Genomic DNA, 72089 nt, shown 5'->3' on the forward strand with positions numbered 1-72089 from the left:
AACATTAGTATGAGTTACATTCAAAGCCTAAATTTAAATAACAACAACAACAAACCCAAGCCTTAAGTCCCATTAGGTGGGGTCAGATATATGAATCCTTTTCCACTAATTTATGCGATCATGGACCATTTCTTTTGATAGATTCAGGGATATTAAATTCTTACTCACTATCTTTTTCCAAGTTTTTTTTTATGTCTATCCCTACCCCTTCTACTACCCCCCACAGTAACTAACTCACTTTTCCTCACTGGTGCACTATGTGGTTTACGTTGCAAGTGTCCACATCATCTGAGTCGCCCCTCCCTTATTTTATCTTCTATAGGAGCTACAACTAACTTAACGCAAATATATTCATTCCTTAATTTATCTTTCAATGTTATACCACTCATCCATCTAAGCATTCTTATCTTGGTAACTTTTACTTTTTGGATATTATGTTTCTTTGTTTTCCAACATTCCATATAGCATAGTTGGTCTTATAGCTGTCCTATAAAACTTTTCTTTTAATTTTAAGGGTATTCTAAGATCATAGAGCACGCTTGAAGTACTTATCCATTTTACCCAACCTGCTTTAATTTTATGCATTACATCATGTTCAATTTCTCCTTCAACTTTCATAATAGATCCAAGGTATCAAAATCTACAAGTGCTATTTATTTTTTCATCATTAAGTTTAACTTTATCTTCAATATTCCTCCTATCATTACTAAAATTACATTTCATATATTCTGTCTTATTTCTATTTATCTTAAAGCCTCTAGATTCCAAAGCTTCTCCCCATAATTCTAACTCACCCTCTACTTTGTCCCTATTTTAATCAATTAATATAATATCATCTGCAAAAACATACACCATGGAACCTCCTTTTGAATACTCTTACTAAATGGGTTCATTACTAAAACAAAAAGATAAGGACTCAAAACAGATCCTTGATATACACCTATGGTGATTGGAAATTCTCTAGTTTCTCCATTTATAGTTCTTACACTAGTCATTACTTTATTGTACATATCCTTAATTACATTAGAATACTTACTACATACACCTTTTTTTTTTCTTCTTCTAAAACCCACCATAGACCTTCCCTAGATATCCTAAATTTAAACACATCCCAAAATTATATGTAATTTTGACTTTAAAACCATTGTTATCTCCTAAAAAATAATGATAGTTTCCTAGCAAGTGACTTTATGATCTTATCAATAATGGTTATCACACTACATTGTCTCATGACAATACCATACAGGATCCATTATTCTGGTGGTTTAGTTGAGTGTCCGTAGGGTTTCAAAAACCATCATTTAAAAAAATAACAATAATATGAGTTCTATCTTACTACTTGAATCAAATTACCATTTTCATCCTATAAAGTTATGTTTGAGAACAAATACTTAGATCTTGAATTTTTAATTTGTATGGATTTTAACAAAATTTAAAAATTCAGTAAAAGGAATAAATTTTATTCTTCTTATGTAATACCTAAACTCCAAGCTCCCAAGATTTTTTTTTCAACTAAAGGAGGGCGGCACCTCCAATTATTTATTGAGATACCCTCACTTTTGACAGAAGAATATTGTGGTTACATGACAATAATTGGGAGATTACAGATAAAAAAGACATTAAGGGCCTCCCAAAAACAACACCAACAACAATCCAAAACAGGACTACAAATCCAACCAAAGCTAAATAAGAAACAAATCTAAATAGGCCTAGCGAAATAAAAAATAATAAAATAAACTAAAATAAAAAAAATCTAAACCAACCAAACAAAAATCGAGAGGATGAACTAATGACGAAGGGAAGTGAGACCCAACCTATCTATCCAAAGGATACTTTTCAGAGAATGTGGTCAAAGATGTTGTTCTTCGTAGATGACATTGTTTCCCATTTCTCCTTCTTTAGCGAGAAAATCAGCTGCACAATTGCCTTCCATATATTGATGAATCACCATGAAGTTCACTCCTTTTAGCTCCGCTACAAGGTCCTCCCAAAAATTCGAAAGATACCACAAGGTACATCTACCTTTCTGAAACCAATCAACAACAATTCTCGAGTCACTTTCAATAATCACATTAAAATAATGAAGTCGTTTGCATAAACGAATTCCTTCTAGGATTGCTTTGAATTCCACACTATTGTTCGTACCATTACCAAAATAACTTGAAAAAGCCACTTTCACCATGCCATGGCAGTCCTGAACGATTCCTTCACCTCCTGAAGTACCTAGATTGCCCCTACAACTCCCATCACAATTAAGTTTTATCCACCCTGCTGGGGGTTTAGTCCATGAGATAATTTTTCCAGGCCTGGCACAAACTCCTTGATGCTGAATTTGAAACCCTTTCAAAATTGTAATGTCCGATATCTTCAATTTTTGAAAAGAATTAAAGCTACCAGCTAAAGAACTAACCAAGTATTGAACACTTCTCCACGTCTGATCCGCACTTTGGTAAACCTTCCATTCTCGCTTTTCATCTTCGATTCCAGAGGTACCACGTAATCAAACATGGAATCAAACCGATTAAAATACCTTTAATTGATAATTTTCAAGCATAGTGGAACTAGTTTGCAATTCTATTTTTCTAAGGAAGGAACCGTTGGAAAGGAATCCCCAACACCACACTAGCCCGATGTCAAACCTCTAAAGCCACCTCGCCTAAAGAAAGAATGTGATTAGTGTTTTCCTAACTTCTTTGCATGCAGTAATCACAAGCCGAAGCCATTGATATTCCTTTTTCTTGAATTCTATCATCTACTACCAAACATCTAAACCAGGCTTTCCATAAACACATTGAGATTCTTCTAGACAATAGAAAATTCCAAAACCACTCATTCCACTCAAAATTATCACTTCTGCTCCTCACTGCCTCCCATGCCATTTCTGTAAAGAAATTGCCGTCAGGGGTAGGCTTCTAGATGAATATATCCTGACCACTTTTACTAGCTGACACATTATGTAAGATTTCCTTGTTCTGTCGGCCCCAACCAATTCTATTAATAAATTAGACTTCCAATTTTTATTCAGCTAGTAATCCTTAATACACAGCTTCTTGTTCAAAATATCCTCAATGCGCACCGCTAAAGGGCTTGATCTAAGCCACCTATCGAACCAAAAAGAAGAATTCCCACCTTTCACCAAAATTTTAACATTATCCATAACTTCCGGAATGGTGGCCATCACTAATTTCTAGAACCGAGAATCATTTGGTCTCCCTTTCCTTATTAATAAATGATCATTTCTGCAATATTTTGTCATAAAAAAACTTGACTATAGATTGTTAGAAGTGAGCAGTCTGAAGGCAAATGTCATGAGAAGCGATTTTTGGACTTCTTTAAGATCTCTCAAGCCCATACCCCCTTTCGAGCTGGGTTTACAAATTTTCTCCCAATAGCGCTAATGAATCTTCCTTTTACCTTTTAGTTCTCCCCATAAAAAATTAGCAAGAAGAGAGTTGATGTGAGAAAATGTGACCTGTGAAACATTAATAACCCACATCAAATGTATCGGCATGCTAGACAATACATGCCTTAATAAAATCAATCTTCCACCTTGCGAGAGCAACTTAAATTTCCACCCTACAATTTTCTTCCTAATCTTCTCCACAAGAGGCTCCGAGATCCTGGAAGATAATTTTTTAGAAACCAAAGGCGCACCCAAATACGTAACTGGGAATTTACCTTCCATGAAACCCGTGATTCTCAATAACCGACGTTTCCAAGCAGGAGTAATGCATTTTGAAAGGAATAACACAGACTTTGTTTTACTGACTTTTTGACCTGACCACTTCTCATACATCTCCAGAGTGTAAATCAAATTTCTAATAGACCTTTTCCCATCACTTTCAAAAATAAGAATATCATCCGCATAAAGCAAATGCGAAACCAAAGGGGCCCCAATTGGATAATTAAATTGTCCAATACGACCTATCTCATAGTTTTTTCTAAGCAACCTTCTCAAAACCTCCTCCATTATGATGAATAAATAAGGAGAAAGTGGATCCCCTTGCCTCAAGCCTCAATTTGATTGAAAAAACCCTTTAAAAGTTTCATTCATCATAACGGAAAACTACGGGGACTCCACACAATATTTTATGAGCTTGCAAAACCTCTCAGTGAAACTAAAAACCTTAAGAACCTCCAGAAGAAAATTCCAATTCACTCTATCATAAGCCTTAGCCATATCCAGTTTTACCATCACATTGCCGCCAGCCATTTTTTTGTGCAAAGAATGAACCATTTCCTATGCAAACATAATATTCTAAAAAATACTATGCCTGGGAATAAAAGCACCTTGCTCCTGGGAGACCAACTTATCAACAATCTCAATTAGCCTAAAAATTATAATCTTGGAAAAAATTTTGTAAGACATAGAGCACAAACTAATAGACCGGAATTTATCAAAGCTAGAAGGATTGTCCACATTCGAAATTAAAACAATAAATAAAGAGGAAAGAACCTGGAAAGAGGAATGCCTTGAAAAAAATTCTTTGCCGCATCCAAGACATCTTTTTTAATAATGTCCCAGTAAGAAATATAAAATTTTGAGCCAAACCCATCTAGTCCCGGACTGCTTTCTTTGGGAATAGAGAACACCACTCTTTTAACGTCTTCTTTTGTCGAATTGGCATAGAGAAAATTATTATTCGCATCTAAAATTTGCCTTTGAATTAACTCAGAGAGATCACAAGGTTCAACCACTAAAGCCTCTGAAAGAAAAAATTCTAAAAAAAAGTAGCGGCTTCATTATGCATTCCTTCCGAACCATCCAAAAGCCTCCCGTTTTTCGAAACCATACGGTTTATATGACCCTTATTTCACCTCCGATTAATAACTGAATGGAAGAATTTAGAGTTTTGATCCCCCTCAATCAACCATTTTTTTTTTTCGCAATTTGTCCTAGGCGAGATGCTTCCCTATTCTCCCCCACCTGAATCTCCAACTTAGTAGTCAAGTAATCGGCTTCGACCTCCTAAAAAAAAACCTAATTGTAGCTGATTTTCTAGAGACTCCATCCTTTCCTTGAGAGTTTGTAGGTTTTCTCCCACTCTCCCAAAGAAATTTTTATTCCATGCATGTAAAGCAACTTTAGTTCTCTTAAGACGGATAGCAAGTTTCAAAAGACCCGAGACCGAGTCATTCTTGATCTAGACATCTTTAACACATCACAAAAACAAATCATGCGAACTCCACATATTAAGAAACCGAAATGGTGTAGGGCCATACAAAGAGAATGACGTATTCGTATATACCATCATAGGACTATGATCCGAGGACTTCCGATTCAGATATTTGAATTTAGCCAAACCATATAGGTTGGAAAAAAACATTATTAATAAGAACTCGATCAAGCTTAGCCTGACTATGAGCCACACCTTCATGGTCATTGCACCATGACATAGAAGAGCCTGTGTTTGATAAATCAAAGAGACCACAATGATGTAAACAGTCATTAAACTCCATCATAGGTAAGAGTGGTCTTGGATTTTCAAAAATTATTTCTGCATCCGTTCGAATAACATTAAAATCACCCAGGACCAATTAAGGGAAATTCAATTGGCACGCCTTCCAAGCTCCCAAGATGTGTATGTTTATTTGTCATTTTTGATAAAGGGGCAAAGGCCATTGAAATGAAAAATAAAAATTAAATTTCTAGTTAAGGTCAGTTTTCATAATTTGTCACTATATCATTCCAAGAAAATATTTTTGTAGCGAGGTTTTATAAGTTAGGTAATTCATAATTTTAGAGAAAACATATTAAGTAGGTTAGGGTTCAATATATGGGAATATAAAGATTTGAACTATAATATTATTATTTGTCTTATTGTCTTGTACAATTTTATTACCTAATTTTTGTTTTCAAACTCCAATGGGTCAATTACTCTTTTTTTATTTTTTATTTTTTAGGGAAATCTTAATGATCAATAGATTTGATATTTCTTCTAGTTTTAACTAAGGAGAATTAAACAATCTGCTCATTTTATTTTCTAAAATTTCTAAGTTAATTATTGATTTTTTTCACTATTTCCATCATTAAGGCCATACAATGTATTATGAAACGAATACTGATATGCAATATTAACAACCATAAATTCTAATGATACTGGTATAAAATGAACACGAAGAGTTGCATGAAAAACAAGTTGCATTGTGTTGAAAATTTCACTTGTGAGTTTGTCTCATATTGGAAAAAGTTGAGTAGATGATGGGTGCTTATATATAGTTGAACTTATACTTTTGGATTAAGTTAGTGCACACCCATAAATATCTGTTATTTGTGGCTCTTATACTTTTCGTTTTGATAAGTAAAGAAGGAAGAAGGAAAAACATAAAGGGGGTAGCACAGCAAGCCTCGTCGACAAAGGCCCTGTGTTCGTCAACGAGGGGACAACAAAGGTTTGTCGACAAAGGCTCTGAAGTTCGTCGATGAATAATTACCGAGAGTAGGAAATTTTAGACTTTTGGCATCATCGACGAAACCCTTGTATTCGTCGATGATGGTTCTCTTGTTCTCGCCGATGAAGCCCTGTGTTCATCGATGAGAGGTACGTGGACTGCGATCGTTTCTTCAAAAATTTGAATTTTTAAGTGTTGGGTGGTTGGGAAAATAAGGGGAAACCTCCGAAAAACCTCTATATATGTCATTTGGGCATATTTTGAGATAGCAAGTGATCATTTGAGAAGTGTATTGTGTACATTTTGATTTCCATAGTGAAATTTGTGTGCCATTGCTTCTGTGGATGTAGGCTTTGTCGAACCACGTAAATCTTCGTGTTGATCTTATTTTGGTTGTGTGTTATTTACATTTACTTGTTTATTCCGCTGTACATCTTCATTATTCGATCCGTATTACAACAAATTGGTATCAGAGAGATTGTTGTTATGGCATTGGGATTATCTTCTGCTAGATTTGACGTAGTCAAATTCTATGGAACCGGAAACTTTGGTTTATGGCAGAGAAGAGTAAAGGAAATTCTTGTGCAACAAGGAATGACCGAGGCTTTGGTTGATACTCAATCGGAAGGAATGGATGAAACAACATGGGTAGATTTGAAAGCAAGGGCAGTGTCTACAATACACTTGTGTTTGGCCGACGAAGTTCTCTATCAGGTGATGGAGGAAGATTCTCTAGTGGCTTTTTGGCAAAAGTTAGAAAGTCAGTACACGTCTAAATCCCTCAATAACAAAATTTTTTGTAAGCAGCATTTATATTGGCTTAAGATGGTTGAAGGATCAAGTCTAGATCAACAAATTAATGCCTTTAATCAAATTATAAGTGATTTGATGAGGGTTGATGTGAAGGTTGATGAGGATGATAAGGATTTGATGCTGTTAAATTCTTTGCCCTCGACTCATACCTATGAAAATCTTGTGACCACTCTTACGTAGGGAAAATAAACTCTTGATCTGGAAGAGGTAACAAGTGCCTTATTAAATTTTCACCAAAGGTTGAAGATATGTGATGAAGGAGAAGGACTTGTGGTGAAGGATAGCAATGAACGAGGAAAAGGAAAGTTTAAGAATAGGTCTAATAAAAAAAATCCCGAAATCAATCTAAGAAGAAGAAGGAAATTCAGTGTTATAAATGCGGTAAAAAAGGGCATGTGAAACGGGAGTGTCCGAATTGGAAGAAGGGAAATGTTGAAAAGCATGAGGGGGTTTCAAAATTTGTGAATATTGTTCAAGAAGAAGATTTAGCGGATGATGATATTCTATCAGTTTCAGTGAAATCGGATAATCTAACGAACTCTTGGATACTTGACTCGGCATGCTCTTATCACATGGCTCCGAACAACGAGTGGTTCAGCACTTACAGGTTAGTGAATTATGGATCAATTTTTATGGGTAATGATTCTTCATGCAAGATCATTGGCATAGGACATGTAAAGATAAAAATGTTTGATGGTGCTATAAGAACATTGTGTAATGTAAGACATATACCTGAGTTGAGAAAGAGTTTGATATCTTTTGGCACTTTGGATTGTAATGACTTCAATTACAAGTCCAAAGGTGGAGTCTTGACCGTATGGAAAGGTAATATAGCTGTAATGAAAGGGCAGAAACTGGATGGGAATATTTACACGTTGCAGGGAACTACCATTATAGGTGGAGTTGCAATTGTGGATGCTGAATCAGATGAGACCGTCTTGTGGCATATGCGCCTTGGGCATATGAGGGAACATGACATGAAAGAACTAAACAAGAGGAAACTTTTAAAGGGCTTGAAATCATGTCAGCTGGAATTTTGCAGGATATGTGTTCTTGGAAAATAGAACATGACAAAATTTAGATCAATTACTCACAAAACGAAAGGAATTCTTGACTATGTGCATTCAGATGTTTGGGGCCCAATAAAAGTTGCATCAAAGGGTGGACATGTGTATTATGTGAGTTTCATTGATGATTACTCATGGAAGGTCTGGGTTTACTTCATGCATAATCAAGTACGTTTGCCAAGTTAAGATTTGGAAGGCTAAAGTGGAGAACCAGACAGGGAGGAGAATCAAATGTTTAAGGTCAGATAATGGGACTGAGTATACTGATTCTTGATTTATGGAGTTTTGTGCGAAGCAGAGCATCAAGAGACATTTTACAATTCGCTAGACACCTCAACAAAATGGTGTGGCAGAAAAAATGAATCAAACTTTAATGTTTTTTTCATTTCAAGTTCAAAAACCAAGAGTTATAATATTTTCAATGATTTTAGCTTGGCCTTTTGATTATAGGCTTAGTGGACCAAAAAGTCACAATGAATATCTTTTCTGTGTGCTAAGCCTATCCTACCTCTTTTCTTCATAAATCCTAATAAGTGAGAGGCACGAGTTCGAATGACTATGAATTTTAAATGCATGTGCATAGGTCTCCTTGAAGTTTATGCATTCATCTAGATTAAGACCTAGTGGAACCAACTTAGCCATTCATCTCGATCAAATGAGATGGAGCTCTTAATAATTTTATGTTAACGTTTGAGAGCTTATGAAGCTAGTAGGGATAAATACTCTTAAAGATTAAATTATTAATATGTTCAGAAAAGTATTTTGAAGAAGTAGGACATAATTTAAAAATGTTTTCGTGCTAGTAAATATGTCCAACTCATTTTGCCAAAGAGCATTTAGGAGTATACAAGTTTCATGAACAATGCCCTTTGAACGATGGAAAGTATCCTTTAGACATGATTATAATTGTGAGCAAGGATACGAACTAGGGGATAGGAAGAGTCTTTGCCAAATATGATCGTGGAAGGGCAAAGAATTCCTATGAAGGAGAAAGCTTCTATATAAATCAAAATTAGTGAATTTTTACATTTAAAGCTCAAAGAGATTTTATTATTATAATTCGATGAATAGTTTGAATCCCTCCCAGACTACCTCTAATTTGATTGAGAATGATGATTTTTAATAAGCACACTATAGATATGGAATTTTGATAAATAGTGCTTATACAAAGAGTTATGACTCCAACTTGTTCTAGACTTTTAAGTTCAAAGATAGGTTTAGGATTATGTGATATATAGTGTGAGATAGATTCCCTAAACCAAAAGCTTGTGCAATGGACAATATATGCTTATCTTAAAAATTGTACATTCAAGTATGGATTAAGAATTTGGAATTAATTACATGGAAAAAATGCCATGTCCATTTGAAAGTGGATTTCATTTCAGCAAACTGCCAAAGTTTTCATATTTTCACCAATCATTATGATATATATGCATTAAGTTCAGATTGGATATATTACATGTATTTCCACACTGACATGATTTTCTAAAGGTTCTTGATAAAACAATATTATATAGTGAATGCATATACCAAGATTTGATATTTTAAGCAAAGACCACTTCCTAGCCTTTTGGTCATCACTACCCCTAAACCTAGAACTAAGGATTGATTAAATGATTATGTAATATTACTTTAGATCCATTTTTCCAAAGGTCCTACGGGGTTTGCTTTCATGATTATCCATTTCATTTTTTTTTCAAGCCCTCGGCACTTATGGATGAGCAAGTAGATAGAATGTGCCATTTCATTTTATAGTGCAAGCGAGTTTTGAATAACGGAGAAAGATTGTGTTTGCATACTCTATTTTTACTAGATAAGGCATGAAAAAATTTATGACGATGGGGTTTGTAAAGTGAACCCTTTATGAAAATATTTTTATTTTTAACTTCCAAGGGTTTATCATTGTTATTCTTTTTACAAGAGGGTTTAAAAATCATTTCAGAATAATCTTTAGTTTTTCTTTCTAAGCAGATGATTTTCAACACTTTCACAATCTTCTTCTTCTCTAAGGTGGCATGATGTTTTCTTAGATCTTTTAATTGTTTTGCCGACCTTCTATTTTCATTTTTCAAAAATATTTTCTTTTTATGCATCCTAACAATGAACTTATGAGTACTAATGAATTCTTTATGCGATTTCTCATAAGATGTCATGCTTTCAATATCATATGCACATGATTCACTACAGGATATGTCACAATATATGTTGTCAGAATCGTTGCATGCAACATCAGCAGTATTATCACAAAGTTCGACAGATGATTCAACACATGGTATTTTGCAACAATCAACACAAGAATCATCAATTGCATCACAAACTAAAATAGGAGGTGGATCATATACCTTGAAATTAGAAATAGCTTCCCAAGAGGAGGGGTGAATTGGCTTTTAAAACTTTCTTTTAACTTCTTTTAAGAATCCTTAACTTCTTTAAACACTTAACCAATTCTTTAACTTATTTGTTTAATTTCACCAATCACACAACAACTTAATTAAACAATCAATCAATTAAACGCAATCTTCAAACCAAACAATCAATTTATTTTCCAAGTATAAGTCAAACAACAAACAACCAAACCAAGATATAAAGTATTCAGCACTTTGGTAATATAACAACTCAAGATGGTTGTTTGTTTATATTTTCCAAATTTGAACCAAGCCCTGTAGTGAATGAGAATTTATGCTTGCTGATGTAAAGTCCTGTATAGATGAATCAAATCACTCTTTCCAAATATTTAGAACTCAAATAAACTCTTGGTAAATTTATCTTTGAGATGTAAACCAAGTAACGTACTCCCGTAAGGTTTTCGCAAGATATGGTGTCACCAACGTACTCCCTTTTAGTTTCCGCAACCCAAATCAAATTTAAACTTTAAGTTTGTTTGATTTTCCAAATATATGTAGTTTATATGATTCCCAAATTTTAAACCATACACACAATTTAAATATGCTGAAAATAAAGAGTAAGGGAAGGAGAGAATGAGACGGAGATTTTTACGAGGTTTGGCTTATACCCAACCTACATCCTCGCCCTTGGCAAACCACCAAAGGATTCATTAGTTCAGTTTCGTTGACAGGCGAAACAACGCCGATTACAACACTCCTTGGTTAAGGCTAGAGCCCGCCTTCTCCAAACGATATTCCCTCGTTCGGTCACTCCTTACATAGGCTAGAGTCTGCCTCTCTAAGCAATGTCCCCTTGCTTAGCCAACGATCCAAACGACCCTTAAAACGTTAAAGAACTATAAGAAACACAAGATAAGATTTGCATACAAGTATACTCTCTCAAAGAGCAAGTTAGTACAATTTCAGCACTATATATTTTGAATGTAAAATACCAATATGAAATACAATGAAGCTCAAGTGTAGAATTCACCAATATCCTTGTTAGAAGAGGATTAGAAGTAGGAATTCAAAGGAGGAATAATTAGCACTTCAAAATTTCTTAGCAAAATAGATTTGCAATGAGTGAGCAAGAGAGCTTTTGGAAGAACAACAGTGCTTTCGGCTTTACAAGCAGATTTTTCAATTCTTGGATATGTTTTGATTTGCAAAACCAAGTATTTATAGGCTTTCAAACTTGTTTCCATGTTGCAAAAGTTTCCTTTGAGAGTTTCCCAAAATTTTAGAAAGTTTAGAGCTCAAACGGCTATATTTTAAAACATGAAAAAAAAAAATTTTTGCCCGTTGAACAGTGTTCAGTTGACTGAAGTCATAAGTTCAGTCAACTGAACTGCTACTGCCTGCTATATATTCTATCCAGAAAATCTTCAATTGACTGAACTTAATCTTCAGTCGACTGAAGTCATCTGTTCAGTTATCTAAAGTCCATCCTGTGAACATTGTTCAGTTGACTGATAGTAGTGACCCCCTTTTAGTGTTTTAGCCATAACTTTTTATGTATAACTCCAAATTAGGTGTTCTTGGTATAAAAAGAAATCTAAGAGAAAATCCTAAAACTTTCATGTTCATCACTTTTTAAAATAATGAAGTTTTGATAGTGAAAACTACACCTGAATATGGCTATATCAAAATTGACAGCAAACAGAAAAACCCTTTTTGGTGCTTTTTATTCCAAAAATGATTCAAACCCTTTTAAAATAATTTTTGACTTCATAAAATTATTTTACAGATATTTTAAAAGGTATTTAGGTCCAAGAAGTTAACCTAAGAGTTTCAAAATATTGCAAACGATATTTTAAACATTTAAAGTACTTACATGAAAACTTCTAAAACTTTTCTCATTCTTAAGTCTTCATGTTTTGTTTCTTCAAGCTTCCATCTTTTCTTCAAACTTTCATATTCTTTGAGCTTTATCACTTTGCCTTTCTTTGGATCTTTCAGTATTCCTTGGCTTTCAACAACTCATTCATGTCTTCATATTCTTCAAGATTTAGTATATCATCTTTAAATCCATGCTTGGACTCTTTTAAGCTTCATTTGATCCTCTTGAGCACTTTGACCTTTGCTTTCTCATATATAAGCCCTGAAATATCATTACTCACACAAATACATTAAATTTCACTTGTTTGTTAGCATCAAAACAAGATAACAAGATTTTAAGCCTTGTAAGGCCAACATACCTCTTCATTGATTGGCATTATTAATGCATGATTTACCTCCTCTAGACCATTTGAGCTTAAATCCTTTAGAATGATGGTCTCCTTTTCTTTTACCTCTCCATATTTCCTATTGAGCTCCTCCCAAATGTCCTTTGAACTGGAACATGCTATAAACTCAAGTAGAATATTAAATTCTAATGTAAGATATAACATGTCCATGGCATATGAATTTGCATGCATCACAGTAGTATCATTTTCGTTCACAGGCATACGAATTCCTTTGACAATCACCCGCCAGGGCCTCTAGTCCATTGATTTTATAAATTTGCTTATTCTAAATTTTCAGGCGGTGTAATCAACACCACAAAATAATGGAGGATTGGAAGGTGATCGTCCCTCTCCAAATGGGGATACACAAATTTGAGCCATCTTGATCTTTAGCAAAAACGTTTAAGTTAATGCTACAAGACTCTGATACCAATTGAGAGCTTTGGTGCATTCCCAAGAGGGGGGGGGGGGTGAATTGGAAATTTAAACTTTTTCCTAGGTTTAACCTAAATATCAGCAATATATCCACAACCTAGGGTCTGTCTATATAATCCCAAATGCGCAGATAAATAAAATGTGCGGAAATTAAATCATATGCAACATTCATAGAATAACATACATATGCAGGAATGTAAATTGCAGAAATGTAAAGTGAACACACGATATGTTATCAGGGTTCGACCAACTGTGCCTATGTCCCCTCCTCTAGCTCGCAAGCTCGATGATTCCACTAATGCTCACTTAACAGGTGGAGTGGCACCCTTTACAACCAGGTCAATTAGCACAAGGCTGACCTCAACCTTTACAAATTCTCCTCGTGGGGCGGAGAAGACCCTAGGTCAAATTCACAGGGCTAACCCCAACCTGATCCTTCCGGGCTTGATCAAACCCCCTTAAGCCACGCTTGGAAATACAAACAGATAAAGCTTTTTCGTACAATGAAAAGTGTTTCTAATACAAGCAGATTTGTACCAATGACAATCAATCAAATGCACATTAATAATATAGGAAATGTAAGCTCAGTGATGTAATTTTGTGCAAGCAACACTCAACAAGGTATTATCACTAATATGCTCAAGAGTATTCTAATCAAACTATTTCTTTGAAATAATATATATCAAATCTCAATAATAAATCAAGGTTTCAAAGATGCAAATCAAATACTCAAACTAACTCAAATGATTCACTTCAATGAAATATGCACAAGAATAGTTTGAAAATATTTTAGCTTGTAAAAATATTTTTGCACACAAAATATAAGTTTAATGAATATTGCAACCTAAATGCAAAGACTCACTTAACTTTAGGATTTTTCCCAACCAAATATATATTAATAAAATCAAGTGGAAATATCCTTTGCTCAACCCTCCAATAAAATCACAAGCAAAGCAAGTGAGGGTTTCTTAAAATTTTAAAAACGATTAATAAAACACTCACAAAGTAAGATTTCTTAAAGGAATGAAGGTATTTGAGTGTTATGGACTTAGTAGGAGAAAATAGGATTTAGAATTTTTTAGAGAATTTTGGCTTAATCCTATTTGCTAATCTTACCTTAATTTTGCAAATGAAGAGATACATATAGGCATAGGAAAAATTATAACCGTTGGGGACACTAAGGGTATTATTAAATTTATTCTAAAAACCATTAAGAAAAATAACCCTGTTTACTTAATTTTAACCCCGGTAAAAATTAATTTAACCTGAGAGATTCGGGTGCCCGATCTAAGGTTCGGGTGCCCGGTCTAAGGTTCGAGTGCCCGAATAGACTCAGTCAGAAGATCATTTTTTAAAGGTTCGGGGTGCCCGAAGTCAGGGTCGGTTGGCTGAACAAAAGACAAAAAACTTTCTGTCTGTGGTTCGGGTGCTAAAAACTAAGTTCAGTAGCCCAAACTTGTCAATTCGGTTAGCCAAGGGTATTATGAATGTGAAGGTTCAGGCGCCCAGGTTGGTGAAAAGTAACTTGACATAGGTTTGGTAGCCCGAGGGAGGTACGTTCATTACTGGTTTGGTCGCTTGAAACCAGGTTAACCCGTTGACTTCCCAGCGTTTCGGGTGCCCGAGGTGTTTTGACGGCCAAGGGTTCAGTTGCCCGACCTCTCTCAAGATTTTCAATTAAGTCCAATTTTTGCTTCAATTAATTCCCCTAATTGTGTAAGTGATATGGGGACTGTGTGCATAATGTGTAGGAACCTAGGGTCTTTTTAAGTACACCTAAAAACTTGGCGCCGGTCAACGAAAGGGTGCCCTAAGATCATTCGGTCCTTATGGTCAGTCTATGACATTTCTCAGCTTACAGATCTTACATGCATGATATGCATGTTTATTACAAACCCATTTGAAGCAAAATTATTACAAACCCAAAATATATTAAAACAATTAATGAATATGCCAGGGACTTCATATTTTTACTTCATGTGCCATCAATTGGTTTGCTAATATAAACTTGTACACAAACTTGATAGATATTAAATACCAGAGTATTGGTCATAATCAAAACAGGGAATGACCCATAGGGTCAACAAATATAAGTTGTGTTTTCTTAATAAATTGTAACTTAATTTTTGGTAAAATATCAAAGAAAAAATTTAAAATAAATATATTCTGTATTTATTAATGGGAATCATTCATAATTTTTTTCATTAATGAATCTGTTAAGTATGTAGCTTACTCATCTATTTATAAACAGATCAACTTGAATGCATTCTATCTATTCCCTCTCGTTTACAACTTGATCCAAACCTAACCCACCAACACTCATTCCCATGTGTCATGGCGTGCTCCTGTGCGGGGCGGAAGCAATTGAAGCGTGTTGCCTCGGGGGACGCAAATGGAAAAGGTGGATTTCAAAATAATATTTTTGTGGAAAACAAAGTGAATGGTGTCGCCACTAACTTTTTGAAGTGTGGTTAGAATGCTTGATCACTACCCAATTAAGGGTAGAATTGATTTGCGCTACCATAGTTGGGCTCAGGAGTTCGGTTACGCGAGGGGAAGGTATTAGCACCCCCTACATGCCCGTTCTTACAAACGGTACCTAATTAATCGAAAATTATCCCAAAATTAATTTAATAAACCTTTAAAATTACTCCCTTTCAAAAAGTGTGAAGAAAATGTACAAAATAAAATGTTATATAAGTATTCCCTCAGAACCAGGGCGTACCGGAGTCCGAAGAGCTCATGCCTCCCTTTTAAATCATCGGAATGAAAATTGAGAAAATATTTTTACAAAAATAACTCCTAGAATTACTTCAAAAACTCCACAGAATTTTTCAAAGTATCAAATTGTATTTTTCAAATCTTTTGGGAGGTTTTAAAACTCATTCGGGATGAAAAGATTTGCGAAAACAATTTCTCGACCTCGAAAACATTTTTATGTTTTTTAATGATTTTTTATGATTTTTCTAAGTGCGAAAAATATTTTTGTGAATTTTTGTAATTTTTAATATTTCCCTAATGAAAGCAAAATCAAGTCCTTAAATTATTTTTGGAATTTTTCTACGTTTTTTGATTTTTTTGATTTTTCTTGATTTTTATAAGTTCAAAAACATTTTTTATCCTAAAAATATTTTAATGAAAATTTCCAATTTCCTCTAAATTTTTATGATTTTCTTGAGTGAAAAAACAATTTTCTAGTCTCAAAACATCGTTAGAATTTATTTGAAATTTTTTAGAATTTTTTTTTTTTGTATTTTTATGAACTTTTATGTGGGGGGGGGGGGGGGTTTAATGAATTTTTAAATAACTAACTTAATATTAAAAGTTGAATCGATTCAGTGGCGGTTTAGGAGACCCAACCGGTTTAGGGAAGAATTGGCTCACAAGGGAGGTCAACCACTTTAAGGTCTGGTTAAGACCAACGACGCCACGTGTCCCGCCTAGAGTGGTGCTCGCACGCAGGTGAGGATCGGCTACATGGCATGATCCTGAATGTGCGTTGATAGTGGGGATCCAACGGTCCAAAGTAAGTTGGCTTCTTGCATTAATTATGAGGGAGGTTGGGGGGACACGTGTCAACGTGTGCGGGGAAGCGTGCAGGGCCTCATAATGATCCTTGCCCCAGAGCGATTTCAACCATTAGTGGAGGTCAAAGATTCGACGACAGGGAAGTCACCGCACATGGATTGGTGACGGGGGAAACCCTAAACACCCACAAAAAACACATTTTGGATGGCAACTGCATGGGCACGTGGAACCATCCAATTACGCCATGTGTTGATGATCCAACGGCCACGTGTTGATGATCCAACGGCCTTAGCGTTAGACATATTTAAACCACAAAAAAAATCCATCTTCTCTCATTTGCACCTCTCCTTTCTAGGGGTTGCAAAACGGGCGGACGGGCCGAGTTCGGGCGGGTCGTCAATGGGCTGGGTCATAAACAGGTTGGGTCTTAAACGGTTAATGTTAAATGGATCATACACATGCCAACCTTAACTCGCTCGTTTAATAAACGGGCGGGTCACGGGTCAACTGTTTAATAAATAATTATATATTTTAATTTTAAATTTTATTTTTTTATTTTTAAAAATATTTATTTTATTTATTGAATCTAAAAAAAAAAAAGGTGAAATGTGAAAAGAAAGATGCAGAATCGCAGATCGTTGGGGTCTGATTGCCTGAGAGAACTGAGAGAGGGAGACTGACCGTTGATGTCGTCATGCGGAACTCAGAGTGAGAGGGAGAATCGAGATCGTGTGCTCACTGAGGTCTGAGCTGAGAGGGACTTAGGAACCAGGAAGACTGAGAGTGAGAGGGAGGGGGACGGGCTGGACAGGCAGACAGCGTGCAGCGTGGGCAACGACAACGGCGTGTGGCGTGGGCAACGACAACGGCGTGCGGCGTGGGCAACGACAACGGTGTGCGGTGTGAGCAACGGCGACGACGTGCAGTGTAGGTGACGGCGATGGTGTGCGGTGTGGGCGACGGCGATGGCGTGCGACTGGGTTGCTAGAACCGAGAGGAGAGGACCGAGATGAGAGGCTGAGAGAGTGAGAGGCTGAAAGCCAGAGGAGAGTGAAGCACCGAAGGTCGCCAGAGGAGAGCGAGCGAAGCCTGAAGGCTAGAAGAAATTAGGGTTTTTTTGTTAGGGTTGGATAGAGTGAGTGATGACGAATGCATATAATATAAAGGATCCAAATTAACGGGGTGACCCGCTCGAACCCGGTTAACCCGTTTATAAACGGGTCAACTCATGACCCGCCCAATTATTAAACGGGTCTACTTCTTTAAATCCGAACCCGTTTTAAATTTGGGGGGGGGGGGGTCCGGGTGACCCGACGGGTTATGACCCGTTTTGCCAGGCCTACTCCTTTCTTGCAGTGTCCCTTCGTCCCTTCTCTCTTCTTCTCTTCTCATCTCCCTCTTTCATAAAACCCTAACGCCTCCGCGAGCTTCTATTTTCCGTACTCAACTCGGATCTCTCATCTCTCCCTTTCTTCTTCGCTCCACAGCCGCCAAAACCCTAAGATGCCCACCTCTTCTCTACAACTCTCTACCCGAAGTCACACCGACACTGAGCATCTGTGCTTCGTTCACCGCTTCTCGTCGTTCCTGCAAGTTCAAACTTGAAGCCCCAAATTCCCCTCCGAAACTCGCCTTCACTCCTCTCTGTCTTCGCACTCCTCCGAATTCACCTTCGCAACTCGCCTTTGCAATTTTCCTCTTCCCCCACAATTTGATATCCCTAAGCTCAGATTCTCTGATACCCTTTTCGCCAAACCCCTAAATCTCGAGTCTTCTCCTGCTGTCGTTGTTCACAACAAGACACCTCTAGGAAAATGGAATAGATCCGAGCTCTCCTTGAGCTCGAAAGGTAGGAGGCCTCAATGGCGAGGAACCACTCAACTCCCGAACACGATCAAGCAGATAAGTGTCAATTTTTCACTTCTGTTTTGATGTTCATACTGTGGTGATGCTTCAAATGTCAGGTGGTGTCTGAATTTTTGTGAGGTAAAAAACGAAAATCTGCTCACTTGCTTGTGATTCAAGGTTGGTGATGATGATGTTTCTTGGTGCATGCATTTCTCTGATTAGGGTTTTGGGTAGAGGGAAGGAGATGAGCTAATCTTGTCTCAAATTTGGTGAGCGAGCACGAGTCAACCCGGTGAGTTAGAGGAACTCAGGTAGATCCGAGTGAGTCACGTGTCAGTAGGCATGTGAGGGGTTGAGTTGGGTGGGCTTGGTTTAGTTTTTTTTATAAATGGGCTGAAAAAAAGGTTGGGCCTCTTGGTGTTTTCAAAAGTGGGCTAGCTTTGTTTGAACTGGAATGGGCTAGCTTTGAAATTAAATTGGGTGTCTGGGTTGTTTTTTAAAAGGGTTGGGGGTATTTTGAAATAGGTGAGGCCCAATTTTAGTTTGAAACAAATGAGCCTGGGGTCTTCTTGAAAAAAATGGATCATGGGCCTCCATTTTAAAATGTTTGGGCTTAGTTTCAAAAAAAGGGTACCGAGCCAGGGGTATTTAAAAACCAATGGGCTGATTTAGAAAAACATTGGAATGAGGCCCAAGGGGATTTTAAAATCCAGTTGGGCTTTTGGGTTTGAAAGGAAGCTCGGGTACGGGTTAAATGGGTTTGGGTTTGGTAGCCTGGACATGGGGGATTTGATTTCAAGCTTGGATTCGGATTTGAGTTAGATTAGAAAGTTTGAACCCGAATTGGGATTCGGGTTTAGGGCAACGAATTTGGGGTTCAAGCTCAAGTTCAAAACCTAAGAGAGGACCCGGGGAAGGGGGTACCTAAAATTACACAGAATATGAAAAGGGAATTTGACAATGTGAAAAATGCACTACAAACTAGAGCATAAATTTTTATTATGGAAAGGGATTTTTGAGTCGTAGTTTCATTGTTCTTGTTGAAACTTGAATCCTTAGCCTACCTTTCATCCCATGTTTTAAAGTTTACCTTAAGATTGGAATATTGATCAGATTACTTAATGAGACACTAATTATAATTCAAGATAGGGAGTTTAAAATAAGCTCGAAATAAGTAAGAAAGAATCTCTAGGTGGTGATACAGTGGATGAGTTATGGTTATGAGACTAAAAAAATTAATAAAAAAAAAAGGTTTGCCAATTGATATGATTCTTTAAGCTAGTAAAGTTACATTAGTGTCAAAGTACTGGTAAAATTTGTCTCCTATTTAACAAGCACAGAAAATCAAGTAAAGAAAAGCAAGTTTGTGCATTCCATCCATATCCCTATTGAAATTGAGTTATCTGATTGCATGCTTATTTATTTAAATTTCAAGGAGATTTTAAAACATGAAGGAGACAATCCAAAGAAGATCCCTATGGAGAAAGAGCAGTCTAACTGGGGCAAATATCATGTCAGGTTTTAGAGATCTGCTTATTGAAGAAAAATCTAACAATATGGCCAAGATTAGTGGCAGATATAGTCAATTGGGGCAAATTCCGAGTCGAGTTTCAATGAGGCCCATTCAAGCGCCTTCTTATTATATTAGAATATGAAAACAGGGTCAAGATTAGTTATAGATCCATTCAATTAGAGAGATTTAGTGATTGAGTTTCATTTGAGTCAAGCTAATCACCTCTGTGGCTGGATGAATTAAGAAAATCGGGTTAAGATAAGTTATAGATCCATTCAGTTGGGGCAGGTTTTGGCTTGAGTTTTAGGGGAACCAATTTAGAGACAATATAGCCAAAATCAGAGATTGAGTTGTTGATTATAGATGCATTGGAAAAACGAAGTTCATACATCATCATGTATTTCATGCATTACACAAAAAATAAAAAATAAAAAATAATAAAAAGATAAAATAAAAAATGCATACATTTCGTATCATGTAACATGCATACATATCCCCATTTTCTGGTATCATATCAAACAGCATGCATGCACCCTTGCATTCTAGCATCACCGATAACAACATTCATGCTTCATATGGCATCATTCAGTCATACTTGTTTTGCCGTACATCTCTTTTCATCATTGTCCAAGTAACCCTTGTTTCACTAATGTTTGAATATTGGGGCAAATGACCCAAGTCTAAGTCAAGTCATTGTTGTGTGCTTCAGCGCTCGAGTTCTTAAATCCAGTGCAAGTCATTCTCGTGTACTTCGGCGCTCAAGTCTTCAAACTTGGTGCAAGTTATTATTCTTGTGCTTCGGTGCTTGGGTTCTTACACCCAGTGCAAGTCATTCTCGTGTGCTTCGGCACTTGAGTTCTTAAACCTAGTGCAAGTTATTCGTATGTACTTCGACGCTCAGTGTAATGACCTGCTTATATATAATATAATAAAACATAATAAATAAAATAGTCAACCCGAACCCGTAGGTAACGGGGATGTCTATCATACACAGCGGAACTTAGGCAGCTGTAAATGTAAATCATCATTCTCATAACCACAAAATACATAATACCTGAGTCAACTATAATCCAAAACACTGTATTTATATACAATCTCCCCAAAAATCCAAAAATAGATTAAAATCTAGGAACCTAGAACGTAAGTTTCCTATTTTTAGATCAAAACTTATCCTCTCAATGGCGGTGTCGATCTGCCGGTCTTTCTGAATTTCCTGAAAATTGTTTAATGTTCGGGGGTGAGACATTTCTCAGTAAGGAAAAATAAACTAAATACAACTATATGATAACATGAATATTTGATACAATTATACATATACAGTACATTTCATATACCTGAAAATATTCATCATAACATATTGAATAATCATAACTTTCATAATTTCTAATAATTCATACTGATCATGAAATGTTCGATATAACTGATAATATTGAAATTTACCCAAGATGTAGCTAGCCGATGTCATGTATTACATCTATGACGGGTTGTGCAATCTGAAGACGGGGCTCGACAATGGCTGGCTGACCACTGCCCAGTCAAAAATGTCTGTAAGTACGATGGACCCGCCACACCTTGGTCCGGACTATCAGGTGGATGTTTACAACTCTACACTGAAAGCCACATCGACTATCCGTCTCTCACCCCCTTGTGGGGCGGTTAGCACAAGTCTGAACATAATATCCGATCTGTATAGCTACGGTATCATGCTCTTGTAACTGAACTGAACTATCATTCATATTCTGATAATATATAATACATGATAATATACAATTTAATATAAATAGATTGATGACATTTTCTATAATAACATAACACATACGACCTTCTGCCGATTATTTTTATATTTGTGACCTTGAGCCAAAATCAAACATATACATACGACCTTGCGCCGAATATTTCATAAATATCATTCTAAATAAATAAATCATTTATCATGTATTTTGAAACTGTAATGTACTACATTATTGCATAATTTCTGAAAACATATTTCATTCATAAAATTGTCATATTATAATACTTTCCACGTAAAATAATATTCATGCCATACATTATATTTTAAAATCATAATTTCTGGCATTTCATACATATATATACATTTCAACATAATAGCAGTATTTTTCCAAATATGCATTTTTACCAATCTTCTCATATATATTATACATACTTTTTGAAAATTAATTTGCTGATAAATAATAATGATTTTCATGGAAAATAACTGTTTTAGTTTATTCTCTTACCTGATTTCTGAGAAGAAACCCCCTATAATACCCTCGTCCTGCACCCGCAGGATTCCTTTTTTAACACCTTAAAATCGACAACTCTTATAACTGAACTTTAGTGTTTCTTTGTGTATATCATTTCCTATAATTGTGGAAAGACCAAATATTGAATAAAAGACCTTACCTTAATCCAGAGACAAATTTCAACTCGATCCCACAAACAATTTATTCCAGTAGATTTGGAGAGAACTTCTCCAGGAGCGTCGTGGTGGTCTCATATCGTCGATTTGGTGAACGTTGGAGCTGAAATCGAAGAGAGAGAGAGAGAGAGAGAGAGAGAGAGAGAGAGAGAGAGAGAATTATTTTGATTTTCTGCGTAAAATTCAAGGTTTTGGGCTATTTATACTATGAGCCTCATTGATGAGTCACGTCACCTTGTCGACGAAGTCAAAAGAAAATTCGTCGATAAGCTCTCTCATTCGTTGACGAAATTCAGAGTTGTCCAAAACAACCTCTCGGTATTTTCTCATCGACGAGCCTATATTGGCACGTCGTCAACGAAGTCTGCTGCGCCCTCTTTTCTATTCCCATTTTCCTCTCTTTCTCTTTATTATTTAAATACCATTATTTTTTCGAGTCATTACACTCAGGTTCTTAAACTTGGTGCAAGTCATTATTGTGTGCTTTGGTACTTGGGTTCTCAAACCCAGTGCAAGTTATTCTCGTGTATTTCGGCGCTCAGGTCCTCAAACCTGGTGCAAGTCATTATTCATGTGCTTCAGAGCTTGGGTTCTCACACTGTGTGCAAGTCATTCTCATGTTCTTCGGCGCTCGGATTATCAAACCCAGTGCAAGTCATTCTCGTGTACTTTGGCGCTCACGTCCTCAAACTTGGTGCAAGTCATTATTCATGTGCTTCAGCGCTTGGGTTCTTAAACCCAGTGCAAGTCATTCTCATATACTTAGGCGCTCAGGTTCTCAAACCCAGTGCAAGTCATTCTTGTGTACTTTGGCGCTTGGGTCCTCAAACCCGGTGTAAGTCATTTTCTTGTACTTATGCGCTCGAGTTCTCAAACCCAGTGCAAGTTATTCCCATGTACTTCGGCATTCGGGTCCTCAAACCCGATGTAAGTCATTCTATTGAACTTTGGCGCTCGAGTTCTCAAACCTAGTGCAAGTTATTTTCATGTACTTCAGCATTCAGGTTCTTAAACCTGGTGCAAGTCATTCTCATGTGCTTCGGCGCTCGGGTTCTAAAATCCAATGCAAGTTATTCTCATCTACTTCGGCGCTCAAGTTCTCAAACCTAGTGTAAGTCATTATTGTGTGCTTCGGCACTTGGGCTCTCAAACCCAATGCAAGTTATTCTCATGTATTTCGGCATTCAGGTTCTTAAACCTGGTGCAAGTCATTCTCATGTGTTTCGGTGCTTGGATTCTCAAACTCAGTGCAAGTTATTCTCGTCTACTTCGGCGCTCAGGTTCTCAAACCTAGTGCAAGTCATTATTATGTGCTTCGGCACAATAGTTCTCAAATTCAGTGCAAGTTATTCTCATGTACTTTGGCGCTCGGGTTCTTAAACCTAGTGCAAGTTATTCTCATGTATTTCGGCGCTCAAGTTCTCAAACCTGATGCAAGTTATTATTTATATGCTTCGGCGCTTGGGTTCTCATACCTAGTGCAAGTCATTCTCGTGTGCTTCGGCGCTTGGGTTTTCAAACCCAGCGCAAGTTGTTCTTATGTACTTCGGCGCTCAGGTTCTCAAACCTAGTGCAAGTCATTATTGTGTGCTTCGAAACTTGGGTTGTCAAATCCAGTGCAAGTTATTCTCATGTACTTTGGCACTCGGGTTCTCACACCTGGTGCAAGTCATCATCATATACCTCGGCACTCGGGTTCTCACACCTAGTGCAAGTCATTATCATATATTTCAGCACTCGGGTTCTCACATCTGGTGCAAGTCATCATCATATATTTCGGCATTTGAGTTCTCAAATCCGATGCAAGTCATCCTCTTCAGTTTCTATTGACTCTTTCAAAAATATCAGTTGGATTACCTTGTTCATTCAAGAAGTCATTTTCCAGAGGATCGCGCTGAACATTCTTAGATTGCCTTGTTATCCATGATTGGTAGAAGTGAACAGTACTTGATTGAAAAGCCCTAGGCAGTTGTGTGGTCTGACTAAAATAAGTGTCATTTATCTTTATAAGCTTGTTGCTAAAGGTAACGGAGAAGAGCTCCTACTGTTACCTTGAAGCAATGAAGCCTATATAGAGGGACAGCTGTAAACACCATATTTTTGCCCGGGCAAAATAAGATTATTATTATTATTATTATTATTATTATTATTATTATTATTTTAACTATTTCTATTATTAGTATTATCATTGTTTTTTAATATTACATTATTATTATTATTACAAAAAAGGTGCAAAATAAAAATAAAAAAGGGGGCGGCACATGTTAGGATTTTGAATTTTTTTTTAATAAAAGGAGAGGGGGGCTCACACACAAAGAGGGGCGGAGGCTCACCAAAGAAAAAAAAAAAACTTTCTCACCAAAGGAAAAAAAAACCTATCTTCCTCCTTGCTCTCCCTCCTCTCTCCATTCTCTCTCATCTCTCTGGCAGACGACAACCCTAGTCGCTCTCATCTCTCTTCCATCTCCCAAGGCCGCACAGCAAACTCCAGCCACCGTCCAGCCATCTCCATATTACCCGTCAACTTCCCAGCTGCACGACCATCACCTTTGGCTTCCCACTGTTCACGCATGACCAAATCACGTCCGTCAAGCCTCTGCAACTCCGAATCAGTCTCTCCGGTGGTGATCCTAGGCGTTCACGACACCCATCTCCGGCAAACCTCCACGAGACACCAACACGCCCTGCAGATCCAGTTATGCCAGCAAAGTATAGTCACCCTCCTCCGGCCACCACAACAACTCCACAGCCAGACTCGAGCCCCTTTCTTCCTTCTCCTGCATCGCCCCCCATCTCTCTCGCTCTCATGCCAGCAGCCCACGAGGAAGCTCAAGGCAGCCCCAACAACTCTTCTCCACCATCGTCGAGCTCATCTTGTGTCCCCACGACGCCCCCTGCTTAGCCTCCAACCACCGTCGTCATCTCCATCTGCTGTTGGACCTCCGACGATCCATACTCAGTCCCTGCAACCCCTTGGTGAGTTCCCTGGGCTCACATGCACAACACATCCATTGTGAACGCTTTCCACTCTCACATGCACACATTCGCCTTATGTAAAGTTTAAATTTTTCTTTGTTTATTTTTGTGATATATTAAAATTATTAGTTGAAGGGTTTTTATTAATATTCATGTTTTTTTTTTTAAAAAAAGTTTTATTGTTGCTTAATTTTTATATTTGGTGTAAATATTAATTGGTTTATTCTTCTTGTTGCAGGATTTTTGTTCTCATAATATTCCTTCAAGTTTAAATTTTTATTGTTTTTTTTATGCATATACTATTATGTTATAATATTTATTCTTATAGTTAGTATTCATGTTCATGTCTTTCATGTAGGGTTTTCATTGTTGATGTATGTTCAATTTTAATTACTTAGGGCATTCGTTATTGTTGGTGGTTATGTTTAATGTATGAATACTCGTATTAGCACTTTAAGATATTTAGTATTAGTATTTTATCATGTTCATATAAAAAGGTATTTATCATCATGGCAAGTTTAGTATTTTGGTATATATTTAGTAATTTGCTATTGTATTTAGTATGATAGTATATAAAATATTACGATATTATTATTATGCTTATATTAAATTTTACTTATTAAGGTATTTTTTTATATGGTATTATTTTATCTTCAGTATTTTTAATATTTATATATATATATATATATATTTTATTACGGTACTTTATTACTTATTTTAATATTTGTAATATTTTAGTAGACATGTATTATTATTATTATTATTGATTACATAGGAATTTCAGCTACCAACGAACCCTTCAGACCCCCTGGTGCGGCACCAAATCTACGGATCAGCGTCCTCCATCCCTAAGTCTCGCTGATAAGGGTAAAGTCCGGAATGGGGACACGGCTTCCGTGCATCAGTTGGACGTTCGGCCAATCCGACCCTTGGGACATATCTTCATTATCATCCACGATCTCCGTTGGCTTACAAAGAACTCTCACTATTCACGGTTTCCGTTGACTCACAGAGCGAACTCTTAACATCCACAGTACCTGCTGGTTCACAGAGTAAACTCTCACCATCCACAAGTATCGCTGGCTCCGTAAGTGTATCTACCTGGAATTGAACCCCCGATACTCCTTCTTATTTGCTGATGTCTTTCCACTGCGCCATAACATAGGGACAGACATGTGTTATTTGGATTACGCACCGGGTATCCACGTGTCCGTTTTACGGTCCACGTGATTAATATTATGTGTGGTAGTTTAATATCTCAGCTTATTATCCTATTAACATATATTGAAATCTCCCAAACTAGTATTTCAATACTTAGAAAAATCCTATAAGATTTTCAAAATTTGGAAGTGTATTTTGTAAATTATTTTCGATTTTTTCCTTATGATTGCTAGTTTTTTAAGCTTTACGTATATATTTTTGTATAATTTGTTTATTTATTTATTTTGCATGTGTATTTGTAAATTTATAAAAGGAGTAACCTAAAAGGTTTTTTAAATTTACTTTAGGATAATTTTATAATTAATTAGGTACCATTTATAAGAACGAGCGTGTAGGGGGTGCTCGTACCTTTCCCCGCGTAATCGAACTCTTGATCCCAACTTTGGTAATGCAGACCGATTTTACCCTTAATTGGGTAGTAATCAAGTATTCTAATCATACTAAAAAGTTAGTAGCAATTCCAATATTCTTGTTTTTTTCTGAAAATATAAAATAATTTTTATTTTGCCAATCCCGGGGCACCTGCGCTCCAGGACATCATGACACTTCACTTACTCTAATTCTGGAGTGTGCTTATGGCGTGTAGAAGACGAAATTTTCTCGATCAAATCTTTGAAGAGCATAATTGGGATCCGGGAATGATGTCCGTTCTTCAATTTTGCAGAGAAATGGAAGAGAAATTGAGAGAGAGAGAGAGAGAGAGAGAGAGAGAGAGAGAGAGAGAGAGAATGGTGAGGGAGGGGGTGAAAAAAGATCAGGATGCTTCCAAGCATCCTGATCTTTTAACACACACACACACACACACACACAGATATATATATATATATATATATATATATATAATAATATTATAATATTATATTATAGTATATTATATTATATTATATTATATTAATATATTATTATATTATATTGTATTATTTAATTAATAATTATTTTTTAATTAATTAATTTTTTTTGGATTATTACAATTTTGACTAGGCTAAACACAACATTAAGTGCATTAGAGAAAGGTAAATCCCCATCTCAAGCCTAGCCAAACACTCAAGTGCAAGTTGAAGCCATGAAACTGTCATCCTCTATTGGAATAAATGTCAAGGATTGTAATGTCAAAGCAAATCTCCACAGTGGTAAGGTGACTGGTACACCATATAGGGAAGCTAATTAGAATGGTAAGAGTTCAACTTTCAAGGAATCAGGTAAAAATTTTAATGTTGGTGTTTCTGAAAAACCAAAGGTAACTGTTCTGACACATTTTCCTCAGAGACTGGTTCTTAAAAAAGTGAATTTCCTAGAAAACATACTGAGTAAAGATGTTGGCCTAGTTAGGCTTACAAACTTTTGGTTTTGAGGATAATAAAGTAAAGTTATTTAATGAATTTTCAAGTGATATTATTTCAGGTAAAGATGATTTGCTCAAATTTTCCATACCCTGACATGAAAACTTACAAGGATAAAGGAATAAGAAAAATCACATGTGAATACCAGAGATCCATAATGAAAGCTCATAGAAGTCAGAGAGATTGAAGAGCAGTATTGAAAGGACTCGAAGCAAGGAAAGTGTCAAATCAGATTAGGACAAAGTCTTTGTAAGTACTTCAAGTTGGTTCAAATATAAATTTTCATTTTGAAGCTCATTAAGCAAAGACACTTAGAAATATGAAGTTTTTAGAACCTTGGAACATGTTTTCCAAGAGTTAAATTAAGTCAAAATTCCAAGCTTAATTAAACAAAAGAGAAATAAATCAAAAATTGACTTACAGCTAGCTGACAAACGATTGTCTATCTATGGACAGACGACTGGCAAATTTAGAGGATTTTAACTGAAGTTAGAAGCTTGACAGACGACTATCAAGGTTTTGACATACGACTGTCAGTGTCAAGTGAGATGCCTGTACATGTTTTGCTAGACATCTGCCACCATTTTGAGTTTGTTTTAAAACTAAGTTGTTCTGGTGACAGACGAATGCCAAGCTGAGGACAGACGACTACCACCCTACTGAGTTGTTTTAAAACTAAATTATTCTAGTGACAGACGACTGCCAACATGAGGATAGTCGACTGCCACTCTTTTGTTTGGAAAAAATATGAACGTTATACATGGACAGATGATTGTCAGGACTTCACAGTCGTCTGGCTCGCGACATTTTTCAAAATTCTCAATGGGCATAATTTTGAAATTTAAATTATTTGAAACTCAAATTAATTTACAACTCGGACCCTACTCCAAGTAAACTTGGGGAACAAGTAAGAAGTCTTTCTTCATCTATAAATACCCTTAAGGTTTATCAATTTACCAAGAAATCATTTCAGCTCTTATACTCTCTCAAAGCTTACTGAATTTTTGAAAGCTATCTATTGCTTTCATCATTCACGAAAATCTCTAAAGTTTTGCTGAGTTTCTCACTGAGTTTGTGCATCAATTGTTGATTCTTTCATTTATTGAAAGATACTTACGGTCATAAATTTTTAGAGCTCCATTCTGAAATTTATATTCTGAATTTACTGAAATACATAGTTTTTTAATTTGTACTAACAAGCTCTTTGAGGAGCAAGTTCTTGACCGCCTTGTTTTATATCTTTTTAACAGGTTGATTGACAGTTCAAGTGCTGAATCGTTGGACCAAATAAGGGGATATTGTTTGGAGAAGGCGGGCTCTAGCCTAACTAAAGGAGTGTTGTAATTGCTATTGTTTCGCCTGGTAAAGGAACAGTGATAGTGAATCTCTTGGTGGTTTTGCCAAGAGTGAGGACGTAAGTTGTGTTGAAACCGAACCGCACAAAACCTTGTGTTCTTCTTTCTCTTCCTTACTATTTATTTTTCAAGTAAAAGATACAATTTGTGTGGTTTTAAAATTCATAAATTTTGAGTATTTGGTTGTTAAATAGGCCGGAAGGTAATTTGTTTTGAATTGATCAGCATTGATTGCGGAAATCGAAAGGGATTACGTTGGTTGATCATCCTTAACTCATTAATCTGAAAGTTTATTTAAAGCTAAATATTAGGAAGAAGTGTGATTGTGATACATGACTTATGCAAGTTAAGCAAATTTTCATATTGATATAGGATATTATTATAAGCATTGAGTAGTTAATAATTTTGTTTTGATTGTGATTACTCTAGATAAATTTTGTGATTGTGTTTAAGTTTTGATTATTGTTATAACTCAAAAGAACTAAGAAAAAAGGGAAAACAAATTTTAAATCCCAATTCACCTCCCCTCTTGGGAAGCTATTTCAATTTCAAAAGATTATTTCTTATTAAAACAAGAAAGTCAATTTGCAAATGTTTTGTTTGATACTTTGGAGAGCATTGATTTATTTGAAGATGATTTCTTTGCAGGTAACAAAATAGATTCATTGTGACAACTCAAATTTGGAGACTCGCCAGTTCAATTTATAAATCTGTACCCACTAGATGAAATTCCTCCTGAACCTCCTCTAGACATACTGTGATGTTTTTCTTTTCTTTATTTCATTTTGTTTTATTTTTAGTTTATTTTTAGGTACATTTTCCCTTAATTTCAGTTTTTCTTTCCCCTTACTTCTCTACCTAGGTACTTCTCTACTTCCCTCATTATTATTCTTTCGTTTCTCTTATGTTTTCACATTGAGGACAATGTTTCTATTAATTTTGGGGGGGAGGGGGGGAATATGCATGCGCAATTGTGTGCTACAATGTGATAGAATTTTAATGTGATAATTAATTGCATGTGATGTTTGCATGTTAGTTTGGTCTATCTTTGGGAAATGTTGATATTGAGCTCCGAGCATGCTAAATTCCTTATTTGTGAACGTTACAAGTATTTTTTTTTTTTCTTTTTTTAGGACATGGAACATGCAGGATGTAGTGCAAATCAGAGTTTAAATCAAAAGGAAAATTTATCTATTTCATTTAGTTTCAACCAAGGGAAGGATGTTGAAATTTTTGCTAAACACACACTACACAGGTCATAATACTTAGAAAGACTACCTTAGATTGTGTTTGGTTGATGTATACTTCAATTGTTTGAGACTCTAATGAATCGTATTTTAATGGCTTAGGAAAAAAAAAGAGAAAAAGAAGAAGTTTGAAGCAAATGAAAATAATAAACAAGTCAAGGATTAATTGCAAAAATAAAAGAAGAAAAAGAGAGAAAAGAACAAAAATAAATAAATAAATAAAAAGAGGGAAACAATTGTGTATTGGAAAGGGCTACCTATTACCAGCGTCCTAACTATATAAAAAAGTGGGTGCCTTCTAAAGTGTAATAGCGCGAAAGCCACTGTTGTATATTCATGTACTGGAAACGACTACTTACTAACAGGATCCTAAAGAAAGTGGGTACCTTCTAAAGTGTAATAATGTGAAAGCCGCCACTACAATGGTTTTGAATAAGAGTAAGACTATGCGGTTGTCTCAAATTAACTGTTGTGATTGAAACTGTTAATGTCTATTGGTAATCAATCTTGGAATTCTAGCATTATTCTCATGCACGTGAGCTTTGTTACATTCCATTACCTTGATTGGTTTATTAAATAGTGTATAAATCTTTCAATTGATACTTAACTTAGATGAGTCTTTTTCCTATGCTCCTAGACTCATTAAACATATTTTATAGCATGTGATTTTCGAAAGTATTGGAATTATGATTGCTACTTCCTTTATATGAATGTATTCACGTTGTTTGCTAGAGACTAGCAAAACATTAGCTTGGGGGGTATGATTACGCATCAAAGTTGAGTAATTAGGTGTTTAAAATCATGAATTAAAGATTGCAATATCACTTAAGTGTCTAATTATGTCCAATATTTCAATATTGAGTTCAATTTATAATATTTGAATTTTTTATCCTATACTTGCCTTAAACTTATGAGTTTTAGTATTAATTATTACAAGGTATTTTGAGAATTAAAGAAGTCAAGCAGGCCATGCAAAATGATACAAATGGAGGCGTTAAGTGCAAAATGAAGCTAATTGGGCTATTATGAACAATTTCTTCATTACTTTGTAATCTGAGCATAACTCTCTCATTTGAGCTCCGATTGAGATGATTGAAGATGATATGCAACAAAAAGAAAAATATACTCTACAATTTTAATGTTTTGTGTTTTGAGAGATACTAACTACATCAAGGCCGAAATCGGGCTTGAAGTCATTGCTCCTGTTACACAAATCGTACACCATAAAATAAGGAAAGGAGGTCTGGAAAGAAAAGTCTACATAAGGACCATGCAAAATGCATAGGCCATGCAATTTAAATGTGCTGGGTTGTGCAGAATAATAAAGGAGCTTTGGGGAATTATTAGGCCTTTTAGTGGGAAGTGAAATGAAGATGGGTTGTGTGAAATTAAATTAGAGTTAGAGCTACTTTGTGCAATTGGATTTCAGGCTTAATTTTTTGCATATGCCATGCAAACAAATTGAGAGGGCAGCTAGAAAAAGACTTAATGGGCCATGAGCTTTTAAAGAGCAAAGGGCAGCCATGAAAATTAAAGGAGGGTGTTGACTCTTTGAGTTCGATCCCTGTTTTGATTATGACAAGCCACATTGTCTCTTGCATGCTAAGTTTTATAATGTAGGATGAATATATGATGAATGATTTGTTAAATGAAAATCATCCTTAACCATAAAATGCACTTATGTCTGCTTGAAAATATAAAGGGGAGCTGAGCCGGCTTGAAAGAAAAGGAGGTTTAATTGAACAATCTTATGAATTTCATGTGCATCAGATCATCAATTTTTTTTTTTTTTTGAGTCCTAAGGCTCTTGTGAAAACCATGAACATTATATCACATTTTTATGGATATATGAGATGATATGGATTGTTCTTGGGGTTTATGAACACAAATGGTTTAATTTGGATTTCTGATGCATGTATGTTTCATAGGATTGACTATTTCAAATAGAATAACTCTTACTGGATGATAAAATTGGTTTATTCAAACATTAAGTATAAATGTGTAAAGAATCAAAATGCATGCCTATATTCTTTTTACACTTAGTGATATCATCCTTGATAGACACAAGCATTTGTTTGCATCTAAGCTAACTTTCAAATTGAAAGGGGGAGCTTTTGATTTTAAAATTCTATCTTTGGCTTAGATCTCTTTTGAACTTACTATGGCTGTATCTTTAAAGCATAATGACTTGTTTTTTACCACAGAAAATCTTAAGTGAAATGTAATGCTTATCCATATGATCTTGCCTTAAAATATCATGTTTGGTGTCATATGGTTGGTCTTGCTAGTTATAATATGTTCTGTGCTTAATTGTTCACCAGAAAAATCTCGCTTGCTTAATCTTTGTATTAAAGTTTCTTTTTTCTATAAGCATAGTCCCTAGAACTTATTGGTAATATCATAAAGGGAAATTATTTTTTGAATTATTTTTATAGCAATAAATGAACTTATAATAGATAAATCTTATGTCTTGCTTGTGTGCTTAAAAGACTTTCATGACACATTCATATGTATTGACCTAGGTTGAATTGGGTTGATTAACATGTAGCTTGTTGACGATTCCCGTGATCTCGTTGATGAATGACTAAAGGCCACTTGTCGCTGAACGCTTTGTTCTTGTCGACCAGAAAATATTGGGAACTTAAAAATCTTGGACAATCCACCCATCGATGAATCCCTTGGCTTCGTCGCCAAACAAGTGTTGAACACTCGTCAATGAATGTATCCACTTGTCGACGAGTACATCACGCAGAACGATGCTCCAGCACGGACATGGATAAATCATTTATTTTAAATGATCTAATAGCCAGAATTCTCCTAGATAACGAGAATACCTATAAATACAACTTCTAAACCCTAGGCTGTCACTTTTTGCATATTTCTTGAGAGTTTTGAACTGATTGCAAAAACTTTCCTTGTATTCCAATGCATTCACATCAATTTTCAAAGGGCATTCATATACACATCTTGCAAGCAATCTTTGGGTATTGAAGTTTGATACATAAATAGCTTCTTTGTGTATTAAATCTTTATATCAAAAGATTTTCATCTCTTATATTCTTATATCTAATATTTCATTGAGAAGAAAAACTCTTATTCTTCATCTATCTATTACTTGAAAAGTTTATTTGGAAAAATTTGTTGCTAAAGCTCAAATATTTGAAAGCATTTACGCTTATAATTTATTCAAGGATTTCATCGTATTTTATCATTGCAAAAATTATTTGAGAGCAAAATCTTGAAGTCTCCAAAATACATAATTTTGATATATTTTTGTGGAGAAATTTTTTGAATAAAGTTTAGATCTTTGGAGCAAGCTTACCATATAGATTTTTATATACAAAGATCATATATATTAAGCAAGCCTATCATATATTCAGTTCACATGAAGGTCATATATTTGTTATTGAAAACATTTTATACACTCATTGAACTTCATATTATATCCTATGAGTGTGTTTTAGAAATTTATTGTACTCACTAGCTTGTTAAGAAACATTTGAGTTTGTAAAAAATTGTAATCATTTTACTGTACTGACGGTTTAGGTTATTAATCGAGGTTGAGGAGGAAGCTACGCCTCATGTAAGCAGCAGATTGTAAAGGGAAGTTTCGTACTAGTTAAACGAGTGGGATTAGTGGAATCCTTGAGTGGGTTACTCAAGGTGAGGACGTAGGTTGGGGTAGGCCGAACCTCATAAAAATCTAAGTTTGCATCTCTCTTCCCTCATCTTCTTTTAATTTCCTTTTGCGTTTAATTGTCAATCTTATCTGTATGTGTGTTGCTAAATACTACGTGCACTTAATAATTAATTGGGTATCACTGAGTCTATTAAGATATTAATTTTAATTAATTGTATTTGATAGTGTAATAAATTGAAATCTAAGTATTCCCTAACTTGTGATTATTTTGTTAAATATTAAATTAGGGATTAAGTGATAAATTATTCCTAAGTAATTTTTAAATACCCAATTCACCCTCCTCTTGGGATTACACCTAAATTAACATTTGGTATTAGAGCGAGGTTACACTAGACTTGACCATTTGTTTTTGTAAAAGATTACAATGACACACGTCGGTGTAACTCCATTCGGTGAGGGACACTCATCCACATGACCACCCATCTTTTGTGGTGTTAACTTCACATACTGAAAACAAAGAATGAGAATCTTTATTCAAAATGCTGATTGTAAAGTATGGAAAGTTGTTTCTAGAGGAAATCATATTCCTATGAAAATTTTAGAGAAAGAAAATATACCTAAGACAGAGGATGAATACACAAATGAGGACATGAAAGCTCTTCAAATAAATGCTACTGCAATGAATCTGTTATATTATTCTTTAGACGTAAATTAATTTATTAGGGTCATGACATGTACAACTGCTAAAGAAATATGAGATAAATTAGAAGTCACATATGAAGGGACTAAAGATGTAAAATATAGTAGAATAGACATGTTAACAAGTGAATATGGAGCATTTAGAATGTCTTCTAGTGAATCAATATAATCCATGTACACCAGGTTCACTCACATTACAAATTCATTACATGCTCTTGGTAAAACTTACCCCACTTATGAAATGATTAGGAAAATCTTAGGGGATTACCACCAGTCTGGGAGGCAAAGGCTACAACGATAGCAGAAGGACATAACCTGAAAGCAATGACACTAGATGAGTTGATCCAGTCGCTCATCATATACGAGCTGTCAATAAATGAAAGACTGAGTGAGTAGAGTAAAACTAAGAAAGTAACAGCACTTAAAGCCTCATCTAGCAATTCTAGTGAAGAAAGCTATTCAGAATCAGAAGATAATGATAATGTGGCTCTTCTAACTAAGAAGTTCGGAAAGTTTCTAAAAAAGAACATGAAATATACTGGAAAATTCTAGGACTCAAAAACAGAAAAAGGAGAGTTGAGTAGAAGGAAGTAAAGGATGATCCTCCTTCATGCTATAACTATAGAGAAGTTGGGCACATCAAGCCAGAATGTCCGCAGGTAAAGAAAGTGTTCAAAAAGAAGAAGAAGACACTAAAGGTCGATTGGGGCACTCACAGCACCAACAGTTCAGATTCTGAATCTTGCTACGATCAGACTGCAAATCTGTGTTAATGGCTCACGAAGACTGCGAGGTACAATCTTTTTGTTCAACTTCTTCATATTATTCTAGTGATTCTGATAATGATGATAGCATGATCTCATATGATGAATTGTAATAGGAATATCTATATACTCTTAAAATGTTTGAGAAAATGACTAAGAAAAATTCTGATTTGAAATTGAAATTAAAGGAATTTTCAAAGTTGTTGGAAAGATAAAATGAATCTTATGCATCCTTAATAAAAAACAAAGATTTGAAAATTGAGGAGTTAGAAAGAAATTTGGAAGATAAATCTAAAATTATTTATAAATTCATAGAGGGTCAAAATAATTTTGGAAGACTTCTTGGAACTTAAAGAAATTCCCTAGATAAGGAAGGTCTTAGTTTTAATAGAAAAGAAAATCTCATAAAGAAACATCTTTTCATGGGATACTTTGTGAGAAAATAAAAATCTTATGTTCCAACTAAAAAGTCTTATAGATATACTACATGATTTAAATGTAAGAGGTTAGGTCACATAAAATTTGACTATCCGTTTAAGAATAAAAATGTCAAAATTAAGAAAGTCTAGAAAGTCAAAGGAGAGTCTAGCACCAACCCCCATGGACCTAAGAAAATATAGGTGCCAATCAAGTGAATGTCCATTGCAGGTGTGCTTGAGATCATCTTCTTCAAAGGATAGATGGTTTATGGATAGTGGATGTTCTTGACATATGACCAGAGATAAAGCTAAATTCCCATCCATCACGCCTAAGGATGAAGGATTTGTCACCTTCGGCGACAATGCAAAAGGTAGAATCATTGGAGTTAGTAAGGTTGGTAAGGAACCTTCCATTGTGATTGATAATGTGTTACTAGTAGATGGTTTAAAACATAACCTGTTAAGTATAAGTCAATTATGTGATAAAGGTTATAGAGTTTCATTTGAACATGACAAATGCACTGTAGAGAATAAATCTAAAAACAAAATTTTGTTTACTGTTGATCGTCATGAAAATGTCTACATCACTAGCTTTGATAATCTTGCTTCTCAACATTGTAATTTGCTTTTTTGCTATAAATGAAGCTAGTTAGCTTTGGCATAATAGATTAGGACATGCAAAGATGGACTTATTATCTAAACTAGTTAAAGGAGAATTAGTTAAGGGATTATTTAAGACAAAATTTGTGAAAGATAAAATATGTGATGCATGTCAACTAGGGAAACAAGTAAAATCTAGCTTTAAGAAGAAGAAAGTTATCTCCACCACTAGGCTACTTTAAATGTTGCACTTAGATTCATTTGGTCCTAATCCAACTCAAAAGTCTAGGTGGCAAATTATATGCTTTCGTTATTGTTGACGACTATTCTAAGTTTACTTGGGTACTATTTCTTGCACATAAAGATGAAACTTGTGAACAATTTACTAGACTTTGCAGAAAATCTAAAATGAAAAGGGATACAAAATTAGACACATTAGAAATGGTAGAGGCACAAAATTTAAAAATGAGGGTATAGAGAACTACTGTGACATAGAGGGTATATCTCATAACTTTTCAGCACCTAGAACTCCACAACAAAACGAGGTAGTTGAGCAAAAGAATAGATCTTTACAGGAAATGGCTAGAACTATGTTTAATGAACATAAATTACCTAAGTATTTTTGGGTTGAGACAATGAACACTGCCTGCTATGTATTGAATAGAGTTCTTATTAGACCCACTTTGAATAAAACTCCCTACGAATTGTTGTATGGCCATAGACCAATTATTTTCTATTTTCATGTCTTTGGCTGCAAATACTTTATTCTTAGAGATAATGAACACCTAGGAAAATTTGATGTCAAATTGGATGAGGGTACCTTTCTAGGTTATGCCGTAGATAGTAAAGCATACAGGGTGTATAACAAAAGAACATTGACTGTAATTGAATCCATCCATGTAGTGTTTGATGAATCCAATCCCTTCTCCAAAAAGCTTGATGAGGATGAAATTGAGATAAGTAAGAGATTAGAAAAACTATCTATTGAAAATAACTCTGATAAGAACATTGAAGTTAACGAAACATCTTCTAAGGCTATTCAAGTAGAAAAAGAGGTTAATGAGCTTTCTAGGGAATGGAAATATGTAAGGAATCACCCCATAGATCAAATCATAGGTAAACTATCACGTGGAGTAGCTACAAAATCTTTACTTAGAAATTTGGTTAGTCACTTTGCATTCTTATCACAAGAAGAACCTAAGAATGTGAGTGAAGCAATTGAGGATGAATCATGTGTGATATCTATGCAAGAATAATTAAATCAATTTGAGAGAAATAAATTCTAGAAATTAGTTCCTAGACCTGAAAATCATACAGTTATTGAAACAAAATGGATATATATAAGAACAAGAAAGATGAAAACAAAATAGTAGTGAGAAACAAAGTTGGACTAGTAGCTTTAGGATACAACCAAGAGAAAGGCATAGATTTTGAGGAAACATTTGCTCTTATAGTTAGAATGAAAGCCATTTAGATGTTATTGGGTTATGATGCTTTTAAGAACTTCAAATTATATCAAATAGATGTGAAAAGCACATTTCTAAATGACTATATCAATGAGGAAGTCTATGTTAAACAACCCTCGGGGTTTGAAAACCACAAATTTCCAAATCATGTCTATAAATTTTCTAAAGCCTTGTTTGGATTGAAGCAAGCTCCTAGAGTTTGGTATGAAAGGTTTAGTGGTTTTATTCTAGATAATGGGTTTAAGGAGCAGATAGTGGAATCCTTGGGTGATTTGCCCAAGACGAGGACGTAGGCGGGATTTGCCGAACCTCGTTAAAAATTTTGTGTTTATGTCTCTCTCTCTCTCTCTCACACACACACACATTTAATTTCCACACTTTAAATTCTGTACGTGTATGCTTATGCATTTATTGTTATAATTATTTTATATACATACATTTAATTTAAATAAGATATGCTCCACACGTGTATGTCTGTACTCGTTACTTAAATCATTTTACATATACGTTTATATTTTGAACGGGATATGATTTGTGGTGAATGGTAAATTTAATTTAGCCAAAAAGCTTTAAATGCCCAATTCACCCCCCTTGGGAATACACCATATCTGTCAATAGAGGGGCTGTTGTACACAACATTACAAAAAAGAAGAACAGGGTTTTAAACAAAAAGGAGGTTTTGTGTGTTCTTTTAGGAGGACAGTCGCCCGCACAAGGGAGTTGGAGTAGCAGTTGGGAAGAACCATTCAACCATTTTCTCTCTCATCTCTCTCTTTCTCTCTCTCTCACTCACTCTTTAACTTTTCCCTTGTTTATTTATTTTTTGTTCTTTAATTTCTTGTTATTACAATATTTTGTTTGAGTTTATTTTCATTTAAGTTTTTTTATAAGTTCAGTTTATTTTATTTAAACTCTTGTTGGATTGTTTTTATTTAACTTTTTTAGGGATCTAGGAACAATAATCACACACACAAGCAAAATAAGCACTCAAAATAAGAACACCAGATTCATGTGATTCGATCTAATCTAACCCACGTCCACGAAGCACACCGAGTACACTATAACCTGGGAGAAAAACAAAAGGAGGAGACACATGCTCAACTCAACTCTTCTCATGCTTTTCTTTCTCTCTCATTCAGCACTCTCACACTCCTTGCTCACTCACTTCACTTGCACAATTCACACAACACAAATGTTCATATTTATAGATATATGGGATAGATATAGAAGGAAAGGAGTTAGTGCATTCTAATGGGATAAAGAGCACGTGGTATTTAATGGATTATTTTAGCACATGATAATTGTGTTTTTTATGGAATGAATTTGGCACACGGTATTATCATTCTCCTTCGCTGCAGCTCATCCTCTTCAAGGCGTTTCCATTTTCTCCATTTCTATTTCAGCTTAACAATCTCCCACTTGGAGATGGAGATATTATCTCAACCAGTATATAGATAATGATGTGCTCAAATCTGTCTTCAAGCATGAAGACTAACTGAAGTTCAGTATAACTTCAACTTCTCTGTAGTTACCACCTTTGTCAACATATCTGTCAGATTCCTACTGCCTTGAATTTTTTTCCAGTGTCAACTTTGCATCCTCTAATAGAGATCTGAGAAATTGATAACGTAATCTAATTTGATTGGTTCTGAAATGAAATGTAGAGTTCTTTGCCAAATGTATTGCACTCTGACTGTCACTGTGCAAAACATTTATCTCCTACTTTATTAGGAGCTCTATTAACAAACCTTGAAACCAAATCATCTCTTTACTTGCTTTTGTCACTGCTACATACTCAGCTTCTATAGTGGATAGAACAACAATCTTTTGTATCTGTGACATCCAACTAACAGCTGTTGTGTCAACAGTGAACATATATCCGGTGGTGCTTTTGCGATGATCAATTTCACCTGCAAAAGCGGCATCAACATACCCTTGAATTTTCAAATCTCCTTTGTCGAAACATAGGCACTTATCAATAGTGCCACATAGATATCTCAAAATCCACTCACTGCTTCCTAGTGAGTCTTCCTTGGATTTGACATGAACCTACTAACAGCTTCCACTGCTTGACTAATGTCTGGTCTTGTACCAACCTTGACGTACATGAGACTCTAATAGCTGAAGTGTAAGGTACCTTAGCCATGAAGTCCTTCTCTTCGTCTATTTGGGGAGCCTGATCCTTGGAAAGACGGAAGTGATCGGCTAATGGCGTATTTACTGCTTTAGCACTACTCATGTTGAATCTCTGTAAAACACGGCTAATATACTCTGACTGAGATAACCACAACGTTTCCTGTTGCTTATCTTTGGAGATCCACATCTCAAGTATTTGCTTGGCTAAACCTAAGTCCTTCATGTCAAACTTCTCTGACATTTGCTGCTTCAATTTCCTGATCTCTCATATATTTGGTCCTGTAACTAACATGTCATCGACATATAGTAATAGTATGATATGGTTAGACTGATACCTCTTGAAGTAGAAATAGTGGTCGGCATTACACTTCTGAAAATCTTTTCTTTGCATAAAGCTGTCAAATTTTCTGTACCATTGTTTGGGAGCTTGTTTGAGATAGTACAAGCTCTTCTTCAATCTGCACACAAGATCTTCTTTACCTTTTACTGAGAATCCTTCTGACTATTGCATGTAAATCTCCTCATCATGATCACCATGAAGAAATGTTGTCTTCACATCCAACTGCTTGAGATCTAGGCCCTCTGAGACAACAATGCTCAAGACTGATATGATGGTTGTTAACTTCACAACCAGTGCAAAAATGGTAGTGTAGTCAATTCTTTCCTTCTGCTCAAAGCCTTTGACCACCAATTGGGCTTTGTACCTCTTGGATCCATCATGCTCCTCTTTGATCCTGTACACCCACTTGTTGTGAAGAGCCTTCTTACCTTTGGGCAACTTAGCTAATTCCTACGTTTTGTTGGAGTTGAGGGACTTCATTTCATACTTCTTACGTTTTGTTGCAAGCTCCCACTTGCTCGAATCTCCCACCTGACATGCTTCATCATAGCATTCAAGTTCTTCTCCATCTGTAAGAAGTAAATAATTTATATACCTCTTATTTGGTACATGCTACCGAGAAGATCTCCTAAGCTCCAGAGTTGGAGTAGGAGATTATGGTGCGAAAATTTGCTCTACAGGTTCCTATGCCCGAGGAATCTCAACATTTTTCTGTTGTGTCTCCTCTGCCTGAAAATTCTCAGTGTTTCGTTATTGTGTCTCGACATCTTCTAGGACATCATCCAAGTCTACATAGGTTGTTTCATTATAAACTGGTTCTGTGGGTTCTATTTTGTGTCTGTCTTTGTACATCACCTTTTCATTAAAGATCACATCTCTACTTCTAGTTACCTTCTTGTTTTCATCATCCCAAATGCGATACATATACTCATTTTTACTATAACCAACGTAGGTGCATTTCGGGGACTTTGGATCAAGGCTGTTTCTAACATGATCATTAACATACACATATGCTACACAACCAAAAACTTTCAAATGATAAAGTCTCACCTTTTTTTTGCTTTATGCCTATTCTAGTAGATTGTTGTCTAATGGTACTAATGGACTTTTGTTAATCAAGTATGCTTCTGTATTTACTGCTTCTGCCCAAAACTGCTATGATAAACCTCACAGCATATGCATGCTTCTGGCTTTTTCAATTAACGATCAGTTCATCCGCTCGGCTACGCCATTGTGCTAAGGCGTACCTAACACAGTTCTTTCTATCCTGATACCATGCTCATAGAGGAATTTTTGAGCCCAGTGTCATCATACTCATCACCGTTATCGGTTCTCAGCTTTTTGATTTTCAAACTAGTTTCATTTTGAACCATTGCTTTCAAAATCTTGAAAACATCAAAGACATCAGATTTGTATTTCAAAAAGTAAACCCATACATTTCGAGAATGATCATCAATAAATGTCACGAAGTAATTCCTTCCACCTATGGATGAGACGGTCGTCGGTCCCCATAAATCTGAGTAGACTACTTCAAGTCTCTCCTTCTTTGGGGTACTAGTGAATGTCTAGAAATTAACCCTCTTCTATTTCCCGAGTATACAATCCTAACACATATCAATCTCTACTGACTGTAGATCACTAAACTTTCCTTTTGAGTGCATCATCTTGAGTCTCTTCTCACTCATATGACCGAGTCGGTAATGCCAAATGTTGCTATCAACATTTCTTGTAGCAATTGAAATAGACATACATATATTAGAAGTCACATAAAGCGTTCCACTTTTCGTACCTCATGCAATCGACAGTGCACCCTTTGAAATCTTCCATTCATCGCAAATGAATGTTGTGATGTATCCCTCATCTACTAGTTGACCAACTGAGATCAAGTTCTTTCTCAGGTTTGTAATATATCTGACATCCTTCAGCTTCCATACTGACCCGTTCATCTTAATCTTCATAATTCCCTTACCGGTTATATTGCAAGGGTGATCATTGCCAAGGTATATTGATAAGTAAGGTGTACTCCCAAGAGGAAGGTGAAATTGGTTTTTAAAATTTCTTTGGAAACTTTAATATAGTATAACACTTTTCAGATTAAATTAATTACAATCACACAAGTATAATTGATTTGCAATAACCAACGCTCAACCAATAAGGTAAGCTTGATTTCACAATATGAAACAAAATAGAAATTTCAACAAGCTTCTAAAATTCAGATTTTGATATCAAATAAGTTGCTTGTGTTTAAGTATGTTTAATGAATTTTTGATATTTATCAACGTACTTCCCTTAATCAAGATTTCAACAATTAACGTGCTTTCCTTAATAAAGGTTTCCGCAATTCCCAATAACTATTTTTTTCCCAGTAATTAAGTAAACATCCACACAATTTATATATATGAAAAAAATTAAAGAGATTTAGGGAAGAGGAAGACGTTAAGATTTTATGAGGTTTGACTATACCTACCTACGTCCTCGCATTAGGCAAACCACTCAAGGATTTCACTATATCACTCCCTTAATTGGGCAGAGCAAACCGTTTACACACTCCTTCAAGTAGGATGGAGCCCTTCTCTCCAAGCAATACCCCACGCTCGGTAGTCCAATGATTCAATGTTAGCCTAACAAGGCTTTCACCTCTTGTTTTGATGATAACAAATAAAATGTTTTAATATCATTATGTGCTCAAGTAATGATGGTTTCAGGCAACTTAGAAAGCCAAATTTAACAAAGCTTTGAAAGATCACCATCAAGCTCAAAAGTACGTGATGTGTTATGAAGTGATCAAAAAGGGAAGTTCAAAGACATCTGAAGATAGAATGAACTCAAAGCTTCAAGATGACCATGAAGTTTTCAAAGAACAAGAAGAGTTTAATTTGTTAGGAAATCTTCATGTAAGTACTTCAAAGGTAAAAATATCATTATGAATGCAATAAAACTCATTAGGGGACATAAATGGATTTAGAGACTTTATTTTGAAAACCCCGAAAAATATCTTTCAAAAGTAAGAAAGCAAAGAAACCAAATATCTTTGAAAAAGAAAGAAGAAAACTGATTTTGTACTGTCCAGGCGACCGAGGTTAAATCCTCAGGCGACCGAAGATTTTTACTAAAGAAAATCAAAATAGGTAGTGTGTCTTTAGGTGCCTGACCCTGTAACTACAGGCTCCTGAACTCACTTTAGACGACCAAAGTTGCACTTCAGGCAACCGAAGTTCGGCAACGGGCAGATTTTTTAAACTTCTAATTTTCAAATTTAATTGATTTGCGCCCTAATCTTTTTGAAAACCTGGAGGGCACTCCAAGTAAACTTGGGTAGCACGAATGTGAATGTTTTTCAAGTCTATAAATAGATGTTTTATGATCTTCACATACACACCAAGTATTGAACATTCTTTCAAAATCTCTTTTACTCAAAGCTCTTGTTATATGCTCTAAGTACTGAATTGCTGCGAATTTATTGGGAAATTTCTGAGCTTTTACATCTTCTCTAAAGTATCTGAATTAAGTTCTTAATCCTTATCAAAGAGAAGTAAACCGGTGATATTTATATTGAGCTTCTTACTTCATTCTTTTGGTATTTTGAAATTAAAGTACAATTGTTTCTAAAGTGTACTAATCAGCTCTTTGTGTGGATATTATTTGTACGCATCTATTTGATTTATTTCTTGTAAATTGACGATTTTAAGGATTGTTTGAAGCAAGGGGGTATTGCTTAGAGAAGCGGGCTCTAGCCTGGTTAAGGAGAGATCGAACGAGGGGATATCATTTGGAGAAGGCGGACTCTAACCTTAACTAAGGAGTGTTGTAAATATATTGTTCCGCCTATCAAGGGAACATGTTTAGTGAATCCTTTGATGATTTACTAAAGGTGAGGACGTAGGCTGGGTATGAGCCAAACCTCGTAAAAATCTTCGTCTCACTCTTTCTTTCCTTACTCTTTACTTTCAGTACATATTTAATTGCATTGATGGTTTAATTGATAAACATACAAACTACATGATTTGGAAGTTAAATAAACTTAAGGTTCAATTTTGATTTGGGATTGCGGAAACCGAAAAGGAGTACATTGGTTAAACCTTACTTTGCGAAAATCATATGAGAGTACGTTACTTGGTGAAACACCCAAAGATAAATTTACCAATAGTTTATTTGAATTCTAAATATTTGGAAAGAGTGATTAGATTTTATATTGAACATCATATTGAAGAAACAAATTCATTAATACAGGGTTTGATTCAAATTCACTAGAGGGCTGCAAACCAAACAAAAAATGAGAGTTATATTGTCTAAAGTTTGATATTGATTGGAATGAGTTTATATTCCAAGAGCACTGAATCTTGAATGCTTTCATCAATTTAAATAGTGTTGTGGTTATCTTAATCTTGACTTGGTTGTTTTGCTTTTCAATTGTGTTTGATTGGTTTGGATAATATGGTTGAAGATTGAATGTTTAAATAGTTGTGTTATTGATTGTAGAAAAGAAACCAAGTTATTGTGTGTTTGACAAATTAAACAAACAAGTCAAAGAATTGGTTAAACAATAAAAGAAGTTAAGTATTCTTAAAAAGAATTAAGAAAGTTTTTTTTTTTAATTCCAATTCACCCCCCTCTTAGGAAGCTATTCTAATTTCAAATGGTATCAGAGAGGGGTTATAGAAAATCTTAATTAGTAGCTATAAAAAGATCTAAATGGCTAACTTAGGCGTAGCTCCCTTTGAAGAGGGACAATCTTCAACTAGGCTTCCAATCTTTTGTGGACACAACTATACATTTTGGAAAAAGAGAATACAAATATACTTTCAAACCATGGATTGGAAAGCCTGGGAGGTTGTCATGGATGGTGACCAAATTCCCACTAAGATAGTTGATGGAAAACAAGTCCCTAAGGAGAAAATTGATATGAAAGACTTAGAGACTATAAGATGCTGCAAGTAAATTCTAGTGCTATGAATGCTCTATATTGTGCTTTAGATGCCAATGAATTTAATAGAGTAATGACTTGCAAATCCGCTAAGGAAATATGGGACAAGCTTGAAGTCACTTACGAAGGCACCATAGATGTTAGGGATAATAGGATCGATATGCTTGCAAGTGAATATGAAACGTTTAAGATGAACCCGAATGAATCCATAACTAATATGTTTACTAGGTTCACTCACATAATCAATTACCTAAATACTCTAGGAAAAACCTATACTACTTATGAGATGATTAGGAAAATTCTTAGAGGGCTGCCACCAAAATGGGAACCAAAAGCCACTGCCATAACTGAAGGAAGAAATCTGAAAACTACTTCCTTAAATGAGCTTATAGGTTCTTTACTTACATATGAAATGGCAATGAATGAAAAGAATGGAAAAACCAAAGCCCAAGAATCAACAGACTTCAAAACCTTAAAAGACAACTCAAGTAGTGAAGAAGAAATGAATGAAGATGAAGTAGCCTTCATATTTAAAAAGCTAACAAGGATACTAAGAAGGAGAAACAAATTCAAGAGAAGAAATAAAAAATCTGAATCAGATGAATCAGAAGAAGAAGTTAGCAATAAATCAAAGAATAAAACTTCTACGTGCTACCATTGCAACAAAGCTGGACATATTAAACCAAAATGTCCACTACTAAAAAAAGAGTCTAAGAAGAAAAAGAAAAAAGGCCATGAAAGCCACTACTTGGGACAACATGAGTACAAGTAGTTCGGAAAATGAGTCAAGTGACTAAGAGGTTGCTTATACGTGCTTTATGGCTTGGGATAATAAGGAAAGCTCCTCATCCAAATCAGATAATTCTTGTAGTGATGAATTCGATAATGAAAGTATGCCATCTTATGAAGAACTTCAAAATGATTTATTCAAAGTACATAAGATGTTAATTAAAGTAACTAAACAAAATACTTCATTGAAAAATAAGAATGAAGGAATAATGAAAGAGTTATAATCTCATAAAACTGCAGAAATAGAAAAGGATTCTAAAATCAAAAAAATGGAAAGCATGAATGAAACTTTGACAAAAGAGTTAGAAGTTAAAAATCTTGCTGATAAAGAAAAAGATTTAAAAATTAAAGAATTAGAAAGGAAGAATAAAAATATGATAGAAGACCTTCGATCCCTATCATCTATTGAATATAAGAAAGATATATATATTTCTGAATTAGAGGGTAAAATAAGAAAATTATCTCTAGAATTAGAAAAATCATTAAAAAAAGTTGACAACAAGAAAGAGATAGAGTTAAATGATCTCAAAAATCAGATTGAAGATAAAGAAAAGATAATCTATAACTTTACAAAAGGAAAAGCAAACTTTGACAAGATGATAGGCTCACAAAGGATGACTCTAAATAAAGAAGACATTGGTTTCAATGGAATTGAAAATACAAGGAAAATGAAACTTTATATGGGTTATTTTTCAAAAGAATCCAAAGATTATGCTACCACATCTAGTAATGCCTACACGAATACAATATGCTATCAATGTAAGAAAAAGGGGCATATCAAGTTTGAATGTCCATTCAAAAAAAAGGGTGTGAAGACTAAACAAGTATGGAAAATAAAAGAAATATCCCTTAACAAATCAACAGGAACCAAGAAAATATGGGTACCAAAAATGAGATAATAACTTCATAAAAAAAAATGAAATAGGGAGTAGAAGAATACATAAAGGCTGGATGTTCAAAATAAAACAAATAGAAAATCTAAAAGTTTATAGTATAAGTGTTGTTAAAAGAAAAATGTACTTCAATACAAAGAGAAACTTGAACCATTATACAATAAGGGAAATAAGTTAGAAAGGTTCAAAACAAGGAAATAAGGAAATTTCAGAAGTTGAAGAACTTCGGTTGACTGAGCTAAAAACTTCAGGCTCCTACATGTACCTTAGGTGCCGGAGTTCCAGACCTCAAGCGACCGAACATCTACTGCCTGTTGAATTTTATCCTAGAAAATTCTTCAGGCGCCTGTACTTATTCTTTATGCGCCTAAAGTCGTGGATCCCTCTAATATTTAACGCGTGAAACCCTATTTGTTCTTAAACTTCAGGCTCCTAAACCCTTATTTTGCGCCCACCTTAGTTTCCAACACCAGAAATCATTCAATCTTTGGCGCTAAAACCTTCGATTCCAAGCTCCTCAGCATGATCACTCCTATTCTAGGGTTTGAAAGAAGCCATCTGCTGCTCCAAGAAACCTCCACAATGCCTCGAATAAAGCAAACAACAAATTGTGGCTCATCCTCTGGTAGAGATGATCCTAATATCGATCGATGGCTGGTATCCTTTCATGCAAAGCATGTTTATCGAACTCGTCTTCAGTCCACAAATCCTATATTTGGTAAGGTTCTTGATGTCCAATTCTTCAATATAGAGTTTCCTGATATTCTGCCATTATTCCAAACCATAAGATGGAAAAACTTTATTATATACCAAGCTAAAGGACTATTCCCAAATCTTGTCAAGATATTTTATGCTAACATGGTGCAAGGAGAAAATAGCTTATCAACTGAAGTTAATGGTAGGAAAATAATTCTTACTTTTCAATTGTTGGCTCCCATTCTTCACATTACTCCAGGAGAGTTTGAATGCCCTCCATTTGCCCAATCTTGGATACTTCAATAAGAGTTTACATCAGAAGAGTTTTTGCCACTAATCATGGAGAATGGACCTATCTATTTTGGACATCCGCCACTCTATAAGCAACTAAACTTGAAAGCTCAGATCCTTCTAAAGATCATTACCAACAACATTCTACCACAAGTCGGATCATATGACCATATTTCATATATAGATTGCTTTGTATTGTGGTGTTTGTTAAAAGGAAAGAAGCTTGATTTGGCTAGTTTTATCATGAAATGGATGTGGGCAAAGATAGATGCAACACGAGTCACTCTTCCATACGGGGGAGTTCTGAATATGATCTTTCCAAATTAGAATATCACATCCTTATCATATTTTTTCATAAAAAAGACCAGATATGAACTCTTTACCTCAACCACTCTTAAATAGATGGGATATGAGAAACGAAGTCAGGAGTGACTCTTAAAAGGAGGTAGACAACGGAGGGCAGCTGCTGCACTTCCTCCTTCACCTCAGGATCAGTCACAAGGTTCAGCCTCTGAAGCTCCCTCATGGTTCATATCGTTCTATAATGAATTCACCTCCTTTAGCTGAGATATGCGCGAGGGTCTTAAAACTCTACAGGATAACTATTCTTCTTTAGATCAATGTCTTATGCGCATTGAGCATATTTGGGGTAGTTCCTCACACGGTGATCCTATGGACACTAGCTCCATACCCCATAGTGATGATTCATTAGCTGAAGAATCTGAAGAAGAGAAAGAAGGAGATGATGGAGAAGAAGAGGAAGCTCGTAATGAAGAGGAAGAGGAAGAAGATGAAGAAGAAGAGGAAGAAGACGATGACGCTTCTAATGGTGCTAAAAGAGATGATGATTAAATGTTCTTAGCTCTAAAAATGTAAACCTAAAAACAGTTTCTCATTGTGATGCATTGTATGATTATATGTCACATCGTAGTGATGTATTTTGGTTTGTATTACTTATAACTTTTTGTTGATGCTTTGCCCTTTGTACTAAAATTTGTATCCCTTTTTGCATAATGACAAAGAGGGAGAAATGATCTAGAGAGCAAAAATATGATGCTGAAAGTTGAAAATGCTATGTATATATATATATATATGAGCTTTGGTTGAAAATGCTATATATATGAGCTTTGTAAAGAAACTATTTTAAGTGTTCAATATGAATGCAATATGAATGCTACATATATATATATATATATATATATATATATATATATATATATATATATATATATGAGCTTTGCAAAAACCTTATTTTAACATAAGTTTTGGTTTCCTCTAAACATTACTTGAATTTATGCTTATTGTAAGGGGGAGCATTCTACAATTTCTAATTTCTTTTGCTCCTTATTTGTTATCATAAAAAAGGGGGAGATTGTTAGCTTAATAAGACATTCACCTCTTGTTTTGATGATAACAAATAAGAGGTTTTAATGTCATTATGTGCTCAAGTAATGATGGTTTCGGGCAACTTAGAAAGCCAAATTTAACAAAGCTTCGAAAGATCACCATCAAGCTCAAAAGTATGTGATGTGTCATGAAGTGATTAAAAAAAGAAGTTCAAAGACATCTGAAGATAGAATGAACTCAAAGCTTCAAGATGACCATGAAGTTTTCAAAGAACAAGAAGAGTTTAATTTGTTAGGAAATCTTCATGTAAGTACTTCAAAGGTAAAAATATCATTATGAATGCAATGAAACTCATTAGGGGACATAAATGGACTTAAGGACTTTATTTTGAAAACCCCAAAAAATATCTTTCAAAAGTAAGAAAGTAAAGAAACCAAATATCTTTGAAAAAGACAAATGAAAACTGATTTTGTACTATCCAGGCAATCGAGGTTAAATCCTCAGGCGACTGAAAGATTTTTACTGAAGAAAATCAAAACAGGTAGTGTGTCTTCAGGCGCCTGACCTTGTAACTTCAGGCTCTTGAACTCACTTCAGGTGACCGAGGTTGCACTTCAGGCAACCGAAGTTCGACAATGGACAGATTTTTTAAACTTCTAATTTTCAAATCTAATTGATTTGTGCCCTAATCTTTTTGGAAACTTAGAGGGCACTCCAAATAAACTTGGGCAGCATGAATGTGAATGTTTTTCAAGTCTATAAATAGATGTTTTATGATCTTCACATACACACCAAGTATTGAATATTCTTTCAAAATCTCTCTTACTCAAAGCTCTTGTTATCTGCTCTAAGTGCTGAATTGCTGCGAATTTATTGGGAAATTTCTGAGCTTTTACATCTTCTCTAAAGTATCTGAATTAAGTTCTTGATCCTCATCAAAGAGAAGTAACCGATGATATTTACGTTGAGCTTCTTACTTCATTCTTTTGGTATTTTGAAATCGAAGTATATTAGTTTCTAAAGTATACTAATAAGCTCTTTACATGAGCATTATTTGTACGCATCTATTTAATTTATTTCTTGTAGATTGACGATTTCAAGGATTGTTTGGATCGTTGGCTAAGCAAGGAGATATTGTTTAGAGAGGCATGCTCTAACCTAGTTAAGGAGTGATTGGACGAGGGGATATCGTTTGGAGAAGACGGTTGAAATGTGGAATAGCTTCCCAAGAGGGGGGGGGGGTGAATTGGATTCTTTTTATAGTTTAATGATTTTTAAGCTCTTGTTTTTAATTACCCAGAAACAAGATACATAAACAATAGCCACACTTAAAAATACTGAAATTTAAATTCACAAGTCAAATAATGAAATCAAGATAATTCAATCACTCAACCAAGAATATTAGAGCTTTTTTTGATTTCCTTATAGACTCTTAATATGCACTTTACATGATCAAGATTCCCGCAGATTAATCAACGTACTTCCTTTTTGGGCTTCCGCAAAACAATTAATCAAAACGTACTTTCTAAATATCAAGTACTTTTGTTTCTTTCTCACTTAAGAACCTGCAACCTGCACTTTTAAAATATACAACAATAGTAAGTGAAGTAGAGAGAAAAAAACATAAGATTTTTACGAAGTTCGGCTTCAACACAGCCTACGTCCTCGTCTTTGGAAAAACACCAAAGGATTCCATTATATTAGTTCTGTTTATGTGGTGGAACAAAACCTACTTACAACCACTCCTTTTGTTAGGTTAGAGCCCGCCTCTCCAAACAACAATCCCTTGTTTGGTCCAACGACTCAACAACTCTGAATCATCTAAGAATGATAATAAGGAAATTTTGTGTACAGAAGAAAACTCTCACAAAAGAGTAAATTAGTACAATGATAAGCTCACTTATACTCCAAGGTAATTCAAATATAAAAAATTTGAAGCTCAATACGTAGTATGAATTACCCAATAGTTTTTCAAAGAAAATGAAAGATTCTGATTTTTAAAAGCTTTGCTTCAAAGTATAAATCAATAGTAGATCAGAATTTTAAGCACAAGAGAGTTTTAGATCCTTTTAGAAATTTGAATCTTGAAGATCGCTTGATCTAAAAACCTTTGAAAAATTGCTTGATCTAAAAACTTTAAAGATTGCTGGATTTGAAAACTTTGAAGATTGCTAGATCTGAAAACTTTTGAGAATTGCTTAATTTCAAAAACCTTTCAATATTGCTTCAATGATAATCATATTAAACCTTTGAAGCTTTTGACTATTTATAGATGTTTTAGAAGCTATCAATTACTCCCAAATATTTCTAAAAATCATTTCCAAATATTTTTAAATAAATATGTTTAAAAACGTGGTTTAAAAAATCTTCCCGTTGAGAGAATTAATGCCAACGTTCAAGTGGCAGTCGCCTGCCACGACTTGGCAGTCGCCTGTCACAGAACACTCTCTCAACACAGAATGTTGGCAGTCGCCTGACTTGTTCACGCAAGCGCTTGGCAGGTTAGGCAGTCGTCTATCTAGCTACTGACTTTTTGAAAAACAATTTTCTTAATGTGGCAATCACCTGGCCCTTCATTATTTCAAAAAAAAAATTTCTTTTCTCAAACCTTTTCTTTTAATTGATTTAAGAAATATTCTTTATAGTATATATATAAAAACATATTTTTGAATTTTTATGAGCTTCAACCCACTTTTTATTTGAGATTAACTTTGAAATACTTACATTTAGAATATCCTAAAAAATATAATTCTTTTAGTCTTCAATCTTGTTCTTCCATCAACTTTGTGATTTCAATCTTTCCTTTGTGCTTTTCTCAGTATAGCTTTGTCCTTCAAGCTCTTTTATAATCCATAAGCTTTCTTTTGTGTTCTTCAAGGATTCTTTGTAATCCATAACTTTCTTATGCACTTAAGCTTTGTTACTTTCTTGAAAAACTTTTTACTCAAAACATATTAAGTATATCATTGATTTGTTATCATCAAAATAAGAATTGTAAGCCTTTAGGCCAACAGGGCTCTAGCCTTAACCAAGGAGTGTTGTAAAAGTATTGTTCCACCCATCAAAGGAACAGGTTTAGTGAATCCTTTGGTGGTTTACCAAAGGTAAGGATGTAGGTTGGGTATAAGCCGAACCTCGTAAAAATCTTCGTCTCACTCTTTCTTTCCTTACTCTTTACTTTCAGTACATATATAATTTTGTGGATGGTTTAATTGATAAACATACAAATTACGTGATTTGGAAGTTAAATAAACTTAAGGTTCAATTTTGATTTGGGATTGCGGAAACCGAAAGGGAGTACGTTGGTTAAACCTTACTTTGCGGAAACCATATGAGAGTACGTTATTTGGTGAAACACCCAAAGATAAATTTACCAAGAATTTATTTGAATTCTAAATATTTGGAAAGAGTGATTGGATTTTATATTGAACATCATATTGAAGAAGAAAATTCATTAATATAGGGTTTGATCCAAATTCACTACAGGGCTGCAAACCAAACAAAAACTGAGAGTTAAATTGTTTAAAGTTTGATATTGATTGGAGTGAGTTTATATTCCAAGAGTACTGAATCTTGAATGCTTTCATCAATCTAAATAGTGTTGCGGTTATCTTAATCTTGACTTGGTTGTTTTGCTTTTCAATTGTGTTTGATTGGTTTGGATAGTATGGTTGAAGATTGGATGTTTAAATAGTTGTGTTGTTGATTGTATAAAAGAAACCAAGTTATTGTGTGTTTGACAAATTAAACAAAAAAGTCAAATAATTGGTTAAACAATAAAAGAAGTTAAGAATTCTTAAAAAGAGTTAAAAGAAAGTTTTTTTTTTAAAAATCCCAATTCACTCCCCTCTTGGGAAGCTATCCTAATTTCATTCAACAATCCTAAATTGTCAAAAACAATAAGAGAAATAAGAACAATTCTTGTGTACAAAAAGACTCTCTCAGTAAGAGCAAATTAGTACAAATGAATATCACAATATACTTCAATCAATATAGAAAGATGAAGCTCAAGAATTTATCATTGGGGTTTTTTCTTAGATTGAGAAACTCAGTAGAAACGCAAAGAACCGTAAGCTTTAATCTAGAAATTCTCAGTAAAAACTTCAACAAGAGTTTTAGCAAGATAACTTTTGAAGAGTGGAAAAGTATTATGCTTGAATGCTGATTGTTTGTACTGGTGTCTTTAATCCTTTGATTTAACATGTATATATAGATGAAAAAAGTTTAATTTTTGTATTCCCCAAGTTACTTGGAGTGTTTCCAAAGTTTTCATAATGTTTGGAGGTTAAGCAATCTATTTTGGAAACATTCCTTCATTGTTTAAAGTTGAGTTTCACGAAGTCGACTGGACTATTGGGGTAAGTCACCTAATCTTTTAAAATCCATCAAAATTTCAAAGTAGGAATGGGGTCAGTTACTTGAACTCATCGGGTCAGTCAACTGGACCTATTCTGTCTTCCCAATTTATTTTAGCATAAAAAGGTCAATTGTTTGACTAGAACAAGTCAGTCGCCTGATCGTGCAACAACATATGCTTTTACAATTTTGTTTCAAAAAAAAAAAAACTTTTGTTAACATTTATACATGCAATATTGCTTTGAGACTTTTGAAAATATATTCCAGGTTTTTCAAAATTTGGTCTCTAATCCAACAATGAAACCTAAGAGTTTCATTAATTCATATTGAAATGTTTGATGTACTTACATGAGACTTCTTAAATACTATGACTCTTCTAATCACTAAGTCTTCATGTATAGCTTCCATTCTTCATATTGAGCTTGGCTTTAAGCTTCATTTTAACTTCATAAGATCTTGTGTCATTAACTTCAAGATTTTAACAGACTTTGTCGAGCACTTTGATATTGGTCACTTGAGTCACTTTGTCTTGATACTTGAGTTACCTGAAACATCATCACTTAACCAAACATGTTAAGTTTCCTTGATTTGTTATCATCAAAATAAGATTCGTAAGCCTTGTTAGGCTACAATCTCCCCCTTTTTGATGATGAAAAATAAGAAGCAAAGGTGAGTAAACCTAAATAAAGCCCCCCCCCCCCTCACAATAAGCATACTCTTAATAATATTTGAAAAATAAAATATCAGATGTTATCAAAATTAATTTAAGTTCATATTTAAAGATCAATATATCAATCATGTATAAGTGATCATGAATGTCAGCAATGTACATATCTTAGTTTGAATCTCAGAATCATGCTTTGTCAATTTCAGATGTAATACTCAATTATATATTTCTCAGTTGAATTCAAAACCAATCAATGTCATCATTTTGTAGTCATATTTCAAATTTTGCTTTTCATCATTTTTCAGAGTTAGATTTTGCTTTTCATCATTTTACTTGCTGAAGTCACCTGGTATATACTCCTTTAGGCAATCTTTACTGCAAGTGGCATGAAATGAGGCTCTAGAGTCTAAGACCCAAGACTTCTTCTTGCTTTTCAAAGAGCATATCAATATATCACCTTCTTCTGAAGTAACATTTGCTTCTATCTTTGCCTCATATTCCTTTCTTGGACCTTTACACTAGTGTAACGCCTCGAACCCGAAACTGGGGCCCGAGGTGTTATGTGTTCCACTTGCATATCTTTGATACCAGCATTAACATGCATGCATATCCATAATTGAAATACACATCTTTACATCACACCTTTACTTTCTAGCCTCCTCACTATGTACTAAGCATCCCTTCCCATCGTTCGCAGTATGTGGCTCACATAGGGACTTTCACAGATACAATACACACAACACCATTCATAGCACATCAACAAAAACAAACTCCTCATCCATCTGGCCAACATTTTTACCCCATTTATATAAATGACAATATAAAGAACTTCTCATAATCTTGCCAACGTTATATTGCAACTTATATCATGGACAATATAACGAACTCCTCATTTGCCTGCAAACGTTATATTACGATATACATGAATGACATTAAAAAAAAAATGGACATTAAATCATACAAACTTATAAGTACTCACACCCCAACAATCACAATCGGTTTACTATGAATAATTAATCTTATGCCACACGAGTTAAGTATTAACTACACTTACTAAACTAAGATGACCAACCCTAATCACTTTGATCCTTTACCAAAATACGTCTAATAACTCAAACCCATAATTTTAACCGGTCAAATCATTTAAAAAATCCACTATAATAATCCAAAAATCACATACTTTAATTCATTCGGTTCAACTTTGAAATAACAATTATTATAAAATCTCTAGGCTCACAAACGCCAGTTTAATCAAATCATGATAATAATAATAATAATAATAATAATAATAATAATAATAATAATAATAATAATAATAATAATCTAAAATCCAGTTTCTATATATCTGAATACCTAGAAAGCATCTATATCAATTTCTATAATCACATATTTAATCGGTTGAGTTTTTAGAAAATTCCTGAGAAAATTTATTTCCCTTACCTTGGTCTTGGGCTGGTGCCTAGGAAGTCTAAACCTAAAATATGTTCCGATTAATTTGCTCAGGATTGAAGCCGAGACCTCGTGGTGGTGTTCGTTTTTGATTTGGCTTAGGGGTGGATAAATAATCTAGAGAGAGAGAGTGACAGCAAGGAGAGAGAAAATGAATTGAGAAGGAGAGAGAGTGAGAATTGAGAGTGCGTGAGAGCTGTGAAGGGGGGGGGGGGTTATGTTCAATTCCCAAATTGAAGTCCCATTTTTCAATCTTCTAAAGCAAGATTCACTTCCTTTACAAATAAATATCTAATATTATAATATCATTATTATACTATTATTTCATAAATATCTTACTTTTAGCTTTTTGTTTTATATATATCCTATCATCTAATTAACACGTGAATTATACTATTTAGTTTATTATTTTATTTAATTAATCACCTAATTAATTAATTAATTGATCAATTATTTTTTTTTGTCCGGGTTACTACATTCTCCCCTCCTTATAAGAATTTTGTCCTCGAAATTCGTTAACTGATCACCTTTTGTAACTCTAAAATTACTTAACTATCCTCATACCAAAATTTCAATGTACTCCATAAATATAATTAATTGCGTTACTCTAGCATCAAATAAGACTACTGCTTGCCTCAAAACATAAACACATTACTTAGTGCTGCGCCACGAGCAATATTAGCATCAGTCGGGGTAAGAGCGTAAACTCGTGCCTAGCCACCCAGAGGCACTGGATTGTTTCCTTAGTTCTAAGCTGAAGTGGGTGCATCATTTGGTGGCCCCCAAAAATCTCGGGCTTCGTGGTTGTACCTGCCGCACCGATAGCAGACAATACCCCTACCTCAGCATTCTTCCCAATGCCTCTGGTGACACCTAGCACAGTAAGGGCGTGATGAATCACCCTGATAGCCTTGATTATCCATAACTGGCCTTTGGCCCACAGTATCACCATCTCTCCTCCGTGAACCCTGTTTGACATCTGCATGGAAGCTAGGAGGCATGGATCTCTTCCTCTGATTTGGTATCTCTGTACCTCTCTGCAAACTTATCTCTGCTACGGTGGCTTTATCCACTAGCCCTGAGGAACTCTGTATTTGCAAGACTGCCACCTGGTTATGGATCATCTATTTTTGGCCCCTTTCAAACCTTCGCGCCTTTCTATATTCATCTGGGACCATGCAAAGGGTGAAGCGAGAAAGCTCCACAAACCTGGCAGCGTACTGCTACACAGTGAGGTGCCTTTGGATCAGGTTCAGGAATTCCTTCGCCTTTGCTTCTTTAGTGGTGGTGGGAAAGTACCGGTCGTAGAAGACCTCCTTGAAATGACCCTAAGTCATAACTGTGGGTACTACCTGCTGCTTCTCCAATAGCTACACTGCTAACCACCATCGCTCAGCCTCTCTTGCCATATTGAAGGTGGCAAAGAGAACCTTCTGCTCCTTAGTGCAACTCATCACTGTCAATATTTTCTCTATCTCCTGGACCCAACTTTTAGCCATGATTGGGTCAGTACCTCCTGCAAAAGTAGAGGGTTTAGGCAAGTAAATTGCTCGATTGAACAAACTTGGTTCACAGGTGGGCAATTTTGTCCCTTGGGGTCCCGCCTAATCTCTTCCTTGACCTGCCGAGCTAAACCTCGCAGCAGTCTGGAGGTTTCAATCTCATCCCCACTGGAAGCCCCTAAATCATTATCCCCTCTAGTGTCCATGCTTTACCTCTGGCATCCATCCTGAAGATAGGATAGAGGCGAGTTTAGAATATCCATATCTTAACATAATAGGTACAGTTATAAAGCAAAGAAACCAATTTAACATTCAAATCCTCAATTTAAACATCAAACACCCAATTGACCACAATCATCAAATCGCAACACCTAAATTACCAAAATTCTCTTTCAAAGGCTTATCCCCACAAATCAACCAACCTAACCTTCAAGTTCTAATTTCAAGTTTCAGTCTCTCTGCTTACAAACATCACCATCGATGGATTTACCGTGATTTTCTGAACTCGTTGACTGATTCAGAAAATCATAGAAGTCCGTCAAGGGATTTCTGTCTCCAGGCTACGAAAAAAAACTCAAAATTCCTATTAGTATCCTAATCTACCAATTCCTATCCTCATCCTAACTCGAACCTTTACTCTGGTAAAATCATCTGTTAAAGTCTGCAGAATCCTTAGGCTCTGATACCATTTGTAATGCCTCAAACCCAAAATTGGGGCCCGAGGTGTTATGTGTTCCACTCACATATCTTTGATACCACCATTAACATGCACGCACATCCATAATTGAAATGCACATCTCTACATCACACCTTTACTTTCAGCCCTCCTTGTTGCGTGCTGAGCATCTCTTCCCATCGTTCTCAATACGTGGCCCACACAGGGACTTTCACAGATATAATACACACAACACCATTTATAGTACATCGGAAAAAATGAACTCCTCATCCATCATGCCAACGTTTTTACTCCATTTATGTAAATGACATTATAACGAACTCTTCATAGTCTAGCCAACGTTATATCGCAACTTATATCGTGGACAATATAACGAACTCATCATTTGCCTGCCAACGTTATATTGTAATATACATGAAGGACATTAAATCACACAAACATATAAGTACTCATACCACAACAATCACAATCGGTTTATAATGAAGAATTAATCTTATGCCACGCGAGTTAAGTATTAACTACACTTACTAAACTGAAATGGTTAACCTTGATCACTTTGATCCTTTACCAAAATACATCTAATAACTCAAATCCATAATTTTAACCTGTCAAATCATTCATAAAATCCACTACAATAATCCAAAAATCACATACTTTAATTCAATCGGTTCAACTTTGAAATAAAAATTATTATAAAATCCCTAGGCTCACAAACACCAGTTAATCAATTCATGATGATAGTAATAATAATCCAAAATCCAATTTCTATATATCCAAATACCCAAAGAAGATCTATATCAATTTCTATAATCACATATTTAATCGGTTGAATTTTTAGAAAATTCCTAACATAATTTATCCCCCTTACCTTGGCTTTGGGTTGGTGCTTAGGAAGTCTAAATCTAAAATATGCTCCAATTAATTTGCTCAGGATCGAAGCCGAAACCTCATGGTGGTGTTTGGTTTTTGATTTGGCTTATGGGTGGAGAAATAATCTAGAGAGAGAGAGTGACGGTAACGAGAGAGAAAATGAATTGAGAAGGAGAGAGAGTGAGAATTGAGAGAGGGCGTGATAACCGTAAGGGGGGGAGGGGGTTCTGTTCAATTCCCAAATTGAAGTCCCCTTTTTCAATCTTCTAAAGGAAGATTCACTTCCTTTACAAATAAATATCTAATATTATAATATCATTATTATACTATTATTTCATAAATATCTTACTTTTAGCTTTTTGTTTTATATATATATATATATATATCCTATCATCTAATTAACATATGTGAATTATACTATTTAGTTTATTACCTTATTTAATTAATCACCTAATTAATTAATTATCTATTTATTTATTTAATCAATTATTATTATTATTATTATTATTATTATTATTATTATTATTTTTCCGAGTTACTACAACTGATTTCTAAAATGATCATACTTTCCACAATTCTAGCACTCAATGTTCTTTGTGTCTTGGGAACCTCTAGGATTTCTAGATTTGGACTGTCTGGTCTTATATTTGCCGCGATTGTTTGATTGTCAATGCCCGCTTCCTTTCTAAGAATCTCTCCCTTGACTTTTCACGTTCAAGGCCGAACTTAAGGTGGAAGCACTGTTTGATTACATCTTGATCTCTTCCGTCAAAATCATACTAGCGACTTCATCAAAGTTCAGTTTTGATTTTCCTGCGAAACTACTGATCGCAGTAACAACACTTTTCCAACTTTTAGACAACTGACTAAGATTAGTAAGACATGAATCTCATTGTCAAACTTGATTTCAACTAAGGCGAGTGGATTCGATAGCTCGTTGAAATTATTGATATGTCTACTAAAATTTTCACCTGCGGATATGTTCATGGTAAATAACATCTTCATTAAGTGTACCTTATTGGCGGCTGGTGGCTGCATTGGAGAGCGCATCCATAAGAGACTTGGTGGTTGTCATATGCTTGATATTGAATGCAATAGACTTTGTTAACGTCATCCTAATAGCTCTGAGAGCTTTTCGACCAAGAACATTTCACTCGTCCTCCTTCATGGAATCTAGCTTCCCTTCAATGGTAAGTGCAACTTCTTACCAAACAAGTAGTTCTCAATCTGCATCTTCTAGAAACTGAAGTTGGTGCCATTAAACATTTTGATCTTTGAGCTCTATTCATTTGAAATCTCATTTCATTAGTCTAGAGATGGAATCAACTCAAACAGATAGCACGGTTGGATCCAGAACGGCCAAAAACCTTAGAAATGGTTCAAGTTGTTCGAAAAATGGACCTAAAATTACTTTGAAAATCTGGTCAAACTTTCTAGTCAAAATCAGTCAACTTTTCGTTAAACTTAATGGAATATACTCCCACTAAACGGAATATTCTGATGCTATTACTGACAACGTTAATTAACGCTGTTACTGACACTGTTAACTAGCTGCTGATGTGGCGCTGTCATGGTAGTGGCACTGACTCGACACAATGACATCACGCTAGAGTGGGTTGACTGATGACGTGACAGTGGAGCCCAGTGATGATTGTGCTAACTTACACCAAGTAAATTCCTAGGGAAGTGAGAGGGTCACAATGGACTGCTTAAGTCCCACTTTATCGAGAAGAAATCTTTCTTAGACACGTAATTAGCACAATATAGCTCCTGGGACCTTCGGTCTGGCGACTTTACTCCGATCTAGCTCTGATACCACTTGTTAGGGATCTAGGAATAATAATTACACATACAAGCAAAATAAGCACACAAAATAAGAACACTAGATTTACTTGGTTCGGTCTAATCTGACCTACGTCCACAGAGCACACCAAATGTACTATAACCTAGGAGAAAAATTAAAGGAGGAGACACACACCCAACTCAACTCTTCTCTCACCTCTCTCTCTCTCTCTCTCTCTCTCTCTCTCTCTCTCTCTCTCTCTCTCTCTCTCTCTCTCCTTCAGCACTCTCACACTCTTCGCTCACTCACTTCACTTGCACAATTCACACAACACAAATGTTCTTATTTATAAATACATATGATAGATATAGAAAGAAAGAAAGTTATTGCATTCTAATGGGATAATGAGCACGTGATATTTAATAGATTATTTAGCACATGATAATTGTGTTTTTGATGGAATGAATTTGGCATGTGGTATTATCATTCTCCTCCGCTGCAGCTCATCCTCTTCAAGGCGTTTCCATTTTCTCTATTTCCATATTTTCTCTGTTTCCATTTCAGCTTAACAAAGTTAACGATTTAGTTGGAAATTTCATGGTTGAATATTTATTAAATGAATGTGTTTTTCATGCTTTACTTTAAGGTTATTTGAATATCTTGTTAGATTAATGAAATTGGATTGAGTTATTTTTATTTAAGATAGTGTTTAACTTATTTTTCTGTTGAAGTTATTTTTATTGTGTTGGGTTTATTTTAGTATTGAATGGTTTTTGTTAGATTAACGAAATTCTTATTTTTGGTTCATTGTCTGAATATTTAAAACTTTGGTTGTTTTTGTCATTTACTTGCCATCGTTTATTTATCGTTATCATTTTTTTTCCATTTACTTTATGCATGTTAGGTTCGTAGTTTATGTTTTGCATTATTTTAATTTAGTTTTAAACTCTAAAAAAAAAAACCTAGAAATTTGAATATGAATTGTGTTTAGTAAATGTTTTTATTATTTTTTCTTTTTTGTTTTAACGCGAGTTTGAAATTAATCTGCATTCCCTAAGGAGATGATTTGGCCTTCTAGGCTAATTATTACGTGACAAAACTCCTATACTTGGGATAGCCTTTGCGCTGCTAATTTTAGAGTGAGTCAAAGCCCAATTATTAGTGACGGTTATTAAAACCGTCACTAATGCTCTCAGGTCCAGATATTTAGTGACGGTGCTTAAGAATCGTCACTAATAATGGACTACTAGTGACAATTTAGAAATCGTCATTAATAGTTGTGCAATCAGTTGTGGTTTTGAAATCGTTGCTAATACTTTGTCATGGTGTTATTAGTACTTTTAACACCACAACTATGTTAGTATAGTAGTGATGACATTCAAAATTCCTCTCATCAACTATGTTTAAAAGCCATGAAGAAAATAAGCAAAATGAAGAATGGCTAGAGCTCGGTGAAGATCATGTTTCAAGACATGAAGACTTAGTTAATCTTTCATGTGTAATGTAATATAAGTTTCATGTAAGTACTTCTTAAACTTAGGTTTATTTATGAAACTCTTAGGATTAATGATTGGACTTAGAGACCTGTTTCAAATCTTAAAAAATATTTTTACGAAGTCCAAATGTTATTTCAAAAGGCTAACCCACTACGTGTTAGGGCAACCCCATAGCTGAAATTAATGATGTAATCTCAAGAGGGGGTGAATTGAGTATTTAAAAATTCTTAAGCAAAATCTGGATTTTTATTAAACCTTTTAATGTAAACTAATCTCAACCTCACACCAAAAATACATACAACTAATCAGCGATCGTACCATACCAATTTGCAATCTTAGATAAATATATAAGAAACTGAAAAACACAATTCAATTTGTACTTCAACAATTTTGTAATCAGTTAGTTCAATATCAAAATCTAAACTTCAGCAACAACCAAATATCCTCAAATCACAATGACATTCACCTTAGTTAACCACAATCAGATTTAGGTTTTAGAACTTATTTGAATATTTAGCCAATAATATGGAACATACAACCCTTTAAAGAAACCAATTATTAACTTAAGACGAGCGCAATCTATACTCAGTGTTCAGCAAATTACCCAACACAATCAGAACATACATGCGGTTTATCAAGTTTAATAGGATAAGAATCAAAACTACATTTGTGATGAGAAAACTGCATCTTAGGTCTACAAAAGATATCATGGAGTAGGTTTACGTATCTCTAAATTACAACATTCACATTTTATTTCAATAATTTTTTTTTAAAAAAATAAACCATTTTATTAATATTATTTTTATTATTGCAAGTAGGTATGAGGATGGGGCATCGGAATTTCTGGGATTGCGGGAAATGCAAATTTATATAAAAATAAATTCTTCTCGTAGCGACAGGATGTTTGTTTGTTTCGTTATTCATGAGATTGTTCCATCCATCCTTACAATTATTCTTTTCTTTCTTTATTAATTTCCTTCTTCTTTTTTTCTTTGTTTTGTGTCTTTTTTTTTTTTGGCATTCATACTAGGAATTAATTAAATTAAAATTCATCAATCAGCAATCCACTCAATGCAGAGAGAACATACGTGCACACACATTTAAACATGTAAAAATTAAATGGATACATAACATATCTCGTGTAATTTGACAACGTTGGGATGTCTGAGGAGCTTCAAGGTTCCAATCTCCCTCTTTATCTACGACACCCATTTCCTATTCCATTAAAATCAAAAAACCGATGAATCAATCAATCGAAACCCACAATTAATTTTTCTTCTGCCCAAATGCTAAATAAACCTAGAACCTATAATTAATCAAAACTCACACACACTGTCACACACACACTCACACACACGGACGCACACACATAGTCACACACACGCAGACACACGGACGCACACACACAATCCTACTTAAATCTCAAAAAGTTAGTGAATCTCTCTTACATACATAAAATCCCTAGGAAAAGGATTTCATAGAAAAGGATAGACAACATATGCACAAGCACGCACACACACACACACACACACACACACACACACACATATAGAGTCACACATGCAGACACACACACACACGGACACATGCACACATGTTGACACACAGTGTTTGCAGAAGAAGAAGAAGAAGAAGAAGAAGAAGAAGAAGAAGAAGAAGAAGAAGAAGAAGAACCTAGGAGGAGGGAATGTCGGCAGCGGCAACGGTGGCGGGAGGAGCTCACACCAGCGGCGGTGGCGGGAGGAGGAAAAAAGGCCGACGGGGGGTGGGAGGAAGGAAGAACGGCGGCGGGGGTGGGTGGAGAGGACGCGTGCAGGGAGGAGGAAAAGGGAGAAGGAAATGGGGGAGGAGGAAAGATTGAGGAAAAATGGGGGAAAGCCGCGCGGGGATTACGGTTTTAACATTTTCGAGTATTAGTGACGGTTTTAAAACTGTCACTAATACTCTAACAAACCATCACTAATAGTTTAATAAATTGTTTAAATATTTTTTAATAAAAAATGTACTATTAGTTACAGTTTGTAAAAATTGTCACTAATAATGGATTATTAGTGACGATTTTCATAAATTGTTGCTAATAACGGACTATTAATGACGGTTTATGAGAACTGTTACTAATATTCTACCATTTAAAACCAAACATAAAAATTTTATACCAATGACCAGTCTTGCAAAAAAAAAAAATACTACCATAATGCAGTCATGACAATAACTAAATCACCCAAGCCCCACCAGCTAAGGAGCCAAAAATTTCATTCAGAAAAATTCCAAACATAACAAATGTCAAACAAGCATGCAACAAATGGTAAAACACCGCTAAACTTATAAAAAAATATAAAAAAAACATGCCCAAGTAAATTTACAAATAGAATATTATTTTGTGAGGTTTGTGCCTTGTTGATCTCCTAAATGCTATTAATAATTCCTTGGGAAAAAAAATTGTAATACAATTGAGGCAAAGGGGGGAAAGAACAATACTAAGCAATTGAATTAATAAACCTTTTATATTCTTATCGAATCATACCACCATGAATGGCAGCCCTTTGGGGATCTTGAATCAACTTATAAAGGTTAAGAAGATAATTTCTTCTCGATGAGACTGCACAGAGACGAGTCCTCGTTACTTAGTAACCTCTTAATCTTTTTCCCCATCAACAAATGCATTATTAATGACGGTTCTAAAAATCTTCACTAATATAAAACTATTAGTGACGGTTTATGAGAACCATGACTAATAGTTTTGACCTTTCCCTACAACAAATACATTATTAGTGACGGTTCTAAAAGCCATCACTAATATAAGACTATTAGTGACGGTCTGTAAGAATCCAAACTGTGATATATGAGTTTAAATAAATAAGAGAGGGATAAAATTAGAATTTGAACAGGTTTCGTCGACGAAACCAGAGTTCGTCGACGAAGGCCTTGTATCTCTCGTTGATGAAGTTCAAAGGCTCGTCGACAAGGAGAAGCTAAGGGGATTTGAAAAATTGAAGATCCCAGATTCGTCGATGAGGTCTTGGTCTTGTCGATGAGAAGACTATAGAACCTCGTCAACAAGGACGCAATTCGTCAATGAGAAGTGGCCAGGTCAAAGGGTTATAAATAGAAGTTTCATTACTTTCAAGTTAAGAAAACTCAAATATCTTCTCTCTATTTCTCTAGCACTCTCCCTACTCTCTATCTCTCTAGATTTCTTCGCCGTTCATCACAAGAATCGTAAATCTGAAGTTACCACAAGGATCGTAGAAGGATTCTTTACAAGTTCTATTGATCGGAATCCCGTTTCGGAGATTTTCGGGTTTCAGCTTAAAATTGAGATAAGACTCGGTTTTCAATTCTGATCCAGTAGTTTAGTAGAGAATAGTATTGTGAGTATCTTTTGTACTGTTGGTTGTAGGTTTTGGAACTCGGTTAACTGTTTAGGGGCCTTAGAGTTCGGGATTTGCTATTTGGGGAAAAGGTAAGGGGAATTGTGTTTATATCGGTTATTTTTTAAATCAGACTCGGGAACTGTGGTTCATGGTCCTATGTATGTTTTGGCTACTCATTTGGGGGGGATCTAACGGGGAAAACTATGGGTTTTTCATGATTACAGTTTTGGAAAAAAGGGGGCGATAGGCTGCATCCCTGATTTTGTTGAAAACCGAGCGTATATGTTGATTTATACTGTGCTATGGGGATGGTCGTGCCTTGACTTGTTTTAAACTGTATATATTGGAAAACCATGATTTTAGATTACCAAATGCGTGTGATTTATTTGGTTATATGAGCGTGCATGTGTGTGTGTGATTTGGTTAAATTGCTAGTAGGAACGGGGTTCCGAATTGTTCCAGGTACTGAGAGTGTTTGGCTCTATATCTGAGGGCGTGTGTCTATCACCTGCCATGTAGGCAAGAGTGTCCAGCTATATATCCAAGGGCGTGATCCTATACCGACTGGTCACCGAAAGGTGTGGATCCACTACTTAACACCAATACGATGCCATGGGAGTCTGGGACTAGCCATGTGTCGGTGGCGCCGTGCTTCGCGGGTTGGCTACGAGCCAATGTTGGATTGTCGTGGACCGACTTTAGGCCAAGGGGTGTGATGACACCAGGTACATTGTGGGCGTGCGTATGCATGTGTGTGTGTGTGTGTATGCACTATGTAAAATTAGTATTGGACTGCATTTAACTGTGTGTATGTTGTATCATGATAAGACTCAAATGCCACACACCGATATAACCTGTGTTCTTCCTTACTGAGAGGTGTCTTACCCCTACTGTATGTATATTTTTACAGGTCTTTCGAGTAACTGGAACTAGCATCCTGGTGTAGGAAGCGTAGTAGCGCTTAGGTAAGTGCTAAGACTGTGTTTTGGTGGGTTGCCATTTTGGGATGTGTTGGGAACCTAATTGTACGTTGTATGATAGAGCCTGTTTCTGCTTTTATATAGACTCTGGTATGGTACTGCATATATATATAGAATGACCTTTTCCGCTGCGTATATTCTGTTGTGTTTGGATGTGTTTAAGGTGCTTGAAAACCCCACGGGGTCGAACCCTCATCCTTTGTACTATATCTTTGGATGTTTTATTGGATACGAGGACATGTTAGATTACATTTTCACTCCTGGGTCCCATTTCCGAGTTCGGGGTGCGACACGGTCTTTCTCTTCAAACATTCTACTTAAGGACATACTCTTCTCGTTGTATTATATCTTCAACTCATTCAAATTCTCATTTATGGTGTCAAGTACACTGGTTAGGTTAGCCAACACAATAATTAGTTCTAGTTTTTCCTCCTGGACAATATCAACAATTGTTTTTATTTGTCTACTACTATTACGAAGCCAATCCCCGACTAACCAACCCTTTGAGATATGGGTATTGCTAGTTCAAAAGGGCGACATGTTTGGTCCGACTCATCATCTAAGTCAGTTTCCCGGTTACTCGTAAACATACAAATGCATATTAATTATTAGGGACGGTTTTTTTGTGTTAGTCAGACTGGCTACGCGAGTGGACATAACATTATTTCTATTCTGTTTTGCTTCCTACATAATATCAACAAATGTTTTTATTTGTCCACTACTGTTACGAAGCTAGTCCTTGACTGACTGACCCTTTGAGATATGGGTATTGTTGGTTCAACAGGACGACATGTTTGGTCAGACTCATCAGCTATGTCAATTTCCCTATTGCCCATTAACATACAAATGCATATTAATTATTAGTGATGGTTTTGTTGTGTCAGTCAGATTGGCTATGCGAGCGGCCATAACATTATTTCCATCCTGTTTTGTATCCTGCACAATATCAGCAACTGTTTTTATCTGTCTACTACAATTACGAAGCTAGTCCTCGACTGACCGACCCTTTAAGATGTGAGTATTGTTGGTTCAATAGGGTGACGTGTTTCGTCCTACTCATCACAAAGGTTAATTTTTCGGCCGCCCTTCAACATGAAAATGCCTATTAATTATTAGTGACGATTTTGCTGTGTCAGTCAGACTCACTACGTGAGTGGCCACAACATTATTTCTAACCTATTTTGCTTCCTGGACAATATCAACAACTGTTTTTATTTGTCCACTACTGTTACGAAGCCAGTCCCCAACTGACTGACCCTTTGAGATGCGGGTATTGCTGGTTCAATAGGGCGACGTGTTTGGTCTGACTCATCAGCTAGGTTAGTTTCTCGGTCGCCCATCAACATGCAAATGCATATTAATTATTAGTGATGGTTTTGTTGTTTCAGTCAGACTAGCTATGCGAGTGGCCGCAACATTATTTCTATCATGTTTTGCTTCTTGCGCAATATTAAGAATTTTTTTTATCCGTCCACTACTGTTACAAAGCTAGTCCCCAACTGACCGACCCTTTGAGATATAGGTATTGCTAGTTCAACAAGGCAACGTGTTTGGTCTGACTCATAAACTAGGTTAGTTTTCCGGCTGCTAGTCAACATGCAAATGCATATTAATTATTAGTGATGGTTTTTTTTTTTTTTGTGTGTGTGTGTTTTAGTCAGACTGGCTATGTAAGCGGACACAACATTATTTTTATCCTATTTTGCTTCTTACACGATATCAACAACTTTTTTTATTTATCCATTACTATTACAAAGTCAGTCCCCGACTGACCGACCCTTTGAGATATGGGTATTGCTGGTTCAACAAGGCGATGTGTTTGGTTCGACTCATTAGCTAGGTCAGTTTCCTGGTCGCTCGTCAACATGCAAATGCATATTATTTATTAGTGATGGTTTTGTTGTGTTAGTAAGACTTGCTACGTGAGCGGCCACAATATTATTTCTGTTATGTTTTGTTTCCTGCACAATATTAGCAACTATTTTTATCTGTCCACTACTGTTACAAAGCCAGTCCCCGACTGACCGACCCTTTGAGATATGGGTATTGCTAGTTCAACAGGGCAACATGTTTGGTCCGACTCATCAGTTAGGTCAGTTTCCTTGCCACCCTTTAACATGCAAATGCATATTAATTATTAGTGACATTTTTTTTGTTTCAGTCAGACTGGCTATGTGAGCGGCCACAACATTATTTCTATCCTGTTTTTCTTCCTGCACAATGTCAGCAACTGTTTTTATTTGTCCACTATTGTTACAAAGCTAGTCTCTGATAGGCCGGCCCTTTGAGATATGCATATTGCTGGTTCAATAGGCGACGTGTTTGGTCCGACTCATCAGTTAGGTTAGTTTCCCTACAACCTTTCAACATGCAAATGCATATTAATTATTAGTGACAGCTGAGGTACCGTCGTGCATCCCATTCCTTTTTACCATGATGGGCAACTTCAGAAGATTTCTCAAACTTCATCACAGATACAAAATTAATACAACATTATTAGTGACGGTTAAAAAACTCGTCGCTATTTAGACTATTAGTGACAGTTTGGAGAAACCGTCACTAATAATAGGCTATTAGTAACAGTTATCATAAACTGTCACTAATATTGTGGACTTTTTCCGGTCAACAAATACATTATTAGTAACGGTTCCATTAACCGTTACTAATACAAGACTAATAGTGACGATTTTCGAACCGTCACTAATACAAGACTAATAGTGATGGTTTTCATAAATCGTTGCTAATAATAGGCTATTAGTAATTGTTCCTTTAAATCGTCACTAATACTTTTGACTTTTTCTCGGTCAACATATGCATTATTAGTGACGATTTCCTCAACCGTTTCTAATACAAGACTATTAGTGACAGTTTTTATAAACCATCGCTAATAATAGGTTATTCGTAACGGTTCTTATAAACCGTCACTACTTTTGTTGACTTTTCTCGGTCAAGAAATGCATTATTAATAACGGTTTATGGAACTGTTACTAATACAATTTTATTAATGACGGGTAAGTAATCATTACTAATAAGGTCTTTTAGTGACGCCTTGAAATTGTCACTAAAACCCCAAGAAACGTCACTAATATTTCTTTGAGATAATTTCAGCGCGAAAAGTGGTTTCCCGTGATAGTTTGAGCAGGAAAACTGGTTTTTAATGACAGATTGAATTTCTTCACTAAAAGTTTCGTATTAGGGACAGTTGTCAAAACTATCACTAATATGCGCTTTTAGTGACGAATTTCAAATTGTCACTAATACTTTCGTCACTAAAAACCAAGTTTTTTGTAGTGGGTACCGGTCTATCACTGTTGGTGCCGAAGCAAGAGTGTTGACCTAATAGGTCACACCAATTTTGATTATGACAAATACTCTTGGTACTGATGATTGTACTAAGACTTGCATGCAGGTTCGTTGTGCATGTGTATTCGGACTGAAAGACATAAGATGATGACGTGTGGTGTTCGTGCCAAAGAATGAAGAATTGTGTTGTGTATTTGTATTAATTATTTCATTTCTTCATTTTGGGATGTAATATCTATTATGAACTGTATAGCATATGACTTGTAATATTTTGCATCATGCATGATAGGTAGGTATGCTCAAATCGACCATAGTGGGACTTTAGGTGCCTACATAGACCATAGAAAGACCTTTGGGATCGGTTGACCGACAGCGAATTTTTTCGGTGTCCTCAAAATGAAAAAAATACCTTGAAATGACTCTAGGACACTCACATATGTATGGCTAAGTGAATAGGGTGTTTGCACAAATTGAAAAGAACCAAAATGTATGAAAATTACATATTCGATGGACCGAACTCCCATGTACAAAATGCCCTCGGTCGACCAAACCAAGATCGGGTCAACAGGTTGACCACAGCCTGGTCGACCGAACTCACACAGTTCATTTGACCCCGGTCGACCGAGCTCCCTAAGAGTCAACATCTTAACCACCTGGTCGACCGAGCCCAAATTGCATTACATCGCTCTGGTCGATCGAGTTCCCATGTGTGGGAACTTAATTGTCAGGTCGACCGATCGGCTCAGTTCAAAATCTTCCCGGTCGACCGAACCTCGCAAAAAAGAAAAATTGCCCTTGGACTTACAACTCCGGTTGACCGAACTTATAGTTCATTTAATGGCCGGTCGACCAAACCTTAAGAACTTTGGTCAACCGAACTTGCCTCGGTCGATCGGTGCTTTCGGATTGCCCCATATTTTTTTTCCACAATTAATATTTTTAAACGGGATTAATTTATTGAAATAATATTAAAACTTTTATAATTATTCCATTTGTGTCCTTAACGATCATATTTTTGGGAAAATCTATATATACCCCCTCATTTAGAATAATTAGCAAGAGATTAGTAAGATCATTAAAGCCAAAATTCTCTCAAATTTAAAAATCATTTTATAGCCTATACTACTCCCATACACTTAAAAACTTCACTTTCCTTGATCATTCAAGTGTTGTGAGTATTTCTAACTCTATTGTGCTTAATCTAGCTAGCTAGAAATTTCACTTGTATTATTGCTTAACTGATTTTATTTGAGAGTTTAGCGTTAAAGTTCTTCCACCGATTTCATTTGATAAATCTTGTGTGGGAAGGCTTTGAGGGTTGTGGTTCTTGTATTATCATTGCATGTTATCTAAACCTATATTTTTGTGTGCAAAATCATTTTCAAAACTTGTATTCAAACACTCATTGTGCTTAGATCATTGAGAATATCTTGTTGAGTTTGTTTGAATCAACTAGCTAGCATATTTGAAACCTTGATTTGATTTTGTGATATTCACATACTGTGTTTCAAATCTTACTTTGATATACACTCTAGATCTGAACTGAAAATCTATACTTGATTGAGCATTTAGCACACATTAGAGCACTGAGCATATTTACATATCATCCGTGCTTGTAATATTGACTGAGATGTATTGGTGCACACATTTGCTTGTCTAGAAGAGTATTTCCGTGTACAAATTTTATACAAATTGGTTGGATTCTAGGCGTGGACTTGAAAAGAGAGACTAACCTTGTTGAATAGTTCCGAATTGACTTAGATCCGGTTAAGAAAGTTAGGTGCACCATCCTGTTAAGGCGTGTTGGTTGAGGTCAACCCTTTGAATTGACCTAATTTGTTTAGGTGCCGCTCCACCCGTTTAAG

At 35.3% G+C, this 72089-nt stretch overlaps 1 long non-coding RNA gene across 2 annotated transcripts; it reads left to right on the forward strand.

Annotated features, from left to right (window-relative positions):
- The first annotated feature begins 18203 nt into the window (after positions 1-18203).
- LOC131163068 (uncharacterized) lies at positions 18204-30419 on the forward strand. Of its 2 annotated transcripts, none has more exons than XR_009138907.1 (3): positions 18204-25601; positions 29413-29576; positions 30166-30419. It is a non-coding gene; the product is annotated as an uncharacterized LOC131163068 (long non-coding RNA). The 2 variants fall into 2 exon arrangements; XR_009138911.1 differs by having other exon boundaries at positions 18206-21904.
- The last annotated feature ends 41670 nt before the right edge of the window (positions 30420-72089 follow it).

This window comes from Malania oleifera, chromosome 1 (assembly GCF_029873635.1).
Source record: "Malania oleifera isolate guangnan ecotype guangnan chromosome 1, ASM2987363v1, whole genome shotgun sequence".
NCBI classification, from domain to species: domain Eukaryota; kingdom Viridiplantae; phylum Streptophyta; class Magnoliopsida; order Santalales; family Ximeniaceae; genus Malania; species Malania oleifera.